Source organism: Aegilops tauschii, chromosome 6, assembly GCF_002575655.3.
Source record: "Aegilops tauschii subsp. strangulata cultivar AL8/78 chromosome 6, Aet v6.0, whole genome shotgun sequence".
In the NCBI taxonomy this organism is placed as follows: Eukaryota; Viridiplantae; Streptophyta; class Magnoliopsida; order Poales; family Poaceae; genus Aegilops; species Aegilops tauschii.
This window is the reverse complement of record NC_053040.3, coordinates 29,332,767-29,404,855: the sequence shown is the minus strand read 5'-3', so window position 1 is coordinate 29,404,855 and position 72,089 is coordinate 29,332,767. Positions and strand designations below refer to the sequence as shown.

Genomic DNA, 72,089 nt, shown 5'->3' with positions numbered 1-72,089 from the left:
ACACTTGATGCTCCTTCTTGATTTCTACCTCCGCAGCCTTTAGCATTGCGAAGAGCTCAGGAATCCTCTTATCCATCCCTTGCATATTATAGTTCATCACGAAGCTTTTGTAGCTTGGTGGCAGTGATTGAAGAACTCTGTCAATGACACTATCAACCGGAAGATTAACTCCCAGCTGAGTCAAGTGATTGTGGTACCCAGACATTCTGAGTATATGCTCACTGATAGAACTATTCTCCTCCATTTTGCAGCTGTAGAACTTATTGGAGACTTCATATCTCTCAATCTGGGCATTTGCTTGAAATATTAACTTCAACTCCTGGAACATCTCATATGCTCCATGACGTTCAAAACTTCGTTGAAGTCCCGGTTCTAAGCCGTAAAGCATGGCACACTGAACTATCGAGTAGTCATCAGCTTTGCTCTGCCAGACGTTCATAACATCTAGCGTTGCTCCTGCAGCGGGTTTGGCACCTAGCGATGCTTCCAGGACGTAATTCATTTGTGCAGCAATGAGGATAATCCTCACGTTACGGACCCAGTCTATGTAATTGCTACCATCATCTTTCAACTTAGCTTTCTCTAGGAACGCATTAAAATTCAATGGAACAATAGCACGGGCCATTTATCTATAACAACATAGACATGCAAAATACTATCAGGTACTAAGTTCATGATAAATTAAAGTTCAATTAATCATATTACTTCAGAACTCCCACTTAGATAGACATCCCTCTAATCATCTAAGTGATCACGTGATCCATATCAACTAAACCATGTCCGATCATCACGTGAGATGGGATAGTTTTCAATGGGGAACATCACTATGTTGATCATATCTACTATATGATTCACGCTCGACCTTTTGGTCTCAGTGTTCCAAGGCCATATCTGCATATGCTAGGCTCGTCAAGTTTAACCCGAGTATTCTGCGTGTGCAAAACTGGCTTGCACCCGTTGTATGTGAACGTAGAGCTTATCACACCTGATCATCACGTGGTGTCCCGACACGACGAACTGTAGCAACGATGCATACTCTGGGAGAACACTTATACCTTGAAATTTAGTGAGGGATCATCTTATAATGCTACCATGGTACTAAACAAAATAAGATGCATAAAGGATAAACATCACATGCAATCAATATAAGTGATATGATATGGCCATCATCATCTTGTGCCTTTGATCTCCATCTCCAAAGCACTGTCATGATCACCACCGTCACCGGCTTGACACCTTGATCTCCATCGAAGCATCGTTGTCGTCTCGCCAACTATTGCTTCTACGACTATCGCTACCACTTAGTGATAAAGTAAAGCAATTACATGGCGGTTGCATTTCATACAATAAAGCAACAACCATGTGGCTCCTGCCAGTTGCCAATAACTGTGTTACAAAACATGATCATCTCATACAACAATTTATATAATCACGTCTTGACCATATCACATCACAACATGCCCTGCAAAAACAAGTTAGACGTCCGCTACTTTGTTGTTGCAAGTTTTACGTGGCTGCTACGTGCTTAGCAAGAACCGTTCTTACCTACCCATCAAAAACCACAATAATTTTTCGTCAAGTTTGCAGTTTTAACCTTCAACAAGGACCGGGCGTAGTCACACTCGATTGAACTAAAATTGGAGAAACAGACACCCACTAGCCACTTGTGTGCGAAGCACGGTGGTAGAACCAGTCTCATGAACGCCGTCATGTAATCTCGGTCTGGGCCGCTTCATTCAACAATACCGCCGAATCAAAGCATGACATGCTGGTAAGCAGTATGACTATTATCGCCCACAACTCTTTATGTTCTACTCGTGCATATAACATCTACGCGTAGGCCTGGCTCGGATGCCACTGTTGGGGAACGTAGTAATTCAAAAAAATTCCTACGATCACACAAGATCTATCTAAGAGAGCATAGCAACGAGCGGGGAGAGTGTGTCCACGTACCCTCGTAGACCGAAAACGGAAGCACTAAGTAACGAGGTTGATGTAGTCGAACGTCTTCGCGATCCAACCGATCAAGTACCAAACACACGGCACCTCCGCGATCTTCACACGTTCAGCTCGGTGACGTCCCTCGAATTTCTAGATCCAGCTGAGGCCGAGGGAGAGTTTCGTCAGCACGACGGTGTGTTGACAGTGATGATGAAGTTACCGACGCAGGGCTTCGCCTAAGCACTATGACAATATGATCCGAGGTGGAAATATGTGGAGGGGGGCACCGCACACGACTAAGAAACAACTTGTGTGTCTGTGGGGTGCCCCCTCCCCGTATATAAAGGAGTGGAGGAGGGGGCCGGCCGGCCTCATGGGGTGCGCCCCAAGGGGGGATTCCTACTCCTACTAGGAGTAGGTTTCCCCCCTTTCCTAGTCCAACTAGGAGGGGGAAGGAAGGGAAAGAGGGAGAGAAGGAAATGGGGGCCGGCCCCCCTCCCCAATTCGGATTGGGCCTAGGGGGCGTGCCCCTCCTCTTGGCCGCCTCCTCTCTCTTTCACTAAAGCCCATGTAGGCCCATTAAGCCCCCGGGGGGTTCCAGTAACCCCTCGGTACTCCGGTAGATGCCGGAACTCACCCAAAACCATTCCGGTGTCCAAACATAACCTTCCAATATATCAATCTTTATGTCTCGACCATTTCAAGACTCCTCGTCATGTCCGTGATCACATCCGGGACTCCGAACTACCTTCGGTACATCAAAACACATAAACTCATAATACCAATCATCATCGAACGTTAAGCATGCGGACCCTACGGGTACGAGAACTATTTGGACATGACCAATACACTTCTCCGGTCAATAACCAATAGCGGAACCTCGATGCTCATATTGGTTCCTACATATCCTACATAGATCTTTATCGGTCAAATAGCATAACAACATACGTTGTTCCCTTTGTCATCGGTATGTTACTTGCCCGAGATTCGATCGTCGGTATCATCATACCTAGTTCAATCTCGTTACTGGCAAGTCTCTTTACTCGTTCCGTAATGCATCATCTTGTAACTAACACATTAGTCACATTGCTTGCAAGGCTTATAGTGATGTGCATTACTGAGAGGGCCCAGAGATACCTCTCCGACAATCGGAGTGACAAATCCTATCTCGATCTATGCCAACTCAACAAACACCATCAGAGACACCTGTAGAGCATCTTTATAATCAACCAGTTACGTTGTGACGTTTGATAGCACACTAAGTGTTCCTCCGGTATTCGTGAGTAGCATAATCTCATAGTCATGGGAACATGTACAAGTTATGAGGAAACAAATAGCAATAAACTAAACGATCATAGTGCTATGCTAACGAATGGATCAAGTCAAACACATCATTCTCTAATGATGTGATCCCGTTCATCAAATGACAACTCATGTCTATGGCTAGGAAACTTTAACCATCTTTGATTAACGAGCTAGTCAAGTAGAGGCATACTAGTGACACTCTGTTTGTCTATCTATTCACACATGTACTAAGTTTCCAGTTAATACAATTCTAGCATGAATAATAAATATTTATCATGATATAAGGAAATATAAATAACAACTTTATTATTGCCTCTAGGGCATATTTCCTTCATGAACCTATGCCTTCCTTAATCTGTGTGAACCCGAAAGTTTTCCAAGGTTCATACTCCACTGGTAAATCACCAGGTAGATTTTCGCACTCAAATCATTTTTAGTAGAGCAGTGAATGAAAGGTTATGCATTGAAGAAGTGGGAGTCGACCTTGAACTTTGTGTTCATGCCCATGGACACGATGTAGATCCTATCATGGAAGTTTCTTGTAATGACAACTATTTCCTTGATATAAAATCATCTGGTATCGGTGAATTGATTCTTTGCAATCGTGGTTCCGACCATGTTCTCCTTTAAATACCATTTCTCGTGCAAGTTTAAGCACTTGTCTTCCGCAGAGCAATACCCCAGTCCAACCTCTACTTTCATCTGTCGTCTAGTATTACCCCCCTGGTATCTCGAGATTATCAAGAAACTGCATAACTTCTTATGAGTTCTTCATCAAGTACTACATTCTCACTGATTCCAATTTTTTTTCACGGGCTCTGAGTTATTAAACACTCAAAGGCATCGATAACTGTATCGAGTCCGCATCGCGGTTAAACAAATCTTGGTAACCTTAATTACTTATGAGTTTGAACTCAATCACGTCATTCCTAGCCTGCTCGGCTATATCATTATCGTGGCGATTTTAACTGTCTACCTGGTGTTGGGGATCGTAGCAGAATTTTAAAATTTTCTACGCATCACCAAGATCAATCTATGGAGTTATCTAGCAACGAGAGAGAGGAGTGCATCTACATACCCTTGTAGATCGCGAGCGGAAGCGTTGAAGGGAACGGGGTTGATGGAGTCGTACTCGTCGTGATCCAAATCACCGATGACCGAGCGCCGAACGAACGGCACCTCCGCGTTCAACACACGTACGGAGCAGCGACGTCTCCTCCTTCTTGATCCAGCAAGGGGGAAGGAGAGGTTGATGGAGATCCAGCAGCACGACGGCGTGGTGGTGGAAGTAGCGGGATCCCGGCAGGGCTTCGCCAAGCGCAAGCGGGAGGGAGAGGTGTCACGGGAGGGAGAGGGAGGCGCCAGGGGCTGTGGTGCGGCTGCCCTCCCTCCCCCCCACTATATATAGGGACCCTGGGGGGGGGCGCCGGCCCTGGGAGATGCAATCTCCAAGGGGGGGCGGCGGCCAAGGGGTGGCTTCCCCCCAAAGCCAAGTGGGGGGCGCCCCCACCCCTAGGGTTTCCAACCCTAGGCGCAGGGAAGGCCCAAGGAGGGGCGCACCAGCCCACCAAGGGCTGGTTCCCCTCCCACTTCAGCCCATGGGGCCCTCCGGGATAGGTGGCCCCACCCGATGGACCCCCGGGACCCTTCCGGTGGTCCCGGTACAATACCGGTGACCCCCGAAACTTTCCCGGCCGAAACTGGACTTCCTATATATAATTCTTCACCTCCGGACCATTCCGGAACTCCTCGTAACGTTTGGGATCTCATCCGGGACTCCGAACAACTTTCGGGTTACCGCATACTAATATCTCTACAACCCTAGCGTCACCGAACCTTAAGTGTGTAGACCCTACGGGTTCGGGAGACATGCAGACATGACCGAGATGACTCTCCGGTCAATAACCAACAGCGGGATCTGGATACCCATGTTGGCTCCCACATGTTCCACGATGATCTCATCGGATGAACCACGATGTTGAGGATTCAATCAATCCCGTATACAATTCCCTTTGTCAATCGGTACGTTACTTGCCCGAGATTCGATCGTCGGTATCCCAATACCTCGTTCAATCTCATTACCGGCAAGTCACTTTACTCGTACCGTAATGCATGATCCCGTGACCAACCACTTGGTCACTTTGAGCTCATTATGATGATGCATTACCGAGTGGGCCCAGAGATACCTCTCCGTCATACGGAGTGACAAATCCGAGTCTCGATCCATGTCAACCCAACAGACACTTTCAGAGATACCTGTAGTGTACCTTTATAGTCACCCAGTTACGTTGTGACGTTTGGTACACCCAAAGCACTCCTACGGCATCCGGGAGTTACACGACCTCATGGTCTAAAGAAATGATACTTGACATTGGAAAAGCTCTAGCAAACGAACTACATGATCTTTGTGCTATGCTTAGGATTGGGTCTTGTCCATCACATCATTCTCCTAATGATGTGATCCCGTTATCAATGACATCCAATGTCCATAGTCAGGAAACCATGACTATCTGTTGATCAACGAGCTAGTCAACTAGAGGCTGACTAGGGACATGTTGTGGTCTATGTATTCACACATGTATTACAATTTCCGGATAACACAATTATAGCATGAACAATAGACAATTATCATGAACAAGGAAATATAATAATAACCATTTTATTATTGCCTCTAGGGCATATTTCCAACAGTCTCCGACTTGCACTAGAGTCAATAATCTAGTTACATTGTGATGAATCGAACACCCATAGAGTTCTGGTGTTGATCATGTTTTGCTCTAGGGAGAGGTTTAGTCAACGGATCTGATATATTCAGGTCCGTATGTACTTTACAAATATCTATGTCTCCATTTTGAACATTTTCACGAATGGAGTTGAAGCGACGCTTGATATGCCTGGTCTTCCTGTGAAACCTGGGCTCCTTGGCAAGGGCAATAGCTCCAGTGTTGTCACAGAAGAGAGTCATCGGGCCCGACGCATTGGGAATCACCCCTAGGTCGGTAATGAACTCCTTTATCCAGATTGCTTCTTGTGCTGCCTCTGAGGCCGCCATGTACTCCGCTTCACATGTAGATCCCGCCACGATGCTTTGCTTGCAACTGCACCAGCTTACTGCCCCACCATTCAAAATATACACGTATCCGGTTTGTGACTTAGAGTCATCCAGATCTGTGTCGAAGCTAGCATCGACGTAACCCTTTACGACGAGCTCTTCGTCACCTCCATAAACGAGAAACATATCCTTAGTCCTTTTCAGGTACTTCAGGATGTTCTTGACCGCTGTCCAGTGTTCCATGCCGGGATTACTTTGGTACCTTCCTACCAAACTTACGGCAAGGTTTACATCAGGTCTGGTACACAGCATGGCATACATAATAGACCCTATGGCCGAGGCATAGGGAACGACACTCATCTTTCCTCTATCTTCTGCCGTGGTCGGGCATTGAGCCGTGCTCAATTGCACACCTTGCAATACAGGCAAGAACCCCTTCTTGGACTGATCCATATTGAACTTCTTCAATATCTTGTCAACGTACGTACTTTGTGAAAGACCAATGAGGCGTCTTGATCTATCTCTATAGATCTCGATGCCTAATATATAAGCAGCTTCTCCAAGGTCCTTCATTGAAAAACACTTATTCAAATAGGCCTTTATACTTACCAAGAATTCTATGTCATTTCCCATCAACAGTATGTCATCCACATATAATATGAGAAATGCTATAGAGCTCCCACTCACATTCTTGTAAACACAGGCTTCTCCATAAGTCTGTGTAAACCCAAACGCTTTGATCATCTCATCAAATCGAATGTTCCAACCCCGAGATGCTTGCACACTTTGTTAGCATTCTTAGGATCGACAAAACCTTCTGGCTGCATCATATACAATTATTCCTTAAGAAAGCCATTAAGGAATGCCGTTTTGACGTCCATTTTCCATATCTCATAATCATAGAATGCGGCAATTGCTAACATGATTCGGACGGACTTTAGCTTCGCTATGGGTGAGAAAGTCTCATCGTAGTCAACCCCTTGAACTTGTCGATAACCCTTAGCGACAAGTCGAGCCTTATAGATGGTCCCATTACCATCCGCGTCTGTCTTCTTCTTAAAGATCCATTTATTTTCTATGGCTCGCCGATCATCGGGCAAGTCAGTCAAAGTCCATACTTCGTTTTCATACATGGATCCTATCTCGGATTTCATGGCTTCTAGCCATTTGTCGGAATCTGGGCCCGCCATTGCTTCTTCATAGTTCGAAGGTTCACCGTTGTCTAACAACATGATTTCCAAGACAGGGTTGCCGTACCACTCTGGCGCGGAACGTGTCCTTGTGGACCTACGAAGTTCAGTAGGAGCTTGATCCGAAGTACCTTGATAATCATCATCATTAACTTCCTCTCTAGTCGGTGCATGCACCATAGGAACATTTTCCTGAGCTGCGCTACTTTCCGGTTCAAGAGGTAGTACTTCATCAAGTTCCACTTTCCTCCCACTTATTTCTTTCGAGAGAAACTCCTTCTCCAGAAAGGACCTGTTCTTGGCAACAAAGATCTTGCCTTCGGATCTGAGGTAGAAGGTATACCCAATGGTTTCCTTAGGGTATCCTATGAAGACGCATTTCTCCGACTTGGGTTCGAGCTTTTCAGGTTGAAGTTTCTTGACATAAGCATCGCATCCCCAAACTTTTAGAAACGACAGCTTAGGTTTCTTCCCAAACCATAATTCATACGGAGTCGTCTCAACGGATTTAGACGGTGCCCTATTTAAAGTGAATGCGGCAGTCTCTAAAGCATAGCCCCAAAACGAGAGCGGTAGATCGGTAAGAGACATCATAGATCGCACCATATCCAATAGAGTGCGATTACGACGTTCGGACACACCGTTACGCTGAGGTGTTCCAGGCGGCATGAGTTGTGAAACGATTCCACATTTCCTTAAGTGCGTACCAAACTCGTGACTTAAATATTCGCCCCCACGATCTGATCGTAAGAACTTTATCTTTCGGTCACGTTGATTCTCCACCTCATTCTGAAATTCCTTGAACTTTTCAAAGGTCTCAGACTTGTGTTTCATTAAGTAGACATACCCATATCTACTCAAGTCATCAGTGAGAGTGAGAACATAACGATAGCCACCGCGAGCCACAACACTCATTGGACCGCACACATCAGTATGTATGATTTCCAATAAGTTGGTTGCTCGCTCCATTGTTCCGGAGAACGGAGTCTTGGTCATTTTGCCCATGAGGCATGGTTCGCATGTGTCAAATGATTCATAATCGAGAGACTCTACAAGTCGATCAACATGGAGCTTCTTCATGCGCTTGACACCAATGTGACCAAGGCGGTAGTGCCACAAGTATGTGGGACTATCGTTATCAACTTTACATCTTTTGGTATTCACACTATGAATATGTGTAACATCACGCTCGAGATTAATTAAGAATAAACCATTGACCAGCGGGGCATGACCATAAAACATATCTCTCATATAAATAGAACAACCATTATTCTCGGATTTAAATGAGTAGCCATCTCGTATTAAACGAGATCCAGATACAATGTTCATGCTCAAAGATGGCACTAAATAACAATTATTGAGGTTCAAAACTAATCCCGTAGGTAAATGTAGAGGTAGCATGCCGACGGCGATCACATCGACCTTGGAACCATTCCCGACGCGCATCGTCACCTCGTCCTTCGCCAGTCTCCGCTTATTTTGCAGCTCCTGTTTTGACTTACAAATATGAGCAACCGCACCGGTATCAAATACCCAGGAGCTACTACGAGTACTGGTAAGGTACACATCAATTACATGTATATCACATATACCTTTGGTGTTGCCGGCCTTCTTGTCCGCTAAGTATTTGGGTCAGTTCCGCTTCCAGTGACCACTTCCCTTGCAATAAAAGCACTCAGTCTCAGGCTTGGGTCCATTCTTTGGCTTCTTCCCGGCAACTGGCTTACCGGGCGCGGCAACTCCCTTGCCGTCCTTCTTGAAGTTCTTCTTACCCTTGCCTTTCTTGAACTTAGTGGTTTTATTCACCATCAACACTTGATGTTCCTTTCTGATCTCCACCTCCGCTGATTTCAGCATTGAATATACCTCAGGAATGGTCTTTTCCATCCCCTGTATATTGAAGTTCATCACAAAGCTCTTGTAGCTCGGTGGAAGCGACTGAAGGATTCTGTCAATGACCGCGTCATCCGGGAGATTAACTCCCAGCTGAGTCAAGCGGTTGTGCAACCCAGACATTTTGAGTATGTGCTCAGTGACAGAACTATTTTCCTCCATCTTACAACTGAAGAACTTGTCGGAGACTTCATATCTCTCGACCCGGGCATGAGCTTGGAAAACCATTTTCAGCTCTTCGAACATCTCATATGCTCTGTGTTGCTCAAAACGCTTTTGGAGCCCTGGTTCTTAGCTGTAAAGCATGCCGCACTGAACGAGGGAGTAATCATTAGCACGCTGCTGCCAAGCGTTCATAATGTCTTGGTTCTCTGGGATGGGTGCGTCACCTAGCGGTGCTTCTAGGACATAATCTTTCTAGGCAGCTATGAGGATGATCCTCAGATTCCGGACCCAGTCCGTATAGTTGCTGCCATCATCTTTCAGCTTAGTTTTCTCTAGGAACGCGTTGAAGTTGAGGGCAACATTAGCATGGGCCATTTGATCTACAAGACATATTGTAAAGATTTTAGATTAAGTTCGTGATAATTAAGTTCATCTAATCAAATTATTTAATGAACTCCCACTCAGATAGACATCCCTCTAGTCATCTAAGTGAAACATGATCCGACTCAACTAGGCCGTGTCCGATCATCACGTGAGACGGACTAGTCAACATCGGTGAACATCTTCATGTTGATCGTATCTTCTATATGACTCATGCTTGACCTTTCGGTCTTCCGTGTTCTGAGGCCATGTCTGTACATGCTAGGCTCGTCAAGTCAACCTAAGTGTATTGCGTGTGTAAGTCTGGCTTACACCCATTGTATTCGAATGTTAGAATCTATCACACCCGATCATCACGTGGTGCTTCGAAACAACGAACCTTCGCAATGGTGCACAGTTAGGGGGAACACTTTCTTGAAATTATTATAAGGGATCATCTTATTTACTACCGTCGTACTAAGCAAATAATAAGTAAAACATGATAAACATCACATGCAATCAAATAGTGACATGATATGGCCAATATCATTTTGCTCCTTTTGATCTCCATCTTCGGGGCGCCATGATCATCTTCGTCACCGGCATGACACCATGATCTCCATCATCATGATCTCCATCATCGTGTCTTCATGAAGTTGTCACGCCAACGATTACTTCTACTTCTACGGCTAACGTGTTTAGCAATAAAGTAAAGTAATTTACATGGCGTTATTCAATGACACGCAGGTCATACAAAAATAAAGACAACTCCTATGGCTCATGCCGGTTGTCATACTCATCGACATGCAAGTCGTGATTCCTATTACAAGAACATGATCAATCTCATACATCACATATATCATTCATCACATCTTCTGGCCATATCACATCACAAGACACTTGCTGCAAAAACAAGTTAGACGTCCTCTAATTGTTGTTGCATGTTTTTTACGTGGCTTCTATAGGTTTCTAGCAAGAACGTTTCTTACCTACGTAAAACCACAATGTGATATGCCAATTACTATTTACCCTTCATAAGGACCCTTTTCATCGAATCCGATCCGACTAAAGTGGGAGAGACAGACACCCGCTAGCCACCTTATGCAACTAGTGCATGTCAGTCGGTGGAACCTGTCTCACGTAAGCGTACGTGTAAGGTCGGTCCGGGCCGCTTCATCCCACGATGCCGCCGAATCAAGATAAGACTAGTAGCGGCAAGTAAATTGACATGATCTACGCCCACAACAATCTTGTGTTCTACTCGTGCATAGTAACTACGCATAAACCTGGCTCATGATGCCACTGTTGGGGATCGTAGCAGAATTTTAAAATTTTCTACGCATCACCAAGATCAATCTATGGAGTTATCTAGCAACGAGAGAGAGGAGTGCATCTACATACCCTTGTAGATCGCGAGCGGAAGCATTCAAGTGAACGGGGTTGATGGAGTCGTACTCGTCGTGATCCAAATCACCGATGACCGAGCGCCGAACGGACGGCACCTCCGCGTTCAACACACGTACGGAGCAGCGACGTCTCCTCCTTCTTGATCCAGCAAGGGGGAAGGAGAGGTTGATGGAGATCCAGCAGCACGACGGCGTGGTGGTGGAAGTAGCAGGATCCCAGCAGGGCTTCGCCAAGGGCAAGCGGGAGGGAGAGGTGTCACGGGAGGGAGAGGGAGGCGCCAGGGGCTGTGGTGCGGCTGCCCTCCCTCCCCCCACTATATATAGGGACCCTGGGGGGGCTGGCCCTGGGAGATGCAATCTCCAAGGGGGCGGCGGCCAAGGGGTGGCTCCCCCCCCCCAAGCCAAGTGGGGGGCGCCCCCACCCCTAGGGTTTCCAACCCTAGGCGCAGGGGAGGCCCAAGGGGGGCGCACCAGCCCACCAGGGGCTGGTTCCCCTCCCACTTCAGCCCATGGGGCCCTCCGGGATAGGTGGCCCCACCCGGTGGACCCCCGGGACCCTTCCGGTGGACCCCCGGGACCCTTCCGGTGGTCCCGGTACAATACCGGTGACCCCCGAAACTTTCCTGGTGGCCGAAACTGGACTTCCTATATATAATTCTTCACCTCCGGACCATTCCGGAACTCCTCGTGACATCCAGGATCTCATATGGGACTCCGAACAAATTTCGGGTTACCGCATACTAATATCTCTACAACCCTAGCGTCACCGAACCTTAAGTGTGTAGACCCTACGGGTTCGGGAAACATGCAGACATGACCGAGACGACTCTCCGGTCAATAACCAACAGCGGGATCCGGATACCCATGTTGGCTCCCACATGTTCCACGATGATCTCATCGGATGAACCACGATGTCGAGGATTCAATCAATCCCGTATACAATTCCCTTTGTCAATCGGTACGTTACTTGCCCGAGATTCGATCATCGGTATCCCAATACCTCGTTCAATCTCGTTACCGGCAAGTCACTTTAATCGTACCGTAATGCATGATCCCGTGACCAACCACTTGGTCACTTTGAGCTCATTATGATGATGCATTACCGAGTGGGCCCAGAGATACCTCTCCGTCATACGGAGTGACAAATCCCAGTCTCGATCTGTGTCAACCCAACAGACACTTTCAGAGATACCTGTAGTGTACCTTTATAGTCACCCAGTTACGTTGTGACGTTTGGTACACCCAAAGCACTCCTACGGCATCCGGGAGTTACACGACCTCATGGTCTAAGGAAATGATACTTGACATTGGGAAAGCTCTAGCAAACGAACTACACGATCTTTGTGCTATGCTTAGGATTGGGTCTTGTCCATCACATCATTCTCCAAATGATGTGATCCCGTTATCAATGACATCCAATGTCCATAGTCAGGAAACCATGACTATCTGTTGATCAACGAGCTAGTCAACTAGAGGCTCACTAGGGACATGTTGCGGTCTATGTAATCACACATGTATTACGATTTCCGGATAACACAATTATAGCATGAACAATAGACAATTATCATGAACAATGAAATATAATAATAACCATTTTATTATTGCCTCTAGGGCATATTTTCAACACCTGGTCCTTCTTCCCGAAGCAAAACTTTCGACGGTGAGCTAAGCTTACGTCGATTTCCTCATCTTATCGTTTCACCTTGAAAAGAAAGCTTGATTTCGAGTTTGTGTCATACCCTTGGTTCCAATAACTCTTCGCTTCATAATTCCTTTGACTTGATGTCATCACCGACCGATTATGTCTTGATGAAATCTCTCGACAAATGTGTCGTAATCGTCATCAACATTTCTAGCTCTTCCAGGATATCAATCGAATTTCTAATGGGTATTACCATCCTTGTCCCCCGGTAATTTGTGTTGTCATCGACTACTTCCTTGCCTTCTTTCCAATGCAAACTTGTTCGTGTTGTGGTTGTACCTTGAATACCGACAAATGAACTGTGATGTGTACAATTCAAAACTTCTAGCAACCCTATTGCTAGTAAGTTAATGAACGATAGTTTCATTCATTGTGTATTGGTTATGGACTCATCATCCAGTCAATGATCGTGCTACTTAGTCCATATGTTTGGGTGCACTTTTCGATCAATGTTTAATTGTGGATGTTTTCCTCAAGCATACGTCAGTATATCATTTGATCTGATAAATGCTATCTCCTTGTTCACATAATTGTGGAAATCTCGATGAATTGTTATTGAGCTCGTCGGCCACATCCTCATCTTTTCCTTGCTAAAATTGTATGACTTATTTGATAAGTCGTCGATGGATCCTTTGTGTATCCATATTCTGGCCTTTGCTTGAAGACCATGTTAATGCTATCTCGAAGCATGTCTGTGGTACTCCTATCTTCAATAAGAACATTTGAAGCACAATGCTAAATTTTCTTTATCAATTATTCAAACATGGTTGTTTGGGTAATGTCAGGAAATTCCTCTTCCCTTACCTAAATGGTTTTCTACTTTCTATCATGTGATGGATATCATGCTCCGCTTGTCCTGGGAAAGGATATACCCCTGAAATATGTGTTTAAACACATTTTCCTTTCCATTGTGCTGTTTAATCTGATAATCATATTTTCCTTTCCATTGTTTGGTTTAACCTTTCTTGTGAGCTATATGATCTAAGCAGTAATATTCTCCTGCTTATGTAAACACCTCGGTGTACAATTCTGTCAGCAATGATCCTGTTACTATTGATGATGACATTCCGGTAGCCACCGATGGACGAGAACTTTGCCTATTGGTCTGCCTCGTTCAATGAGCAGGAAAATGGTTCTCTTCGTCCCTCGCCCTTGGTACCGACGTTGTTGCCGACATAACTGATAGGCTACCCTCTAACGTCCCTTGCTTACATGATTGTGCAGGATGTCACCGCCCTTCCTACTTTTAAACCACATGGTGGGCCCATAACCCACAGTTCCACAGGATCGAAACCTGACTCTCCTGTACACCTCCCTTTTCCCAAAGTTATTCCTCGCGCGTGGCCTCGTATGTAATTCACGAGCTAGCTTCCGTGTGATCATCAATTCTCGTATTGAACACAATACTTATTCCCATTGTTCTAAACCCTTTCACACTCCGTTTCAGGCAACGAACGATTGTCTATCCGTTTGAAACTTCCCATGATACCTCCTTACTTTGCTCTCGATATTTTCTTAAATTTCAATTCGAGAGATACTTTCGCCACCTTCCCCGATGTTATCGACCAGATAGTCGACCTTGCAGAGGTCCGTTCTCGGGAATACCCCTTTATTCTTTCGTAAGTACGATAGAGTTCCCCGATGTTATCAAAAGCTTGACCTTTTATGCAACAAAAGCTTGATCTTTTATGCGCATTGGCCGGAAATGCGCTATAACTAACCTCCAACGCGGCCACATCGATAGGAGATCACACCGTGCCCACGGGCAAGTGCAAAGACACAACTTTAAAGAAGCTATGTTCAAAAATAATAATGAAACTATGTTCTCCCTGTATTGATACCATCACGACTGACCTTTTATATAGGGACATAAAACAAATTCTAAGGGCCTGTGCTATAATTTTTGCCCTAGGCCCCCGAAATCGCAAGACTGGGCGTGAGTATGCGCGGCACAAGCAAATGAACTAGATTTAGTGCACAGGCCGGTTCTAGCTGATACACTAACCGAAGCAAAGTTAATTTCTCTTCTTGCCAGTTCGAATATTGCTTGCGTAGATCAAACACAGTAGCTCATAGCTTACAAAACTAATTGTTCCAAAGTTACCACATTTGAAGGTCAATTCCCTCATCACAGGCCCCATGCACAACATACACAACGGAAGGGAAACCTACAGGAAGTAATCCACATCTGCATCTCGGCCAACGAAAACCTAACCCTTGATACCTGCGGAGCAACCAATGCCATGAATCAGATCGATTTGTGATATCCATTTATGGAAAAGTCATTAAAGTTATCTCGCATTTTTCATACCATTCCAAATAGTAATCCTTAGCATTGGTGTTATGGAAATTATGCGAAAAGCGCAAAGTTCAAGCAACTCAGCATTAATACATGACATAACTAATGTTACAAAGAGAAATGACCAATAATGTGAAATGTTTTTCCTATAGAAGAAGTAATGTGAAATGGCACGCCCCTGTTAATAACACAAGTTTGAAGCCACGTAAAATGCTTAGGTGTTGTTAGCTATCAATTACTTGCATTGAGGGAACATCAAATTAATCATCCACAAACTTGAAACCATAATCACATGGAGAAAAATGTAATCTAGAAACTAGAAAAAGTAAAACAGAAAAATACCTTCAAAGGGGGGGGGTTAAGAAAAACATGTCATTCTGCTACTAAAAAAGTTTAATGTAGTTACCTGCTCAATCAATACATCATGATAGCACCAGATAGATCATATTAAACCACCAAACCAAATACCGAACAGATGCTGAAACAAAACAAAACAAAAGCATTTAGTTCTCTTATACTTGTACAGGAAATTTTGGTTTTTTGCTTCTACTAACCGAAGTTACTTCGATTGGTTTAGTGTTACTATGGTTAACCGAAAGAAAACCGAGCTTAGGTTAGAATGTGCGAAGGAACAACCCAAATGTGCTTCCCACGTGCCCACCATGTCGATATGGATTAAATATTTCCACGCGAGGGCATCTAACACGTGCAACTCCTTTGGGTCGAACTGGTCACCTGCACACAAGGCCCAGTTTGTGGAATTTATGTTGCAGTGAGATGGATGTTGTAGCCAGCTTGTTGCCTTCTTTAGTCCCACCTCGCGTGGCTAGGCTCAAGGGGGCAATGAGCTCAGCTATATAACATAGGGTGCAACAAGTGCTAGCCACCCAACTGACTTATTCCTTTGACATGGTATAAAATGAATACTAAACGGAATTAACGGATAACCGAACTTTTGGTTTCCTACTTTTTATGTCATTTTTGGTTAGTAACCAAAAAATTTACTAATATAAATTTTGGCTTATACCAAATGTCCAGGCCTAGTTGGGGTGGATGCTGGGAAAACTATTGAACTAGATAAGTTACAACTCGTCTCGAAGTAACTTGTCTGGTCCAATGGTTGTTCACGGCATCCAGAAAGGGTCTGGCTATCCAAATCAAACTCAGTTATGGCAGAACTCAGGTAAAAAAATGCCAAAACTACCTTTAAAAGGAAATTCTCAATCAGAACACAATACTTGTCCATAATAATGGTGGTGGGAAAATAAATCATAGAAGCCTTGAGTGGAAGTGAGGTGGAGACTAGGTCACCACATTTGCTGGTCTCCGATGAGTAAAGAGAGGCGTTTGAGCTTGTGCAAGTTGTACACGTTGTTGCCTACGAGGACAACCTAGAAGTTCCAACTGCCAGATGCGCCGGCCAAGCATCATCTGTAATGCCTGGATAATTAAGCTATAGTAACCTCATGCTAACGATGCCTTGCCACCATGTTTTGCAAGCTTAAGTGCCACTTGATAAAACCAAAGCCAAATTCAAATTTAAATTACAAGATAAATTTTCATTTCTTCAATCTGTCAAATAAAAGTGTTCGTCGGGTTGAAAATATTCACTAAGTAATTTTAATGCATAATCAAGCATTATTTTAGTTAATAAATTGCCCCTAAACTATTTAAAACAGTGCCATATCAACTTTTTCAAATGCTTTTCCATTTAAGAAAAATTCAAACAAATGCAATTACCTCCGAAACATGTTGTGGCAGTGCCAAATATTGCATTTTAATTAATAGGCTAAGTCCCATATTTTACAAAAGTCTTTTGCTGGCTAACTAAAATACTAAGCTACTGCATAAAATGAAAATTAGAAAAGAAAGCTAAGGAACAAAACAGAAAAATGGAAACGAAGGGAAGAAGAGGCCCATGTGGCTAGCGGCCCAACCCACACACCCCACTCATCTCCTACCTCTTGTAGCTACAGGGAGGCAGGGGAGCCGTGGCAGTCATCCGGCCGCCGAGGCCGCGCCGTGTCGGCCATCCCCGACCTCCCCGGCCCCTTTAAGATGTCGCCCGCGAACGCCCCAAACCCTAGCGCATCCCCATTCTCCCCCTCTCGCCGCCTCGCTCAAATACGCCGTTGTCCGAGAGCTGCGTCACCGCGCCGTCATCGTCGTCATGGCCAAGTATGTCCCCGAGATGCCCCAGGATGTCCAGTCGTCACCTTCTCCGTCGTCTACACCTATTCATTCGTCGCTGGTCCTCGCCGGGGCATCATATTCGTCCATCAACCCCGACTGGATCACCGGAACTCCGCCGCTCGACCTGCCGCCGTCGCTGCGTCCCCGGCCTCATCATACCCTCCTCTGCGTTCGTTGTGAGCCTCTCCTCCGGTTCCCCCTATTTCCCCCCTCGAGTCACCACCGTAGGCCGCCGTCACCATTGTGTCCGATGCAGCCGGAGCTCGTGCTCACCACGCAGCAGTCCGCGATCTCGCGCGCCTCTGCCGCCCATGCTACGCCCTGCCTCGCCCCTTTGGCCGCGCCCGGCCGAGCCCCGCGTGCGCCTGCCCGCGCTCTTGCCGCGCCATCCGTCTCCCGCTCGCGCGCCGTGCTGCTGCTGCTGCCTCTAGCGCTACTGCCGTTGCTGCTTACTGCTTCGGCTGCTGCTGCCGTCTAGTGCTGCTTCTTCTCTTCTCTCTACTGCTGCTGCTTTGCTCGCTGATGCCGCTGCTATACTGCTGCTTCTGGCTGGCCATGGCCGAGTGTGCTGCGTGGTGTGTGTGCGTGTGTGTTCTGTGTGGGTGGCCGGCCATGTTCAATTAGTTTAGGCTAATATAGATGGTAAACGTTTGCGTTCGGCGCGCCGGCCGAACGCAGCGCTGGTCGAGCGCGCGGCCTCGCGATCCCTCGGTGCTCAATACAGCTAGCCGCACGAATCGTTTTTTTTTCTCTACGCAACCTTATCCTCTTAACCGTACGTCCTCATCCCTTCCTTCTTCCTCGCAGCAAGCTCCTCTGCGGCTGTCATGGCCGCTACCTCCGGTGACAAGCCAACTCCTCGCAGGCCTCGGCCACGGCCATGACGATGCTGCGGTCCTAAGTCCTAACACCCATGGCCGCCGCTGCTGGGGGCGCCGTATCCGGGCGAACCTGCAGGCGAGCTAGGCACTGCAGACCCCGCCACAGCCCCCTTTGTGCTGCAACCGCTAAAAAAAACCTTCAAACTTTAGATGAAAAGCTTCAACCGGATATAAAAAAGCTGCAAGCGTTAAGTGCCATAGAGGAACGGTACAACCGTCTACAGAATATGCTACAACCTCCGATGAAAAAAGCTTCAACCGAACGACAGAGGAAGATTTCACCCAGGCGTTGCTCAAAACGAAAAAAGTTTCAATTGTTTATAGAAAAGCTTCTACCGTACAGGGAAAAAGCTTCAACCGGCAGAAAAAAAAGCTACCACCGGCGGTCATTTATGCTACAACCACCGGCGGTCGTCGCCGGCCACACTTTCGTCGTCTTCCTGGTTGTAGCAAAAATGGCCATTGGTTTGTAGCATTTTTCTCGTACCGTTTGGAGCAAAATTGTGTATAAAAAGCTTCAACCGCGAAAAAATATCTTCAAACGGCGCAGAGAAAGCTTCAACCGGTGTGTGAAAATGCTTCAACCGGTTTGTGAAAAGCTTCAACCCTGGAAAAAGCTTCAACGGCCATGGAAAAAAAGCTTCAACCTGGCATGGCAGTCGACGGCATGGGCGGTGTTGCATCGCCACCGAGCTATAGCCATCGCCACGCGGAGCTACAACTAGAGGGTGCAACTGTTGCATGGGTGGAGCTGGGGGACGAGGGCCGCGACCGGTGACGAGGACGGCCGGTGAGGGCGGCGACCGGTGACGAGGGCGTCGCGGAGGTGCTTCAAGCTCGGTCGTTTCTCTCGCGGGGGTGTGGCGGGGCGTCGGCGGCGCTCGAGGGCATTCCAAATTTAATCGCGGGGGAGGGGGAGGGGGCGACTGCGAGGAGGACGAAGCGGGGAACATATCTGATGGTGTTTACCGCTGGATCGGGCGGCCAGGGCTCGACCGGCCCAACCGTTCAGCCGGTGCGCCGGCGCCTAGGGTCGCCCAATCTAGATTTAGGTTAATAATTGTTAGGTTATATGCTAGCCTATGACATGTAGCCCCCTCTGGTGTAATTTAGTCTAGCTACTTTTATTAGCACATGTGACACTTACATGTGGGTCCCCTTGACCCAGTTGACCCTGCTGACTCGGACCCCCTGGGGCCCACCGTCAGCCTCACATGTACACTGTTGGGTACATTTCTGGGTACCCCTAGCAACTTAGTCATTTATTTCGAATTACTAATATTTTCAGAAATTGTTTTAAACTTTTGAAATTCATAGAAAATAATTCGTAACTCGGATGAAAAAGTTTTATACATGAAAATTGCTCAGAAAAATATGATGAATCCGAATACACTCTTTGTTCATCCGTCACGTGCCCCTACCATAGCGAACATGCATCCGTCCCCCTCCGTTTCATCTGTTCGAAAATGCCAAACTTCGAGGAAACTTTCCCGGATGTTATCCCCCTACGGCGGTATCGTGCAACACCGCGTTAGAACACCCCTAGTGCTGCTTTTGTCTTGTCATGCATAGTATTGCACTTGTTTGCTCTGTATTTACTGTTTCTTCGCCATCTTCTCTCCGGTAGACCCCGAGACCGCAACTGATGCCACTGTGATCGACTACGTCGACTACGACCCTTCTCCCCGTTCAGCGGAGCATCCAGGCAAGCCCCCCTTTGATCATCCCGATATCACCCATTCCATTCTTCCATGCTTGAATTAGATTTTGCTACTGTGATTGATTGCTCCTATTCTGATGCATAGCCTGCTTTTGTACCTGCTATTGTTACCTACCTCCTTACCCTAAACTGCTTAGTATAGGTTGGTTAGTGATCCATCAGTGACCCCCACCTTGTCCTTGTTGCCCCTGCTTCATCATCGACGACTCGATCAACGTGATCGATGACCAGAGACCGACACAACACCTCACCCCCTTTAGTTGTACGACTCTGCATAGTTACTATCGAGTGCCGAGGGTGATACCTCGTAATGCACTCTTGATGACAACTATGCGGTGTAGCTATTCGGTCGTGGTCAGTGACGGTGATTCCTCCTTCACCATTCCTGATACAGCTCTATCGTGCAACACCTCAAGTGTGAACCTCGAGGGTGGTTTCTCATATGTTCACCTTGATGATTACATCGAGTGGAATCCATCAAGGGTGATGCCTCGGATTCCCCCTTGATGTTATGGACACAAGGATACCTGAACTTTACTTGAGACCATTGGTGATGTCGGGTCGGCCCTGAGGGGTACCCGCGAGTTGATGTGCAAGATGGGCGGGCCCGGAGAGCACCCCGGAGTTGTTACGGTGACTGTTGGCTATTTAGTGGTATCACCCAGGATGGGGTGGTAGCTGTAGGATCGATATTATGTCTAGAGGGGGGTGATTAGACTACTTGACCAAATAAAAATCTAGCCTTTTCCCAATTTTAGTTCTTGGCAGATCTTAGCAACTTTGCACAAGTCAAGCAATCAACCTACACATGCAATTCTAAGAGTATAGCAGCGGAAAGTAAAACAATTGCATATGAAGGTAAAGGGAGGAGTTTGAGGGAGCAAACGCAATGTAGACACGGAGATTTTTTATCCATGGTTCCGATAGGTGGTGCTATCGTACATCCACGTTGATGGAGACTTCAACCCACGAAGGGTAACGGTTGCGCAAGTCCACGGAGGGCTCCACCCACGAAGGGTCCACGAAGAAGCAACCTTGTCTATCCCACCATGCCCGTCGCCCACGAAGGACTTGCCTCACTCGGGTAGGTCTTCACGAAGTAGGCGATCTCCTTGCCCTTACAAACTCCTTGGTTCAACTCCACAATCTTGGCGGAGGCTCCCAAGTGACACCTAGCCAATCTAGGAGACGCCACTCTCCAAGAGGTAACAAATGGTGTGTTGATGATGAACTCCTTGCTCTTGTGCTTCAAATGATAGTCTCCCCAACACTCAACTCTCTCTCATAGGATTGGATTTGGTGGAAAGAAGATTTGAGTGGAAAGCAACTTGGGGAAGGCTAGAGATCAAGATTTATGTGGTTGGAATGGAATATCTTGACCTCAACACAAGTGTAGGTGTTTCTCTCTCAGAAAATATATGTTGGAAGTGTAGGCATGTTCGGGAGGGTCTTTGTTCATAACGATCATCCCTACTCTTTCTTTCTCTTGGTGGTGATTCTTCTCTTCTACTCATTCTTTTGGGAGAATCTTCTCTTCTTTTGTAGGGAGCCGTACACTCATTGGAGTAGTGTCTGGGTCTTCCACAATTGTAGCAATTTCTTTCGCGACTTGAAGATCTCTTGTCATTGTAGGATCTTGACTTGGAGCTTCTTTCCTTGCTCCTTCTCTTGTAGAATTTGTTGAAGTTCTTCACCATTAGACTCAATTCTTCATTGAAGGTTTGCTTCTCACTTGATGATGTGGGAGCTTCACATGAGGCTTTGTAAGCACCGCTTGACTTGTTGTGGAGCTCTTCCTTATCCTTGAGTGACATCTCATGAGCAACAATTCTTCCAATGACTTCCATTGGCTTGAGATCTTTGTAATTGGGCATCATTTGGATCAATGTGCATACGGTAGCATATTTTCCATCCAAGGCTCTTAGGATCTTCTTGATGATGAATCTATCGGTCATCTCTTCACTTCCTAAGCCGGCAATCTCATTTGTGATGAGAGCAAGCCTAGAGTACATTTCAGCGATGCCTTCACCATCCTTCATTTTGAACTTGTCAAGTTGGCTTTGAAGCACATCCAATTTGGATTCCTTGACGGAGTCGGTACCTTCGTGCATATCAATCAAAGTATCCAAATTTCCTTTGCATTCTCAAGACGGCTGATTTTGTTGAATTCTTCGGGGCACAGTCTGTTGAAGAGAATTTCACAAGCTTGAGCATTGTATTGCAGCATCTTCAACTCTTCCGCGGTAGCTTCACGGTTTGGTTCTCTCCCATCAAAGAATTCACCTTGCAAGCCAATACACACAATAGCCCAAACGGCGGGGTTATGTCCAAGAATATGCATTTTCATCTTATGCTTCCAACTAGCAAAATTAGTACCATCAAAGTAAGGACCTCTACGGTGGTAATTTCCCTCGCTAGACGCCATACTCTCCTAGGTTGTGAAACCAAGGCTATGACCACCAAAAGCTATGGAAATGAAAGCAAATGGAGACCAAAGTTCTGATACCACTTGTAGGATATATATTATGTCTAGAGGGGGTGATTAGACTACTTGACCAAATAAAAATCTAGCCTTTTCCCAATTTTAGTTCTTGGCAGATTTTAGCAACTTTGCACAAGTCAAGCAATCAACCTACACATGCAATTCTAAGAGTATAGCAGCGGAAAGTAAAACAATTGCATACGAAGGTAAAGGGAGGAGTTTGAGGGAGCAAACGCAATGTAGACACGGAGATTTTTTATCCATGGTTCCGGTAGGTGGTGCTATCGTACATCCACGTTGATGGAGACTTCAACCCACGAAGGGTAACGGTTGCGCAAGTCCACGGAGGGCTCCACCCACGAAGGGTCCACGAAGAAGCAACCTTGTATATCCCACCATGACCGTCGCCCACGAAGGACTTGCCTCACTGGGGTAGATCTTCACGAAGTAGGCGATCTCCTTGCCCTTACAAACTCCTTGGTTCAATTCCACAATCTTGGCGGAGGCTCCCAAGTGACACCTAGCCAATCTAGGAGACGCCACTCTCCAAGAGGTAACAAATGGTGTGTTGATGATGAACTCCTTGCTCTTGTGCTTCAAATGATAGTCTCCCCAACACTCAACTCTCTCTCATAGGATTGGATTTGGTGGAAAGAAGATTTGAGTGGAAAGCAACTTGGGGAAGGCTAGAGATCAAGATTTATGTGGTTGGAATGGAATATCTTGACCTCAACACAAGTGTAGGTGTTTCTCTCTCAGAAAATATATGTTGGAAGTGTAGGCATGTTCGGGAGGGTCTTTGTTCATAACGATCATCCCTACTCTTTCTTTCTCTTGGTCGTGATTCTTCTCTTCTACTCATTCTTTTGGGAGAATCTTCTCTTCTTTTGTAGGGAGCCGTACACTCATTGGAGTAGTGTCCGGGTCTTCCACAATTGTAGCAATTTCTTTCGCGACTTGAAGATCTCTTGTCATTGTAGGATCTTGACTTGGAGCTTCTTTCCTTGCTCCTTCTCTTGTAGAATTTGTTGAAGTTCTTCACCATTAGACTCAATTCTTCATGAAACTCGGTCGGACCGATTTAGTTCAAAATGTGAACGTTAGGATTTTCGGTGGGACCGACATGTCAACTCGGTGGGACCGATTTCCTTAGGGTTAGGGCACAAACTCGGTGAGACCGATTTTGGTAATAGACAAACAGAGAGTTGGTCAGGCAAACTCGGTGGGACCGATTCGCTCATCTTGGTTGGACCGAAACATTATGAAAGGGAAACAGAGAGTTTGCATTGCAACCTCGGTGGGACCGATCGCTCATCTCGGTTTGACCGAAACGTTACGAAGGGAAACAGAGAGATTACAATCCCATCTCGGTGAGACCGAAAAGACTAGGGTTTGTGGCAGTGGCTATGTCAAGTGAACTCGGTGGCGCCGGATAGATCAAATCAATGGGGCCGAGTTTGACTTTTGGTTTGGGACATATGAGGATATGAGAAAGTAGTTGAGGGTTTTTGGAGCATATCACTAAGCATTTTGAGCAGGAAACTCATTAAGCAACACCTCACCCCTCTTGATAGTATTGGCTTTTCCTATGGACTCAATGTGATCTTGGATCACTAAAATGAAAAATGTAGAGTCTTGTGCTTTGAGCTTGAGCCAATCCTTTTGTCCTTAGCATTGTGAGGGGTCCACTTTCTAATCCATGCCATGCCAATCATTGAGCTTTCCTAAAATATTTATCTTGAAATAGCATTAGCTCAATGAGCTATATGTTGTTAGGAATTACCAAAACCACCCAGGGATAGTTGCACTTTTAGTAGCTCCGGACTTGTCCCAACAACCGTCACTTATTTTTAATAATGCACTAATAGGTTGGGGTATTTGTTCTGAGTTGGCAATTGGCCTTTACGCACTAACCACCACGTGAGAATAGTTATGGGCCTCGATGTTGCAGTAGCAGTCGAAGCTTTGTCAGACGTCCAGTTCAGCATTGTGGCCGGGCCGGATCGTGCCATCCACTTCACGGGTGGTGCTGGTATTCCCCTGCGCACAAGGACCCGGAGTGCAAAGGGCGATGGGCCCAAGACCCCTGAGTGCTTAGCATGTAGACCGGTGGGGACCTCTCTGCTGAGCCTAGGTAGGGCTGCGACGTGTTGATCTTCCGAGGCCGGGCATTGACTCAGAAAAGTGTGTCCGTCCAAGCATGTTGGTTAACGTGGTGCACCCCTGCAGGGAAGTTATCTATTCGAATATCGTGTCCACGGTAATGGACGTTCAGACTTGTATCCTGATCTATTACAACTAGAACTGGTTACTTGAGACATGTGATGGATATATGGCCCTGGGATTGCTTTCTCGCAGGCAGTCGAGGAAGAATCTCTGGGCATTAATGTTACAACATGCTTGTTAATTATAATCTGCTATTCTTTACTCTTCTACATGATGTATGATGCTTGGAGCTGCCTAAGGATGCTAGTCTTCGATAGGCTAGGCCTTCCCCTCTATTCTGGCCTTCTGCAGTTTAGTCCACAGATACATACCTTCCTTTGATAATGCATACTTAGTATAGATCTGATGCCTGCGAGTACTTTGGATGAGTACTCACGGTTGCTTTGCTACCCCTTTTCCCCCCTTCTTTCTTCTTTCCGGTTGTTGCAACCAGATGGTGGATCCCAGAAGCCAGATGCCACCCCAGTCGACTACTTCTACGTGGAGACCGCCGACGACCAGGATTAGTTAGGAGGTCCCAGGCAGGAAGCCTTGCCTCTTCGATCGTTGTTGCTTTTGTGCTTGCCTTCTTAAAGCAGTCTTGTTTAACTTATGTCTGTACTCAGATATTGTTCCTTTCGCTGACTCTTGTGTATTCGAGCTTCTGTATTCAAGCCCTCGAGGCCCTAGCTTGTAATATGAAGTTTGTATTATTTTAATTTGTGTTTAGAATTGTGTTGTGATATCTTCCCGTGAGTCCCTGATCTTGATCATACACATTTGCGTGTATGATTAGTGTACGGTCAAATCGGGGGCGTCACACCATCCCGCCAACCATGAAATCCCAAGGGAATGAATCGGAGGTGTTGGTCACCGGTTACACGGGCCCATTGCAGGAGCTAGTTCGACGTACCATGGATGATAGAACGAGGCCATGGGGACGTCCGAGGAGCCAAAAGGGTCACTGGCGTCGATGGGTACTGGGAAGCAGGTGCGCAGAATGCGGTCAAGGGCCTCTAGGGTAGGCTGGAAGTGAGTGTGCAACCTGGTTCTCGATCTGTTACTTCTCACACAAATTTAGTGGCGATTTAGGGTACAAACTGAGGATGCACGAATTCAGGAACAAGAAAGGAGAAGAACAAGTAGCCGTTACCGCCGGGTTCGTTGTGTTGGGGAACGTAGCATGCAATTTAAAAAAAATCATACAATCACGCAAGATCTATCTAGGACATGCATATCAACGAGACGGGGAGAGTGTGTCCACGTACCCTCGTAGACCGAAAGAGGAAGCATTATGTTAACGCGGTTGATGTAGTCGAATGTCTTCACGATCCAACCGATCCATGTACCGAACGTACGGCACCTCCGTGTTTAGCACACGTTCAGCTCGATGACATCCCTCGAACTCTTGATCCAGCAGAGGGTCGAGAGAGAGTTCCGTCAGCACGACGGCGTGCCGACGGTGTTAGTGATGTGATCCGTGCAGGGCTTCGCCTAAGCACTACGTGAAAATATGACTGGAGGAGTAAACCGTGGAGGGAGACGCCGCACACGGCTTGGAACAGTTATTGTGTCTCCAAGGGGCGCCCTTCCCACGTATATAATGGAGGGAGAGGGAGGAGGCCGGCCCTAGGGGGCGCGCCATAAGGGGGCAGTCCTACTAGGACTCCTAGTCCTAGTAGGATTCGCCCCTCCCCCTTCTTTTCCTTCTCATGGAGGGGGAAAGGAGACGGAGTAGGAGAAGGAACGGGGGTGGCGCCCCCTTCCCTAATCCAATTCGGCCTCCTCCCTTGTGGGGGGCGCACCAGCCCTTGTGGGCTGGTTAGCCTCCCTCCTATGGCCCATATGGCCCATATCTTTCCCCGGGGGGTTCCGGTAACCCCTCCGGTACTCCGGTATGTACCCGATACACTCCGGAACCCTTCCAGTGTCCGAATACTACCGTCCAATATATCAATCTTTACCTCTCGGCCATTTTGAGACTCCTCGTCATGTCCGTGATCTCATCCGAGACTCTGAACAAACTTCGGTCACCAAAACACATAACTCATAATATAAATCATCATCGAAAGTTAAACGTGCGGACCCTATGGGTTCGAGAACTATGTAGACATGACCGAGACACATCTCCGGTCAATAACCAATAGCGCTCCTGGATTCTCATATTGGTTCCTACATATTCTACGAAGATCTTTATCGGTCAAACCGCATAACAACATACGGCATTCCCCTTGTCATCGGTATGTTACTTGCCCGAGATTCGATCGTCTGTATCCTCATACCTAGTTCAATCTTGTTACCGCCAAGTCTCTTTACTCATTCCCTAATGCATCATCCCGCAACTAACTCATTAGTCACATTGCTTGCAAGGCTTATAGTGATGTGCATTACCGAGAGGGCCCAGAGATACCTCTCCGATACTCGGAGTGACAAATCCTAATCTCGATCTATGCCAACCCAACAAACACCTTCGGAGACACCTGTAGAGCATCTTTATAATCACCCAGTTATGTTGTGACGTTTGATAGCACACAAGGTGTTCCTCCGGTATTTGGCAGTTGTATAATCTCATAGTCAAAGGAATATGTATAAGTCATGAAGAAAGCAATAGCAATAAAACTGAACGATCAACATGCTAAGCTAACGGATGGGTCTTGTCCATCACATCATTCTCCTAATGATGTGATCCCGTTCATCAAATGACAACACATGTCTATGGTAAGGAAACTTAACCATCTTTGATTAATGAGCTAGTCAAGTAGAGGCATACTAGGGACATTCTGTTTTGTCTATGTATTCACACATGTACTAAGTTTCTGATTAATACAATTCTAGCATGAATAATAAACATTTATCATGATATAAGGAAATATAAATAACAACTTTATTATTGTCTCTAGGGCATATTTCCTTCAGCCTCCCACTTGCACTAGAGTCAATAATCTAGTTCACATCGTCATGTGATTTAACACCAATAGTTCACATCTTTATGTGATTAGTACACATCTCCATGTGACTAATACCCAAAGGGTTTACTAGAGTCAATAATCTAGTTCACATCGCTATGTGATTAACACCCAAAGAGTGATCATGTTTTGCTTGTGAGAGAAGTTTAGTCAATGGGTCTGCCACAAACAGAGCCGTATGTATTTTGCAAATTTTCTATGTCTACAATGGTCTGCATGGAGCTACTCTAGCTAGTTGCTCCTACTTTCAATATGTATCCAGATTGAGACTTGGAGTCATCCGGATCAGTGTCAAATCTTGCATCGACGTAACCCTTTACGACGAACTTTTTGTCACCTCCATAACCGAGAAACATGTCCTTATTCCACTAAGGATAATTTTGACCGCTGTCCAGTGATCCACTCTTGGATCACTATTGTACCCTCTTGCCAAACTCATGGTGAGGTACACAATAGGTCTGGTACACAGCATAGCTTACTTTATAGAACCTATGACTGAGGCATTGGGAATGACTTTTCATTCTCTTTCTATTTTCTGCCGTGGTCGGGTTTTGAGTCTTTACTCAACTTCACACCTTACAACTTAGGCAAGAACTCCTTCTTTGACTGATCCATTTTGAACACCTTTAAAATCTTATCAAGGTATGTACTCATCTAAAGTCTTATCTAGTGTCTTGATCTATCTTTATAGATCTTGATGCCCAATACGTAAGTAGCTTCACTGAGGTCTTTCATTAAAAAATTCTTATTCAAGTATTCTTTTATGCTATCCAGAAATTATGTATTATTTCCAATCAACAATATGTCATCCACATATAATATCAGAAATGCTACAGAGCTCCCACTCACTTTCTTGTAAATACAGGCTTCTCCAAAAGTCTGTATAAAACCATATGCTTTGATCACACTATCAAAGCATACATTCCAACTCCGAGATGCTTGCACCAGTCCATAAATGGATCACTGGAGCTTACACACTTTGTTAGCACCATTCGGATTGACAAAACCTTCTGGTTGCATCATATACAACTCTTCTTTAAGAAATCTATTAAGGAATGCAGCTTTGACATCCATTTGGCAAATTTCATAAAATGCGGCAATCGCTAACATGATTCGGACAGATTTTAAGCATAGATACGAGTGATAAACTCTCATCGTAGTCAACACCTTGAACTTGTCGAAAACCTTTTGCGACAATTCGAGCTTTGTAGATAGTAACACTACTACCAGCGTCCGTCTTCCTCTTGAAGATCCATTTAATCTCAATGGCTCGCCGATCATCGGGCAAGTCAATCAAAGTCCATACTTTGTTCTCATACATGGATCCCATCTCAAATTTCATGGCCTCAAGACATTTCACGGTATCTAGGCTCATCATCGCTTCCTCATAGTTCGTAGGTTCGTCATGGTCTAGTAACATGACTTCCAGAAAGGATTATCGTACCACTCTGGTGCGGACCATACTTTGGTTGACCTACGAGGTTCTGTAGTAACTTGATCTGAAGTTTCATGATCATCATTATTAGCTTCCTCACTAATTGGTGTAGGAATCACTGGAACTGATTTCTGTGATGAACTACTTTCCAATTCGGGAGACGGTACAACTACCTCATCAAGTTCTACTTTCCTCCCAGTCACTTCTTTCTAGAGAAACTCCTTCCCTAGAAAGTATCCATTCTTAGAAACAAAGATTTTGCCTTCGGATCTATGATAGAAGGAGTACCCAACAATTTCTTTTGGGTATCCTATGAAGACGCACTTCTCCGATTTGGGTTCGAGCTTATCAGGCTGAAGCTTTTTCACATAAGCATCGCAACCTCAAACTTTAAGAAACGACAGCTTAGGTTTCTTGCCAAACCATAGTTCATACGGTGTCGTCTCAACGGATTTAGATGGTGCCCTATTTAACGTGAATGCAGTTGTCTCTAATGCATAACCCCAAAACGATAGTGGTAAATCAATAAGAGACATCATAGATCACACCATATCTAATAAAGTACGGTTACGACGTTCGGACACACCACTACGCTGTGGTGTTCCAGGTGGCGTGAGTTGTGAAACTATTCCACATTGTTTTAAATGAAGGCCAAACTCGTAACTCAAATATTCGCCTCTGCGATCAGATCGTAGAAACTTTATTTTCTTTGAACTTTTTCAAATGTTTTAGACTTGTGTTTCATTAAGTAGATATACCCATATCTTCTCAAATCATCTGTGAAGGTTAGAAAATAATGATACCCGCCGTGAGCCTCAACACTCATCGGACCGCATACATCGGTATGTATTATTTCGAATTAGCCAGTGGCTCGCTCCATTGTTCTGGAGAACAGAGTCTTAGTCATCTTGCCCATGAGGCATGGTTCGCAAGCACCAAATGACTCATGATCAAGTGATTCCAAAAATCCATCCGCATGGAGTTTCTTCATGCGCTTTACACCAATATGACCTAAACGACAGTGCCACAAGTATGTTGCACTATCATTCTCAACTTTTCATTTTTTGGCATCAATATTATGAATATGTGTATCACTACGATCAAGATTCAACAAACCATTTATATTAAGTGTATGACCATAGAAGGTTTTATTCATGTAAACAGAACAACAATTATTTTTTGACTTAAATGAATAACCATATTGCAATAAACATGATCCAATCATATTCATGCTCAACGAAAATACCAAATAACATTTATTTTAGCTTCAACACTAATCCCGAAGGTAAAAGGAGTGTGCGATGGTGATCTTATCAACCTTGGAATCATTTCCAACACACATCGTCACCTTGCCCTTAACTAGTCTCTGTTCATTTTGTAACTCCTGTTTCAAGTTACTAATCATACACTAGTAGAAAAAGGGCCATTTGTCCCGGTTCATAAGGCCCATTTGTCCCGGTTGGGGAACCGGGACTAAAGGGTCGTTACTAATCCCTAGGCCTTTAGTCCTGGTTCTTATACTAACCGGGACAGATGGGCCTGCACGTGGCCGGTGCTGCGAGACCAGGCAGGAGGCCCTCCCGGTTGGTGGCACCAACCGGGACCAATAGGCATCCACGCGTCAGCTGTTCAGGGGCTAGGGTTTTTGTTTTTTTTCTGAAAGGGGGTTGATTTGGGGGTTTTGTATGGTTAATTAAGGTGTTTCATATATTGGGTTAGGTAGCTAATTAATTAATAGAGAGAAGTATCCTCTCTTATCTCCGTGCTTGGTCGATACTACGTACTATACATAGAGAGGCCCTCGACACGCTAGCTAGTAAGAAAATGAAGGAAACCATTAAGTACAGAAGTTCGTCATGCATACCGAGAGAAGTGATCGACCTCTCCTTCTCCGAGAGATTGGTCGAAATACAAGTTTTCGTATTATCTATCCGACGCTACTGGCTACATACATATACAATATGTAAGATCTCTTACAATCCCCTAGCATTTGAACTCAACTTCCACATGGTATTCTCCGGCTTTATTGATGACGTGGTCAAGAAAGAATCCCGCCAATTCCTCTTGAATTGCTTTCATGCGATCTTGTGGTAGGAGTTCATTCCGCATCTGCCACGTCTAATTTGAAGAAGGGGGTTAATACATATATATGAATGAAACTCAACAGAAATGATGGTGTAATAAAATGAAATTATGAATATTATTTCTTACGCACTTCATATTGTCTTTTAGAGTAGCCCCGCTTATTTTTCAAAGTCGCGTTGTAGATGAACTCGCACACGTAGTATCAACAGTAATCATTCCCTTGTTCCTGCCACAAGCACTTTACGAGAAATAGAGGTCAATCAAACTGATAATGAAGCATTATAAATGGCATTGATGAAAGTAGCTAGAATCAACGGGAGATGCGCGCAACTAGCTAGCTAGTAGTACTTACTTTCGGGTATGTATATCGCAGCTCCTTCGGCAGTCCCGGAGCTTCTGCGGTGAACTGTTTCCAAACCCTGCAAAACAAAGAAAATAATTATTACTTGAGATATCAGGAAATGAACAAAAAGTTGCCGATATGGTGCGATAATGATCGATTGAACTTACTTGTTGAGAATTTTAGTCATGTCCGCATAGGCCTCGGGATCTTTTCGTCTCGAGTCTAAGACGGTTACTAGTCCCCGCTCAAGCTTAATCTCCAGGAGAATATAGTGGAAGCTGCGCACGCATGCATAACTCATCAATTACATTACTATAAGCTCGCTCGAGTAATAAGGGAAACCGAATATGCACACGACGGTAACACTCACTTGAAGTTGTAAGGAAAGAGTATTAAATTTTTTTTTTGATTTATTAACAATGATTTGAGCAAGTTGGCCTCGGCCTCTTCGGCGTTCTTTGTAACCTGAAATTCATCTATGAGATTTGTGTTAATGAACCCAATATCATACATTTATGCTTTTCTGCACTCGACGATATTCAATCTGCATAATATAGTGAGGATAATTATAAATACATGCAATGAAAGAGCTGAGCTATATATAGAGACTTAATGACAGAAGTAGTACTTACAGACAGTAGCAAGTGACCGTTAATTTATCGAGGGCCTTTTGATTGAAGAACTGGAAGAACTCCTCAAATGGAACATGCAACAGATCAATTCCAACGAGGTCGTGCTCCTCTTTAACTCTCAGATACAAAGTATTTTCGTCCCCCCAGACTCTCTGCAGGTTTTCATGTACCAATTATGGAATCTTTGCATCATCGTTGTTAGAGATTTTTCATCTTTAATGAGAGGCTTCCCGTACTCGTATCTGTGTTCGTCCACCTCCAAGAAATCATAATGTACATCATCGGGCAGGTAATCTCCAAGATTGCTATAACCGGGCACCATCCCCGGAGCATTAGCGATGATGTCGCTAGACACATTGAGCAGGGGGCACGATTGGTTTGCTTGTTTGCCGAGCTGGGCAATTTTTTCCCCAGCTGCTCGTTCTTTTAACCTTTGATCACTGACAGTACTTCCCGACCGCTCCGCTTCGAGATATGCCTTTTCAGTAATGCGCTCATAGTTGGTTTTCGGTGGAGACTTTGGTGGTTTCCTCAGGGCTTCGATAGTGCGCTTTGCTTTCACCGGATCTACCTTCTCCTCCGGAGGTGGATGTCTCTTTGCTTTCAACCCTTCAAAGAAGTCCTTCACTTCAGTCTGCACGATCTTCGCGTTTTCCTCCGCGGTCCTCTCGTACGGTAACTTCTCTAGAGGCTTGAGAGGTGGACCGTATCTGTATTGCCTCCTGCCTCTGGCTGTACTGCTAGACACCGCAGCAGACGGAGCGGCTGCAGCTGTCTTCTTTCGTGCTTGCTTACGAGGCGGAGGAGAAGGACTACGACGCGCCGGAGCAGCCGAGGCGGCGGCGGGTCTCTTCCGCCCTTGCTGGCGAGGCGGAGAAGGAGGAGGCTGGTGGCTGCTCGGGCGCGCCGGCGCAGGCGGAGTGCCGCCACGCGCCAGAGAAGGAGGCTGAGTGCCCTGATCGTCACTCGCCGGAGGAGGAGGCGGTGGAGGAAGCGGAGTGCCCTGACTCGCCGGAGGAGGAGGAGGAGGCGGAGGCATCCAGTTCGGAAGGTTGATGAGCTCCTTCCGCCATAGGCATGGAGTCTTCAGACAAGAACCCAACCGAGTCTCCCCTTCACCCGTAGGGTGGTCAAGCTGGAGGTCCTAAAATCCTTCTGTGATTTCATCCACCATCACCCTAGCATATCCTTCTGGAATCGGCCGGCAGTGAAAAGTTGCGCCAGGTTCAGGAGGTGCAATAGAGCCAACAGCCGCCTTGACTTTCAATTCCATCCACTACGTCATAAGGTGGCAATGTTGAGACTCCGTGATAGCATCTACGGGGTAGCTAGCAGGAGCCGTGAAGACAGGCTCCTGAAGCAGCTCCATGGAAGCCACGCTGCTTCTCCGCTGAGATGGCGGGGTTGCTTCGGGTGTAGCTTCGGCAGGTCGTGTGCTGCGAACTGCCTCTCGTTCCTCTAGCGCTTGTACCCTTGCGTGCAGCGCCTGTAGTTGGGTCAACTCCTTTTTCTTCTTCCTCTCCCAGCGTTTGTAATCGCCTGCGTTGGGAAATATATCCAGCCTTCCACGAAAGGGAGCCTGGCGTGCCTCGTGTCCGTCCGGGGTGCTCAGGATTCCCGAGGGCCTCAGTGAGCTCGTCGTTCTCTCTGTCCGGAATGAACGTCCCTTGCTGCGCCTTGTCGATATACTCCTGAAGCTTCTCGATGGGTGTGTTCAGCTGCTCATCGGTCCAAACGCACTTCCCTGTTACAGGGTCCAATTTTCCCCCAACCCCGAAGAACCAAGTCCTGCAACGGTCTGGCCAGCGTCGCGTCTCTGGTTCGATCCCTTTATCAATGAGGTCATTCTCAGCCTTGTCTTACAATGGCCGGGCTTTCAGGTAGCCACCTGACCCCGTGCGATGGTGATGCTTCTTCTTTGCAGCATTTTTCTTGTTTGTCGCTGACATCTTCGCTGCTGTCTCAGATTTCTTTTTGGTGACAAATTCGGACCACTGATCTTTGATCTTCTCAAATCGGCCGATGAATTCAGGAGTCTTGTCTTGGTCGACAAACGATGATTTCAGCTCATTCTTCCACCTCCTGAATAGCTCAGCCATCTTCTTAAGAGCATAAGCCTTGATCATTGGCTTTTTAACTGGATTCTCCGGATCCTCCTCTGGTGGGAAGGTGAAATTTTCCTGCAGCGCGGTCCAAAGATCAGCTTTCTGCCTATCGCTGACATAAGACACCTAAGAGAATTTGTCCTTAGGCTTCAACCATTGCTCGATGCTGATCGGGATCATGTCCCTCACTAGAACCCCGCACTGAGCATTAAATTTTTGCTTGGTCCGGAGGGGTTCAATTGGTTGGCTAGCGCGAACAATTTCGATGATCGTGTACCTTTCATCCGCGTGCAACTTTCTCTTCGGGCCTCGTCTCGTTACCGAAGTGTTGCTCGATCCGGAGGGCTAGAAAAGAACAAAAAGAAGAGAGTTAACATGTGTACATACCAAAAACAATTAATGCATCAATTAGCTATAGTCAGCACATGCTTAATTAATTAATATATATACCTGGCCGGACTCTGTTCGGTCACCGGAGCCTGCTTCTTCATCTTGTCCTTCCCCCTCCATTCGGTCACTGGAGCCGTCATCACGGTGTCCTTCGTCCTCCATTGTTTGATCATCGTCGTAGCCTGCTTCTTCATCCTGTCTTTCCAGACCATCGGTGCATGTGTCGTTGAGAAACAACAAGACGGCATCACTTCCGTGTGCGATTATCTCCGCCAACACCGCTTCTTTTGCTTCGTCTCGGGGGTGCGGATCCATAGTTTCTGCAAATATTTACAACATGGCAATTATTATTCAAACATGATAGATGGATATATTAGTGGCAAATGTTGAACTAGCTAGCTAAGCACAATAAGGAATCATATTAGTGGCATGGCCTCGACGCTTCTCTAGGGTTTGGGGTGGCCTCGGCAAAGCTTCAAGGGTTTGGGGTGGCCTCAACAACGCTTCAAGGGGTTCGGGGTGGCCTCGATGACAACGCTCTTTTAACTTGGTAAATTTGGGTGGCCTCAAGAGAGTATGTCGATCGGGTAGGGGCGCGGCGGGAGGGGGTAGGAGACCGACATCATTTTTTTCTAGGGTTTGGGCGTCCTTGAGAGTTTTAGTCGAGCGAGAGGGCCGGGGTGCTCCCGTGGTATAAGTTATCACGGTCGAGAGGGGGTTATATCGACAACGACCTACCCGATAAAAAATAAGAAAAGGAAGAAGAAGAAAAAAAGAAGAAAAAAAAGAGGAGAAGAAGAAAGGAATAGAGCAGAGAAGAAGAAAAAGAATTTTTTCTATTTTTTCTTCTTCTCCTCTATTCCTTTCTTCCTGTCCTCTTTTTTTCCTTTTTTTCCTCTTCTTATTTATTTCTCCTCATCTTCATCTTTTTCTTTTTGTTCTTCCTAAACTAAACATAAACTAAAATAATCCTAAAACTAAACGAAACTTCTCCTCCTCCCTTTATATTTCTTCGTCTTATTTTTTTTCATCCTAAAACTTTATGAACAAAATTACAACAGAAAAACCAATAAAAATACTATGAACAAAATTACCTGACCAAAAAATCCTATGAACAAAATTACAATAAAAAATCCTATGAACAAAATTACAATAAAAATTCTATGAACAAAAAAACAATAAAAATTCTATGAACGAAATAAAAATTCTTTGCATATGAACATACAAACATTTGCATATTCTACAATATCATCATCATATTCTAGAATAATATCACCAAAAATCCTAACTTTTGCATATGAACAGGGGGCCTGCTTCGTCGTCGGGGCGGGCGGCAGCGTGGGGCGGGCACGCGGCGGCGTTGGGGCGCGGGGAGGAAGGGGGAGAGGAGGGGGAACGGCGTGGTGAGGCTCACACTGCAAGCGAGCGGCGGCGAGGTCGGGGCAGGGGCGACGGCGACGAGTTCGGGGCAGGGTGCGGCGAGGCCGGGGCAGGGGCGACGGCGACGACGGAGACGGAGACGGCGGCGAGGTCGGGGTAGGGGCGGCGAGGCCGGGGCAGGGGCAACAGCGACGAGGTCGGGGCAGGGGCGACGGCGATGAGGTCGGGGCAGGGTGCGGCGAGGCCGGGGCAGGGCGACGTCGACGAGGTCGGGGCAGGGTGCGGCGAGGCCGGGGCAGGGGCGACGGCAACGACGGAGACGGCGGCGAGGTCGCGGCTGGGGGCGGCGAGGCCGGGGCAGAGGCGGCAGCCTGGCGGCGTCGATGTCGTCGGCGTCGTCGGGGCGGCAACTGCGAGATGAGAAGTGAAATTTTCACAAGTCCTGCTTATATACCAAGAGCATTGGTCCCGGTTCGTGGCACCAACCGGGACCAATGCACCCCTTTAGTCCCGGTTGGTGCCACCAACCGTGACCAAAGGTCAGTTTTCGGCAGGCCAAAGGGCGGGAAGCGGCGGCCTTTGGTTCCGGTTGGTGGCACCAACTGGGACTAAAGGGGGGGCATTCGTACCGGTTGGTGCCACGAACCGGTACCAATACACCCCTTTAGTCCCGGTTGGTGCTACCAACCGGGACCAAAGGTCCTGTGCTGTTGCGCCCGCGTCGAAAGTTTAGTCCCACCTCGCTAGTTGAGAGGGGCGCACAGTGGTTTATAAGCACCACTGCCGCACCCCCTCTCGAGCTCCACTCCATTGCAGGCTTACGGGCCTAAATGTCACTACTATGCCTGATGGGCCTACTGAGCCTTCTGCGGGCCTGAATCCTGGCCCATCGATGGGTTTCTAGTCGTATTCAGGCCGTGGCGGCCCAGTAGGTGGCATAATTTTTATTTTTTGACTTTTTTTGTTTTCTTTTTTGCTTTATTTATTTTGTTTTGTTTCTACTTATAACAAAAAACTTATTTATTTTATTTTATTTTATTTTATTTTGTTTCTAATACTTATTTATTTTATTTTATGCTAATTCTTTTTGCTATTAAAGTTTCTAACAAAAAAAGTTCTTTATGAAAATTCTTTTTGCTTTTCATGATTTTGAACAGAAAATACTTCGATAATTTTAGTTACATCAATTTTATATAATTTTAGTTTCAATAATACTAGAGGTTGCTTATAATGTTTTGAACAGAAAATACTTTGTTAATTTTAGTTTCATAAATGTTATTAAAGTTTATTTTATTTTGTTTCTACTTATATATTTTATTAAAGTTTATATTAATTTGTTTCTAATTACTTATTTATTTTATTTGTTATTTTTCGTGCATTTGCTGATTATTTTGAGCTATAAGACCCTAAAATTGAAAAGCATTTCAAATGAACTTTGAAAAGGTTGAAAGTTGGCATGGTATCATCATTTCACCTACATAGCATGTGCAAGAAAGTAGAGAGGCTTACGGCAAAAACTGGATGCACTTCGTGTACAAAACGGACAATCTCTTTCGAAGTATCAAGGTTTCATACGGAAACTCGTCTGTTACAAAGGTATTTCATTTTTTTGAACTTATTTGAACTCCATAGTTTTTCTGTGTTCAAAATGTACCATTCAAAGCGACATCATCAATTTTCAACCCTTTCTGACTTCATTTGTTATTTTTCATGCATTTACTGATTTTTTTTCAGCTATAAGACCCTGAAATTGAAAAGCACTACAAATGAACTCTGAAAAGGTTGAAAGTTGGCATGGTATCATCATTTCACCCACATAGCATGTGCAAGAAAGTAGAGAGGCTTACGGCAAAAACTGGATGAACTTCGTGTACAAAACGGACAATCTCTTTCGAAGTATCAGGGTTTCATACGGAAACTCGTCTGTTACAAAGGGATTTCATTTTTTGAACTTATTTGAACTCCATAGTTTTTCTGTGTTCAAAATGCACCATTCAAAGCCACATCGTCAATTTTCAACCCTTTCTGACTTCATTTGTTATTTTTCATGCATTTACTGATTTTTTTTCAGCTATAAGACCCTGAAATTGAAAAGCACTACAAATGAACTCTGAAAAGTTTCAAAGTTGGCATGGTATCATCATTTCACCCACATAGCATGTGCAAGAAAGTAGAGAGGCTTATGGCAAAAACTGGATGCACTTCGTGTACAAAACGGACAATCTCTTTCGAAGTATCAAGGTTTCATACGGAAACTCGTCTGTTACAAAGGGATTTCATTTTTTGAACTTATTTGAAATTCATAGTTTTTCTGTGTTCAAAATGCATTATTCAAAGCCACATCATCAATTTTCAACCCTTTCTGACTTCATTTGTTATTTTTCATCCATTTACTGTTTTTTCAGCTATAAGACCCTCAAATTGAAAAGCACTACAAATGAACTCTGAAAAGGTTGAAAGTTGGCATGGTATCATCATTTCACCCACATAGCATGTGCAAGAAAGTAGAGAGGCTTACGGCAAAAACTGGATGCACTTCGTGTACAAAACGGTTAATCTCTTTCGAAGTATCAGGGTTTCATACGGAAACTCGTCTGTTACAAAGGGATTTCATATTTTTGAACTTATTTGAACTCCATAGTTTTTCTGTGTTCAAAATGCACCATTCAAAGCCACATCATCAATTTTCAACCCTTTCTGACTTCATTTGTTATTTTTCATGCATTTACTGATTTTTTCAGCTGGATAGAGATAAGTGACCAGATTAATAGTAGTTCATCATCACATTAAAACCAAAGTACATACATAGTTCAAATTGAACAACATATAGCTCTCCAGAGCATCTAGTTAAACCATACATTGAAACTATGTAAAACCTTTCAATGCAACAACAAATGCGATCATAATCACAACTAAGGTAACAATTGATCCAACGGCATAATGATACCAAGCCTCGGTATGAATGGCATATTTTCTAATCTTTCTAATCTTCAACCGCATTGCATCCATCTTGATCTTGTGATCATCGACGACATCCGCAACATGCAACTCCAATATCATCTTCTCCTCCTCAATTTTTTTATTTTTTCCTTCAAGTAATTGTTTTCTTCTTCGACTAAATTTAACCTCTCGACAATAGGGTTGGTTGGAATTTCCGGTTCAACCACCTCCTACATAAAACAATCTATGTCACGTTGGTCGGCATAATTGTCATAAAGAATAAATGAACCAAATAGTTATAAAAAGATAATATATACCACATCCGAATCATAGACAGGACGAGGGCCGACGGGGGCGGATACCAGAACCATCGCACTATATAATAACAAGGAATAATAAAAGTAAGAAAATTAAACAAGTATCCATCTCAAGTAAGAATTTGTTTTCTTTCAGAAAGAAGATAAGAACAATCCAGGCTCAGAGGCTCACCACGGTGGTTCCGGCGACGAGATCGGCGCGGGCGATCGACGGCGGTGAAGACGGGGACGGGACGTGACGGACCGCTAAACCTAGAAAAATCTCGGGGAAAATGGAGCTCGGAGGTCGAGTTTTGAGAGAAGAAATATTAACTAGTGTGGCTCGGACATTTCATCGAACACCTCATGTGCATAGGAGGTGAGCTAGAGCACCCAAATGCCCTCCCCTCGCCGGCCAGCAAAAAATAGAGCACGGTGGAGTGCTCTGCTCGCTGGCGATGGGCTATATATAGGCAAATCATTTGTCCAGGTTCGCGGCTGGAACTGGGACCAATGGTTATGGGCCAGGAGCGAGGCCCATTGGTCCCGGTTCGTTCCTAGAACCGGGACAAATGGGTCCAGACGAACCGGGACCAAAGCCCGCGAGGCCCCGGCCGGCCACCTGGGCTCACGAACCGGGACGAATGCACCCGTTGGTCCCGGTTCGTATAAGAACCGGGACTAATGGGCTGGCCAGGCCCGAACGAAAGCCCCTTTTTCTACTAGTGATAGCAACTGAACCAGTTTCAAATACCCAGGGGCTACTATGAACACTAGTAAAGTACACATCAATAACATGTATATCATATATACTTTTGTTCACTTTGCCATGCTTCTTATCCGCCAAGTATTTGGGGTAGTTCTGCTTCCAGTGACCATTCCTTTTGCAGTAGAAGCACTCAATTTCAAGCTTAGGTCTAGCTTTTGGTTTCTTCACGGGAGTGGCAACTTGCTTGTCATTATTTCTTGAAGTTCCCTTTATTTTCCTTTGCCCCTTTTCTTGAAACTAGTGGTCCTGCTAACCATCAACACTTGATGCTCTTTCCTGATTTCTACCTTCGCCGATTTTAGCATCGCGAAGAGCTCGGGAATTTTTTTCGTCATCCCTTGCATATTATAGTTCATCACAAAGTTCCAGTAAATTGGTGATAGTGACTAGAGAATTCTGTCAATCACTATCTTATCTGGAAGATTAACTTCCACTTAATTCAAGCGATTGTAGTACTCAGACATTCTGAGCACATGCTCACTGGTTGAGCTATTCTCCTCCATCTTGTAGGCAAAATACTTGTCAGAGGTGTCATACCTCTCGACACGGGCATGAGTCTGCAATACCAATTTCAACTCTTGGAACATCTCATATGATCCGTGGCGTTCAAAACATTTTTGAAGTCCCGGTTCTAAGCCGTAAAGCATGGCGCACTAAACTATCAAGTAGTGGACATCCCTCTAGTCATAACGTCTGCATCTGCTCCTGCAATAGGTCCGTCACCTAGAGGTGCATCAAGGACATAATTCTTCTATGCAGCAATAAGGATAAACCTCAGATCACTGACCCAGCCCGCATCATTGCTACTATCATATTTCAACTTATTTTTTCTCTAGGAACATATCAAAAATAAATGGGGAGCGACATCATAAGCTATTGATCTACAACATAGATATGCAAATACTATCAGGACTAAGTTCATGATAAATTAAAGTTCAATTAATCATATTACTTAAGAACTCCCACTTAGATAGACATCCCTCTAGTCATCTAAATGATCACGTGATCCATATCAACTAAACCATGTCCGATCATCACGTGAGATGGAGTAATTTTCAGTGGTGAACATCACTATGTTGATCATATCTACTATATGATTCACGTTCGACCTTTCGGTCTCAGTGTTCTGATGCCACATCTGCATATGCTATGCTCATCAAGTTTAACTCGAGTATTCTGCATGTGCAAAACTGGCTTGCACCCGTTGTATGTGAACGTAGAGCTTATCACACCCGATCATCACGTGGTGCCTTGGCACAACAAACTGTAGCAACGGTGCATACTCAAGGAGAACACTTATACCTTGAAATTTAGTGAGGGATCATCTTATCATGCTACCGCCGTACTAAGCAAAATAAGATGCATAAAGGATAAACATCACATCCAATCAAAATATGTGACATGATATGGCCATCATCATCTTGTGCCTTTGATCTCCATCTCCAAAGCACCTTCATGATCTCCATCGTCACCGGCTTGACACCTTGATCTCCATCATAGCGTCGTTGTTGTCTCACCAACTGTTGCTTCCACGACTATCGCTACCGCTTAGTGATAAAGTAAAGCAATTACATGGCGATTGCATTTCATACAATAAAGCGACAACCATAAGGCTCCTGCGAGTTGCCGATAACATTTACAAAACATGATCATCTCATACAACAATTTACATCTCATCACGTCTTGACCATTGTCGGTGTCAAAACCGGCGGATCTCGGGTAGGGGGTCCCGAACTGTGCGTCTAAGGCGGATGGTAACAGGAGGCGGGGGACACAATGTATACCCAGGTTCGGGCCCTCTCGATGGACGTAATACCCTACTTCCTGCTTGATTGATCTTGATGATATGAGTATTACAAGAGTTGATCTACCACGAGATCGTAGAGGCTAAACCCTTGAAGCTAGCCTATGGTTATGATTGTTCTTGTCCTACGGACTAAACCCTCTGGTTTATATAGACACTGGAGGGGGCTAGGGTTACACAGAGTCGGTTACAAGGGAGGAGATCTACATATCCGAATTTCCAAGCTTGCCTTCCACGCAAAGGAGAGTCCCATCCGGACACGGGACGAAGTCTTCAATCTTGTATCTTCATAGTCCAATAGTCCGACCAAAGTATATAGTCCGGCTGTCCGAGGACCCCCTAATCCAGGATTCCCTCAGTAGCCCTTGAACCAGGCTTCAATGACGATGAGTCCAGCGTGCAGATTGTCTTCGGCATTGCAAGGCGGGTTCTTCCTCCGAATACTCCATAGAAGATTTTGAACACAAGGATCGTGTCCGGCTCTGCAAAACAAATTCCACATACCACCGTAGAGAGTATAATATTTCCACAAATCTAATCTGCTGACAACGTGACATCACGCCGTGGTCCGGTCGTTATTCGAGCCATTTTTCTCAACCAGCTACTGCACATATTGCGAGGCGGTTTTCTTGGCACGTCTTGTCGAAGCAGAGATCGTGTCCCCTTATCACAGGATTCTCATCAATACGTGTGTGGGTAACCCAACCGCGCCATTAATCACGGCGCTTGGGGAATAAGCGAGTTTACCAGGCAGGTGAGGAGGCGCACAGTTTCCTCCGCCCTTATAAAGGGACAAGGACTTCTCTTTTTCACCCACGCCTTCTTCTTCCCTGCCCATCCATTCTCGCGCACTCGAGCTCCAGCGCCCAAGTTCGCATGTTCTTCGAAAAACCACTCCAAACATGTCCGCAGCGGGAGGCAAGTGGATGGTCTCCTCCGTTACGGAGGGGGACATTACGAAGCTCCGGGAAGCCGGATACCTAGCTGCAGATATCGCGCACCGGCTCCCAGACGCGGGGCAGATCGTCCCTACTCCAGAACCTCATGAGAGGGTCGTATTCCTTACCCACTTCGTCCACGGACTGGGATTTCCCCTCCACCCATTCGTCCGCGGGCTCATGTTTTACTATGAGCTAGATTTCCATGATCTGGCCCCCAATTTCATCCTCAACATCTCGGCGTTTATCGTCGTGTGCGAGGCCTTCCTTCGCATCAAGCCCCATTTCGGCCTATGGCTGAAGACCTTCAATGTGAAACCAAAGATGGTGGTCGGACAGCAGGCGGAGTGCGGAGGCGCCATGGTGGGCAGAATGCCCAACGTCACCTGGCTCGAAGGCTCCTATGTGGAGACCGTGAAGGGGTGGCAATCGGGGTGGTTCTACATGACCGAGCCGCGCGACACCAACTGGGTGGTGGCCCCCGAATTCCGATCCGGCATCCCCATGCGGCTCACCTCCTGGAAAGAGAAGGGCCTGTCCTGGGGTTCGTCGGTGGAGCTGACCGGACTTCAAAAATGTGTCAAGAATATGATAAGCAAGAAAATCAAGCTTGTCAACGTGGTCCATGTCATGCTCTTCCGCCGAATCCTCCCGTGTCAAAGACGGGCATTCAATATGTGGGAGTTTGACCCGGCCGAGCACCAGATGCTGCGAGAGCTTTTCGACATGACGCACAAGGACGTTTGGAAGGTGCTGTTCAAGGGCGCCGAGGTACCTCCTCCCCTTACCGAGGATAGCGGACTCAGCGCAAAGCGCCCTGCCAATCCAGTAAGTCTTTTATATCTCATAAGATGTTTCTTTCCCACGTATAATCATGCATGGGATCTAAGCCTCCACGCCATTTAACAGGACTGGGTAGCGACAACGGAGCAGATCGATTGTCCAGCCCCCCTGCCCGAAGATCCAGCAGATGCTCTCCTAACGGAGATGCTGGTTCTAGCGCCTTATGAGGCGCCAGAGAAGAAGGCCAAGAAGAAGGCCACGGGGACCAGGAAAGGTCTTCGGCGCAAGGTTATATCGGACTCATCGCCCGAAAACACCGAGGCGCACTCCTCCCACGAAGACGAGGAGGAGGAAGAGGAAAGTTCTCCCCCCCCCCCCCAGCCGGGGGGCCAGGAAAAGGAAGGCCGCCCCATCAGGGGAGGCCGAAGGGTCCAAGAAGGGAAGGACCCTCCTTCCGGACTACTCGACGACGGCCGCTTTCAGCGACGAGGAGTGGTTACCTAGGGACAAGCCCCTGGCGAAGTCATGCGTATCCGGATACCATAATAGTTTTTCATACGTTTTATTTTATTGCTTCTTATCACGCAGAACATGATTATGCAGTCCATCCCGAGCCCATATCGACGTATCTTCTTCGGATGATTCTTTGGGCCCATCGGATATGAATAGCGATTCACTCCCGACCGCCTCCTCCCCCCGCCCTACGGACGACACCGAGGTGTTGTCTCAAAGGGCACTAAACCAAGGGGAGACAGTTCCGGAGGCGCCCCAAGGCGACATTCCAGGCGCTGGGCGCACGGGGGGCAAGACTCCCCTGGGCCCTAACGCCGGCGGCAGCAAGTCTAGCCCCCAGCCGAATACTGCGCCGGAACCTCCAGTGGTTCCGGATTCTGTCAGGCAACCCCTCGCTAAGGGGGGCAAGCCGTCTGTGCCGATGGCCTCTGTCCATCCAGAGGCATCGGACAACTTGCTGGAAGCGCTTCGCGGCGCTTCCATTGACGAAGAGCACAGCACTGTTATGAGTGCGGTGGTCAAGAAGGTTCAGTCCGCCAAGAGCGGACTGACTGAAGCCTGTGCCATCCTCCTAACAGGCTTTGAGGTAAGTAATCAAATTATAAGAAAATGTTACAGCATAGACAGTAGCCCCTGATGCTCTGTTTGGCGTTCGCAAAGAAAGGCCGAATAGAGGATCAGATAATAATCGCAGGAGTCTAATGAGAATGTGTCTATGTGAATAAGCAGGCTTCACTGCTGGCCGCTGCCGCTTGTACTGCGGAGGTCGCCGCACTGAAGCGGGACCTTGAGCGGTCCAAGGAAGAGCTCGGCCTTACCAAGAGGCAGCTCGAAGAGAACAAAGGTAAGTGATACCCCGTCTGTATATTGATAAAGAAAAATGTGGTTGTTGAATAATAGGATCGTAATGAATTTTGCTAGGGGCCACGACCGAAGTGGCGGCCCTGAAGAAGGCGCTGTCCGAGGCCGAAGACAAAGCGGCCAAGGAGCGCATCGAGCAAGAGAAGCAAGAGGCCCGAGTCGGCGAGGTGCAGGAAGAGCTCCAGGATTTTGTCAAGAAGTATGAGTCCTTGGAGCGTGACTCGAAGACGCAAGGGTCCGAGCTTGTGAAGGCCCTCGAGAACGCACAAAATGCCAAGGGCGAAGCCCAAAAGGCCCTCTAGGAAATTGAGGCGGTTAAGAAGATAGCGGCGGGTAAGGCATTCATTATGCAAAGCAAGCATGTGAAGAAAACTTTCCTTTTACTTACCCAAGTTCGGAGCTCTCCAGGAGCGTTCGCAGATCTACCCCGCAGTGTGTCGGATGCCGCGGAGTTCTAACGGGCCGAGAAGGGGAGCTCGACAGAGAAGTTTTTCTGGTCTCAGTATACTGGGACCGAACATCCGATGCCCTTGAGCGACCAGTTGAAGCAACTGGTCGAGCTTCACAAGGCGGCCGAACAGGCCATGAAGGGTCTTATAATCCGGATGTGGCGTGGCGAGCCCCTGCCTGGTAGCTACTTCGGTCTGGTAAGGCGCTTGTGAATGCCTGCCCATGGTTTGAAGTCATAAAGCGGTCTGTCTGCATTGAGGGTGCGCGCAGGGCCTTTGCCCGGGCGAAAGTGCACTGGGCAAAGTTGGACGCCGAAAAGCTGGTGAAGGAAGGGCCGCCGGAGGGCAAGGAGCATCGCCACCCCGAAAAGTATTATGACAGTGTCCTGAAGGGTGCTCGTCTTGTAGCAGAGGAATGTGCTAAGGATATAATATTTGAATGAATGTACTCATGTGATCCTGTAATATGAAACGAGTTCATCTGCGCTATGCAACGCTTGTTAATTTAAAATATTACCTTCTGTGCGGCCATTTATAAAATCTGAGAGTTGGCCAGTCCTCGGCTTCTGCCCCCATGTAACTAGTATTGAGGTGTTCGGGATAAACCTGATCACTCTTTATCCCAATTTTGGGTCCTTCGAAGGAGGTGTTCAGCACAACAAACCAGGCAATCGGACTATAAAGCTTTATCACTCTCACTTAGCCATAGAAGTCTACAATTTTAAATTTTGGCGAAGCCCCTAGTATTCGGAAGGTCGAACTTGGGGCGCTATATACGCCTAAATCGGACAAGGTCGACTCCTCGCCCGAAGCGGAAGAAATCTTTAAGGATTTGAAACCTTTCGAACAGCGACCAGCTCTCGCCTCATCATGACAGTCAGTTTTCGGCTTTCTTTACTGAGGTGTTCGTCCGGAAGAACCGGGACACAATCGCAGTAGTTCTCCTAGCACTACCTTAGCCGATATAGCGAAACATAAGGTACCAAAACATGGGAGCCGGGCAAACCCAACTATTGACCCAAGACATGATTCGGAGGTGATGCATATAATGCTATAAGTTCGGGGTGCCGCACTGTCGAAAGTGTTCGGACTTTTCACGCCGTGTGATGGGGTACACTGAAGCCCCTGGCGCACTGGTCGTACCAGAATGTACGGGTGCAATTTGTCGTAAATAAGCAGACAAGGGAAAAAAGGAAATGCAATAATAGGCTAGCGCTATGCATTGTTATTTAAATAATACGTCAAAGCATACGGATACAAGTAGTGCAATAAGCAAAAAATAGGACTATTTGACATGTCCTATCCAAGGGCAAGCTGCGTATGGGTATGTAAAACAGGTATATCGATTGTTATCAGAGACCACCTGGGGATTCCCTTGTACGTCAGAGCATCTTGCTTCCTTGGTATTTCCTTCCCGTAATGGGTCCAATGTTCAGGCTGTCGGAAAGAGCTTCCAGAGAGTAGGGTCCTGAAAAAGAGAAAATGATAAAGATGTACGGCCCTGAGGCGGTTGAGCCGCATTGTGGGTCGTGCCTCCACCTGTGCCCATGGTATATTGAGTGCGTAATTATGCACGCGCGGCACAAATTTCGCCGCTTGACTGGGACTAGGACGGAGGCCGAATTGCTAGGCGAGCTCGGAACGTGCCTGGCGATCCTGTTGCAGGGTACTCCGGATTCGCTTGAAGGTTTCCGGTGGCTTCTTCGCCGAATTGGCGGTTGTCCTCAGAAGGCTGCTTTGTACTTCCGCCGCGAGGGCCGCAATGTGCTCCTCTGTGCGGAGCGAGCGTTCTGTGTTTCCATTAACTGTTATAACCCCGCGAGGTCCTGGCATTTTGAGCTTGAGGCATGCATAATGTAGTACCGCATTGAATCTAGCAAATGCGGTTCGTCCGAGCAGTGCGTGATAGCCACTACGGAAGGGGACGATATCGAAGATTAATTCCTCGCTTCGGAAGTTGTCCAGAGATCCGAAGACCACTTCCAGTGTGATTGAGCCCGTGCAACAGGCCCCTACACCTGGTATGACACCTTTAAAGGTGGTTTTTGTGGGTTTGATCCTCGAGGGGTCTATACCCATTTTGCGCACTGTATCCTGATAGAGCAGGTTCAGGCTGCTGCCGCCATCCATAAGGACTCGAGTGAGGTGAAATCCGTCAATGATGGGATCAAGGACCAATGCGGCAGAACCGCCATGACGGATACTAGTGGGATGGTCCCTGCGATCGAAAGTGATCGGGCAAGAGGACCATGGGTTGAACTTTGGGGTGACTGGCTCCATCGCATAGACGTCCTTAGTGCACGCTGTTGGAAATATGCCCTAGAGGCAATAATAAATGGTTATTATTATATTTCTTTGTTCATGGTAATTGTCTATTGTTCATGCTATAATTGTATTGTCCGGAAATCGTAATACATGTGTGAATACATAGACCACAACGTGTCCCTAGTAAGCCTCTAGTTGACTAGCTCGTTGATCAAACGATAGTCATGGTTTCCTGACTATGGACATTGGATGTCGTTGATAACGGGATCACATCATTAGGAGAATGATGTGATAGACAAGACCCAATCCTAAGCATAGCATAAAAGATCGTGTAGTTTCGTTTGCTAGAGCTTTTCCAATGTCAAGTATCTTTTCCTTAGACCATGAGATCGTGCAATTCCCGGATACCGTAAGAGTGCTTTGGGTGTGCCAAACGTCACAACGTAACTGGGTGACTATAAAGTTGCACTACGGGTATCTCCGAAAGTGTCTGTTGGGTTGGCACGGATCGAGACTGGGATTTGTCACTCCGTATGACGGAGAGGTATCTCTGGGCCCACTCGGTAATGCATCATCATAATGAGCTCAATGTGACTAAGGCGTTAGTCACGGGATCATGCATTGCGGTACGAGTAAAGAGACTTGCCGGTAACGAGATTGAACAAGGTATTGGGATACCGGCGATCGAATCTCGGGCAAGTAACATATCGATTGACAAAGGGAATTGTATACGGGATTGATTGAATCCTCGACGTCGTGGTTCATCCGATGAGATCATCGTGGAACATGTGGGAACCAAGATGGGTATCCAGATCCCGCTGTTGGTTATTGACCGGAGAGGCGTCTCGGTCATGTCTGCATGTCTCCCGAACCCGTAGGGTCTACACACTTAAGGTTCGGTGACGCTAGGGTTGTAGAGATATGTGTATGCGGAAACCCGAAAGTTGTTCGGAGTCCCGGATGAGATCCCGGACGTCACGAGGAGTTCCGGAATGGTCCGGAGGTGAAGAATTATATATAGGAAGTCAAGTTTCGGCCACCGGGAAAGTTTCGGGGGTTACCGGTATTGTACCGGGACCACCGGAAGGGTCCCGGGGGTCCACCGGGTGGGGCCACCTATCCCGGAGGGCCCCGTGGGCTGAAGTGGGAAGGGAACCAGCCCCTAGTGGGCTGGGCGCCCCCCCATGGGCCTTCCCCCATGCGCCTAGGGTTGGGAACCCTAGGGTGGGGGGGCTTCCCACTTGCCTTGGGGGGCAAGGGAACCCCCCTGGCCGCCGCCCCCCACCCTAGATGGGTTTGGCCGGCGCCCCCCCCTCCCAAGGGGGCCTATATAAAGGGGGGGAGGGAGGGCAGCGAGATTACAGCCTTGGGCGCCTCCCTCCTCCCCTGCAACACCTCTCTCTCTCTCTCGTATAAGCTCGGCGAAGCCCTGCCGGCATCCCGCTACATCCACCACCACGCCGTCGTGCTGCTGGATCTCCATCAACCTCTCCTTCCCCTTGCTGGATCAAGAAGGAGGAGACGTCGCTGCACCGTACGTGTGTTGAACGCGGAGGTGCCGTCCGTTCGGCACTCGGTCATCGGTGATTTGGATCACGGCAAGTACGACTCCGTCATCCACGTTCATTGGAACGCTTCCGCTCGCGATCTACAAGGGTATGTAGATGCACTCATTTCCCCTCGTTGCTAGTATACTCCATAGATGCATCTTGGTGAGCGTAGGAAAATTTTAAAATTATGCTACGATTCCCAACACACGCTTCCTTCTCGCTTGGGAATATGGGTTGCGTATATCATGTTCACCGTTTTCACTTGTGGAGGAAACTTCTTCTGTCCTCTTGTGTTCGGCGGCCGGGGCTCCTCCTCGTCGTCGCTATGCAGCCCCTTTTCCTTGTTTTCGGCATTCACCTTGCCGGACTGCTTGAACACCCAGCATTCTCTGTTGGTGTGATTGGCTGGCTTATCGGGGGTGCCGTGAATTTGACACGAGCGATCGAGTATGCAGTCCAAACTTGACGGCGGCCCGGTCAGACCGACGGATGAGGACCTACTTGACCATGGCACCGTTCATGCGCTTCCAGCAGCCACATATGATGGCGGCTGGGGCGGCGGGGACGGCGGATGCTACTAGCAGTTATGGCTCGATGGTAGTACCTGGAAGCAGGGCGCGGTGAAGATGGGACACGTGGAAAACAGGGTGCACGCACGCTATGGCAGCTTCGGCTTTGTACGCCACGTCGTTGACCTTCGGGATGATGTCATAGGGCCCATAGTAGCGGAAAAGTAGCTTGTAGTTGGCACGATTGGCAATGGAGGTTTGGATGTATGGCTGGTGCCTGAGGAAGACTTGCTCACCGAAGGAGAAGGTGCAATCAGAGCGCTTCTTGTCAGCTTGGTGCTTCATGCACAGCCGGGCACATTGCAAATGTTGTTGGAGGAGGTCCTGCATGGTCGCTCGCTTGTCGAGCCATGATTGCAGCGCCAGCGAGCCATGATTGCAGCACCGGAACTGTGCACGCCGAAGTAGTTGCGATTCTCCTATGGCTAGAGGCTCTAGCCCGTACATGGCCTTGATTGGAGACATTCAGATCGCCGAGTGGCTTGAAAAATTGTACCAAAATTGTGCGAGAGGGATCCAGTGGCTCCAGCACCGCTGGCAAGTGAGTGAATCACTGTAAGTGAAATTTTGCAATGTGATATTGAATGGCAATGAATTTGATTTGAAATTATGATGTTCGATTATGACTGAATTGTGTGCATTAGAATTAAAACATTTGATATATTTGCGGCGTAAAACCATGAATAAACATAAAGTACAGGTTAAGACAACGTTGGAAAACTTTTTCTTCCCTAACCCTTGGCGGCTAGGGCAAACTCTCCCCTTTAGGCTTTGCCGGCAAACCCATGTATTCGTCTCCCCTCTGCCTACCGCTCGGGCGGTCAATGGTGGGAGGGGAATCCCGATGCCTCCACTCTAGTTAGTAGTTTACGTTAGTGTTTCTAGTCCTTGCAGGTGCGGCCCTCGGGTGAATGGCGGTGCTTTTTCTTCGAGTTTGTCTTCTAGGCTTCCATCGTCCTCGAATTCGTTCATCTGGACGTAGTCGATGGAGCTCCTGTATAGATTCCTGCCGTCTCCATGGAGCGGTCAAGTTAGGGTTTCTCGTTGTGTAGCGAGATTTGGTTTCAAGTGCTTTAGATCTATTCAAGGACTCAATGGCGACAGATTGTGGCTCCAGGGCACTAGTCCTTAGGGGCACGTGCAGGAAGGCTTCCTGAGTGTCATCAACAAGTTCAAGCCGGCTCCGATAAGAGAGCGGCCACATAAGGGCGTTGTTCTGGCAGCAGTAGTGGTCATTCAATGTTGCTTTGTACTTGCGGTAAACTTTCATAATGGATATAGATCATTTTCGCAAGAGAAAAAAAGACAGCCAGCAAAAAAATAGGGCTGCGAAATAGGGGTTGATGCTGGAGTTTGAGACTTTTTTGTGGCTATATTTGGGGGCAGCCCAGGAAATTTGCTTAGGGTGGCTGTTTTAGGCCATGTTTGTTTGGGCTTTTGCTTCTGATTTTGCAGTTTTTTCACTTTGACAAAAAAGCCACAAAAGCTCCTAAATAGGAGCTTTTTGCTTCAGCTTTTGGCTTATGAATCAAACTTGTTATATGATGGTATACGCCAAAAGCCGAAGCAAAAAAACACCTATTTAGAAGCTTTTGTGGCTTTTTTGCCAAAGTGAAAAAGCTGTAAAGGAGAAGCAAAAGCCCAAAGAATCAGGGCCTTAGTGTCTACTGCTGGAGATGCTCTTACCTTCGTGCTCCAGGACACCCCTGATTTCACGGCAAGATGCTTGAGTAGCATAATCCCTCAAAGTCGAGCACGACGGGCGGAGTCACGGTGTAGCAACCCTCTCAGAAACCAAGGTGCTTCTGGGATTTCCCGGATCATTCAGCTTCTGTAAATAAAGAAGAAATCAACGATTCATTTCATCACTAGTCAGAAGAAAAACTGCCTGTCCCAGTAGCAGCATTGTTAATGAATAAGCAAATTAATTCAACCCATAGAAGCATCCTGGGAGCAATGCCATCTCTTTGGAATACAAATTCGATAACACATAAGAGAACAAAACGTCATAGGACACTGGCAAACCATGCTGGGGGAAAATGCACAACACAGAAAATAGTATGCGCAGAAAATTCAGCGGACAGGGCCGGTTCTAGCTGATGCGCTAACCAAAGCAAAGTTAACTTCCCTTCGCGGCAGTTCGGATATTGCCTGCGGAAATCAGGCGGCAGCTCACAGCTTACAAGACTAATTGTTTCAAGTTATGGTTGACCAGGACATGTTAATTCCCCTGTGAAGCGCATCATAAGCCCCATGCACAGCATACAGAATGGAAGGAGAACCTACAGCAATTAATCCACATCTGCATCGCAGCCAACGTAAACCTGACCCTCCGATACCTGCAGAGCAACCAATGCCATCAGTCGGACTGATTTGTAATATCCAGTCATGGAAAAGCTGTTAAAGTTATCTCACATTTTTGCAAGATTCAAATAGTAAACACCATTAGCTATCTCACAATGCAGCATGCTTCGGAATTATGGAAATTGTGCCAAAACGGTACAAAGGGAAAACACCAATAATGTGAAATGTATTCCCTACAAAATAAATAATGTGAAATGGCACACCGATATCAATTATTTACATTGAGGGAACAGAAAATAAATTGTCCTCAAACTTGAAAGACCCTTGATCACAGGGGGCAAGAAAGCAATCTAGCAACTAGCAGAAGTAAAAGACAGATATATAGTTACCTGCCCAATCAACTCATTATGATAGTACTGGGCAACTCATATTATGTATTGTGCAAAAGTTTGGCTCCATCGCGCCCAGCACCAATATCCGCATCTACAACAATAAGAAGGCAATGAACCAATGAGATTCTAAGGAACAGTCAAATAGATGTGAGGGCGCATTAGGTATTTAGATGAAAACACATCTCTAATTTGAGTAAAACAATTTAGGTTTGATGCAACACTAAGAATAGATAAACTGAACCATATGTCATATCTACTAACTATACAGCACAAAGAATAGCCCAATAACAGTATATACTCCTTTCAATTCATAATTAATATCTCTATCCCACAAAAGCATGTGTGGACTTAATTTTCATTACAATTCCAAAATTTGACATTTCAAACATACTAACTGAAAGTATGAAATAAAGTTTATATAGATCTGTCTCCAAGCAAGATATCTACTACGAGATACACAGATTTAGTACTCACAAACAACATAACAAATTAAAATTGCCCTTGCACTTATTATACATAGTATTTGCCAATCGACCTCCAATATATTATTTCTGCAAATCTTGTTGTTCGTTATTTTATTCTATTATAACCAGATAAGATGCTTGCTACCACCTGTGACTCAAACCACATAAACTCAACAATAATAATCCAATAATATAAAATAACTTGGTATTGTTTCACCTGCAGTATAGACCCCTTCAAATGGAAGACAGCAAAACCAGCATTTAACTCTAAAAAGTTTCTTGGAGTGCAATGATTTGAGCTGGAGCGTGAGGACACCAACGAATGCCCACAGTAACACCACATTATTGTCCTCAGCGAACCCTGCGACAATTGGGCGCTCTCTCTCGTCGTCTGGATTCAGGGAAAGCAGCTTGTCCAATTCAATACTTCTTTCCAGCACCCATGAAGCCGCACCATCGCAATCGCTGTTCCACTTCCACAATTGGGCGCTAAAGCCTGGCACAACGAAGAAACCAAGCCGACCACCCTCCATCCGCACAACCGAGAAGTCGTAATGGGCCAGGTCACGGACGTCTAATGGAAGATGTATCACATTCAGGCTCTGGCTATCCAGATCAAACGCAAGGATGGCAGGACCATGAGCGAGCGACCAGTAACAGGAACCCTCGATGAGCACACAAGGATAGTTCATACAAATGGAGGTGGAACGATAGCTCATAGGAGCATTGGGCGGAAGCGGTGTGGAGACGAGGTCACCCCATTCGCCGGTCGCCGACGAGTAAACGGAGGCAACCGCTCGTGTAGGCTCTACCTCGCTGTTACCTACGAAAAGACAACCTGGAAGTGGCCGGCAGCAGCACGAAGCACCGCCCCGCCGACCGAGTCGTCCTCGTCAAACCTTGGGGGACGTCAAGGCGGTGCTGGTCGCCGGTGATGGGGTCCCACACAAGAAGCTGGTACTTACTACGGAGGAAGAGCACGAGGCCATGGCGGCATCCGGGGGGGTCCCCGGCGCGGATCGGGAAGGCGAAGCGGGCCTGCGGGACGCGGTTGGGGGCCTCCAGGATAGGTTGGAAGTGGGTGGAGTCAATATCTTCGACGAAGCAGCCGAGGAGGGGAGGGTTGCGGCGGCGGTGGTGCCGCGGAAGCGGCGGCAGAAGCGGGGGTCGGAGGCGAGGCGGCGCCAGCGCCTGCAGACGGCGGAGGCGCGGGGGAAGGAGGAGGGCAGCGGGGGGAGGCGGAGGAGGATCTCGGAGAGGAGGTCGTCGTCGTCCAGCGGCGCCGGCGAGAGGGGGCGACGGCGGGGGCTGCTCATCTTGGATCTCATCTCGACCGCTCACCTCACACGATGCGTTTTTTTTAGGTACCACACGATGCGGGCTGAGAGAGTGGAGTAAGGTACAATGTAGAGGGCCGGGCCGGGGCGGGATGGGAAATCAGTCCAAAATCATGTTGGGGAGTCCAAATAGCTTCGAAACATTGTCTAAATAAAAAGCTAAAACCAGAGTCTTCATTGTTTCAGTCCACTTCTTTTGATTTGTACACCCTCTGTTCCCTTTTATAAGACTTTAGACAACTCAGGCAGTGTCCAAAACAGTTCAATATCAACTATCTAAAACATCTTATCTTGTAAAAGAGAAAAGAGAACGGAGGGAGTAGTATATTTGATAAACATAGAAATAAAAAACTATGACTGAAATGCCATGTCGGTTCGAATGCGAGTGTATGACATTTATTTAGTCCATATTCACGGAATGACATAGTAAAGATGAAACTTGCATTTATTGATGATAGTATATATTAGTGCATAACAGTACTAATTAACACATCCACCAGGTCCTCCATAGCTGAACTTGTCAGCCCTGAATTCACTAACTCGATAACATGCCGCATCGGTTACCCTAGAATGAAGGTTAGGCATTGGAAGATAACCATGCCCATCATTATTGACATATTGCACATTTTGAAATGAAGCAGAGTCTCCTTCCGGCCAGCGCCCATTGCCCATGGGAGGGCTGGGGGTCCTCACAAGAGAGCTAGTGTAGCCGCCCCAAGTTACATAATTTGCATGATCCGACAAGCTTTCGAAAAGACTCCGTGGCCAAAACCCCACCGGAGCAAACTTTTCACCAACATGGGCAAAGTGTAACGACCAATCTCCATTCTTTTTACTCTGTAAAATGGAAATAGTTGAAATGCACTTGTTATATGGAAACTCTCACTCAAATCATTCTAAAATATATCAGAACAACCTGATATCCAGTAAATACATTAGTAGAAAACAGGGCATTGGTTCGGCCCTCGTAATACCATTAATCCCGGTTCGCTCACGAACCGGGACCAAAGGAGGCAACTATCCCGGTTTGTGAGCCCAGGGGGCCGGCCGGGCCACATGGGCCATTGGTCCCGGTTCGTCTGGACCTTTTGGTCCCGGTTCCATGCACGAACCGAGACCAATGCGCCTCGCCCCTGGCCCATGACCATTAGTCCCGGTTTGTGCCACAAACCGGGACTAAAGGGTTGGTCCTCGTTGCGTCAGAGTTTAGTCCCACCTCGCCAACCGAAGGGCGCTCACACCGGTTTATAAGTCCGTCCCTCTCTGTCTTGTTGAGCTCCTCTTAAAGTGAAAATAGATGCCCTTATACAGGGAATTTGACATAAATTCCGAGTAAATTTCATTGAAATTCATAGAAATTTATTATGAATTTAGGTTGAATTCTCTCTATAGGCGCATCTATGCTCATTTTTTTATGTTGGGGTTGGCGATCTTTACAGACTTTTTGTGTGTTGAATATGCACCATTCAAAATCAGTCTCTGCCTTGAATGGTTCATTTTGAACACACAAAAAGTCTGGAGTTCAAATAAGTTCAAGAAAATGAAATCCCTTCAGATGAGTTTTCGTCCGAAACCCTGATACTTCGAAAGAGATTGTCCATTTTGTTCACGAAGTGTATCCAGCTTTTGCCGTAACCCTCTCAACTTTTTAGCACATGCTATGTGGTTGAAATGATGATATCATGCCAAATTTCAACCTTTTCAGAGATCATTTGTACGGCTTTTCAATTTCAGGGTCATTTTGCTCAAAACAATCCATCACTGCATGAAAAATAACAAATGAAGTCAGAAAGGGTTGAAAATTGATTATGTGGCTTTGAATGGTGCATTTTGAACACACAAAAAGTCTGGAGTTCAAATAAGTTCAAGAAAATGAAATCCCTTTGTAACAGATGAGTTTTCCTCCGAAACCCTGATACTTCGAAAGATATAGTCCATTTTGTTCATGAAGTGCATCCAGCTTTTGCCGGGACCCTCTCAACTTTTTAGCACATGCTATGTGGGTGAAATGATGATACCATGCCAACTTTCAACCTTTTCAGAGTTCATTTGTAGGGTTTTTCAATTTCGGTTTCATTTGAAATGCTTTTCAATTTTAGGGTCTTATAGCTCAAAATAATTAGTAAATGCATGAAAAATAACAAATGAAGTCAGAAAGGATTGAAAAATGATGATGTGGCTTTGAATGATGCATTTTGAACACACAAAAAGTCAGGAGTTTAAATAAGTTTTAAAAAATGAAATCCCTTTGTAATAGACGAGTTTTCGTATGAAATCCTGATACTTTGAAAGAGATTGTCCGTTTTGTACACGAAGTGCATCCAGTTTTTGCCGTAACCCTCTCAACTTTCTTGCACATGCTATGTGGATGAAATGATGATACCATGCCAACTTTCAACCTTTTCAGAGTTCATTTGAAATGCTTTTCAATTTTAGGGTCTTATAGCTCAAAATAACCAGTAAATGCATGAAAAATGGTGCATGAAAAATAACAAATAAAATAAATAAGTAATTAGAAATAAAATAATATAAAATTTATTAAAATATATAAGTAGAAACAAAATAAAATAAACTTTAATAAAATTTATGAAACTAAAATTAACAAAGTATTTTCTGTTCAAAACATTATAAGAAACCTCTAGTATTATTGAAACTAAAATTATATAAAATTGATGCAACTAAAATTATCGAAGTATTTTCTGTTCAAAATCATTAAAAGCAAAAAAGAATTTTCAGAAAGAACTTTTTTGTTAGAAACTTTAATAGCAAAAAGAATTATCATAAAGTAAAATAAATAAGTAATTAGAAACAAAATAAAATAAAATAAATAAGTTTTTTGTTGTAAGTAGAAACAAAACAAAATAAATAAAGCAAAAAAGAAAACAAAAAATAGGCAAAAAATAAAAAATATGCCACCTACTGGGCCACCACAGCCTGAATACGACTAGAAACCCATCGATGGGCAGGATTCAGGCCCGCAGAAGGCCCAGTAAGCCCATCAGGCATAGCAGTGACAATTAGGCCCGTAAGCCTGCAATGGAGAGGAGCTCGAGAGGGGTGCGGCAGTGGGGCTTATAAACCACTGCGCGCCCCTCTCAACTAGCGAGGTGGGACTAAACTTTCGATGCGGGCGCAGCACAAGGCCTTTGGTCCCGGTTGGTGGCACCAACCGAGACTAAAGGTGTGCATTGGTACCGGTTCGTGGCACTAACAGGTACCAATGCCCCCCCTTTAGTCCCGGTTGGTGCCACCAACCGGGACCAAAGGCCGCCGCTTCCAGCTCTTTGGGCTGCTGAAAAGAGGCCTTTGGTCCCGGTTGGTGGCACCAACCGGGACTAAAGGTCGCATTCGTCCCGGTTGCTGTCACGAACCGGGACCAATGCTTTGTCTATATAACTAGCACTTGTGAAAATTATCATTCAGTTCGCGTCTTCCCCGCCCCGACGACGCCGCCAGGGTGCCCCTCTGCGCCTTGTCGTCGCCGTCGTCGCCCCTGCCTCTGACGCCGTCCCGCGCCGCCCAGACGCCGTCGCCGCCCCGCGCCCCCCTGCCTCGTCCTCGCCCGTCGCCGCGCCCCTCACCTCCGCCCCCTGCCTCCTCGTCGCCCGTCGCCGCGCCCCTCACCGTCGCCGTCGCCGCCCCCTGCCTCCTCGTCGCCCGTGGCCGCGCCCCTCACCGTCGCCCCCGTGCCCTGCCTCCTCGTCGATCTCCGCCCCCTTAGTGAGCTCATATGAATTTTCCTAATTTAGATGTGTAGTTAGTTTAGATGTGTAGTTAATTGAGTTGTTGTAATTTGTTCATAAATGAATATGCAAAAGTTAGAATTTTTTCTGTTCATAGATTTTTTTGTGATATTATTGTTGGATATGCAAATGTTTGTGTGTTCATATATATGCAAAGAATATGTCAATTTTTTCATAGAATTTTTATAATTTTTTTCTGTTGTAATTTTGTTCATAGAATTTTTATGATTTTTTTCTGTTGTAATTTTGTTCATAGAATAAGAAGAGAAAGTGTTTAATAGAATTAGTTAGAAAAATAATAGAACTAGTTAAACTAGTTTATTTTTAGTAAGTACTACTTTATTCTATTTATAGTAAGTGCTTAGTAGTTGAACTAGTTGATTTAATAAAACTAGTTTATTTTACTATAGAAGTAGTTTATTTTTAGCAAGAAAATTAATAGAACTAGTTTATTTTTTTAGTTAAAGCAATTATTCCTGCATCGACGTCGACGATGCCAATCCCGCATCCTCGTCGTCGACTCGGCGGAGGAGGCCGGCTTGATCAGAGGGGCCATGTCCGGGACTGGGCTCCGCCGGGCTGGTTTTGGGAGGTGCTACCTTCCGGGGGGCGTAGGTTGGTGAGGAGCCAGCCCGTCATTGACCCGATCCTTGTTTGGTGGCGGTCGCGTGGGCCACTGATGGTGCCGAGGCTTCCGGACACCGCGGAGGTGGTACGTCACCGTGTCAGCAAGGAGGACGAGCACGTCCATCGCTACATGGTTGCGTTGGAGTGCAGGTTCGACAATACTTGGCAGGTTCTTCAGGGATCTCACTGGAGCTATGATCCTGTGATGGTTCCTTCTCTTTGGGTATCCACCGCCCGCGTCGATAACCGTCGGGCGCTATGGTTCTAGCTGTACTAGCGATGCTATATGTATGATAGTATTCGAGGTGTATTAGTGATAATATTCAACGATATATGGACGCATGGAGATGATGTAGTTTTGCTTATAATTGAATGCATCCTAATTTGAATACTACTTTATTTTGTGATTTGATTTTGCTTATTGAATGCTCAAATTGGAAAACTACTCCTACTTTTAATGCTAAAATTGGAGAGCACTATGCAAGGCGTATACATATGATTAGTTGATAGCTTATAGGGTTTTTGTTTTCGCAGAAATCTAGGAGCCCCCCTCCATCATCCCCGCCGTCGTCCCCGTCACCGACCCCCTCCGACCTCGAGGTGAGACCAGCCACGAACCGGTTTTAGAAAGATAATTAAACGATATTTCGGGTTGACTTTAAGTCTATTGAGTCTCCACCATATATGAGAGGACGAAGAATCCCGACTGTTGTCGTGGGGGTAGCTCCTCCTTCGTTCCCGTGTGCCACGACGACCGAGGTTTGTGCGACAGGCCTCACCTTGACGAAGATCGGCGCTTCAGTATTAAGCTGGAGGAGACCTTCGATGTTGAAACGGTACCCAACGACGACAAGTGTTAGTTTTTCGTAATTAAGCACGACTTCAACTATTTCAACGTGTACTTTTCATCTTTTACAATTCGACTAGCTTATCCCATGCCATGCAAGATGCTACGTCTTGGAGAGGATGGGTTTTGAAGACCATGAAAGTATGGAAACAAAGAAAATTCACCTAAGGACCCATCATGATATAGATTTTGAAGTAAATCGGTATAATTCTGAGAGCGTGACCCATTCTGGTTGCAAAAATTGGGAAGCATTTTGCAAGATGTATGGTTTTGATGAGGGTATGCTTGTCACCATGGATCTTGGTGATCCTGACATCGAGCAAGACAATATGGACATTTGGGTCATTGTTGATACGCCTCCAATTCTACCGCTATGTGAGTTTCTCAAACATAGTTATTAGCTAATTTATATTGTTCATTTCAAAATAGTTGACAGCTTATTTTCATTGACAGCTTATTTTGATTGTTCAAACAATGTGCGGAACATGGTAGACAGAACCTACTACACCGATGGCTCTGAGTTAACTTATAAGGAGAAAACTCATCTGGTCGGATTTTGTACTAATCTTGAGAATTACAATATCTATTGTAAAACTCCTCCACATTATGGTCAATACGTGCCACTAGTGCACGTGTTGAACTACGGTAACTACTATGGAGATACCCTGTTAAGATTTCTTACTATTACGACATCCGTGCATCTTTTGCATACTTCTAAAATTAGTACATCATTGCTAACTATGAAGTTATTACTATGTTTTTCAACAGATAATCCCAGATGATTGTGTGCCTCATTTGATGTATCGGAATGGTAGCCTTGATGTTTTGAACATACAACCAGGTCATCCTACGAATCTCAACTGTCCATACCGGATTTCTAAAAGAAGTGGAGACATGAAAACCAAAGAATGAAAATAATGTATGGACAGTCGCAAGGAGGTTCTTGGAAGCAAAAGAAAGCGAAGCGCGAAAATTGGAGACAGGATGATCTCCATTCTCCATAATGGAGAGTCGGGGTCTATATTGTTTTATGCTATTTTACATTAAAGAGTGTATTAAGGTCCTACCTAATACTGATGATCATGTGCTAAGAACAATTAAGTAGGGTTGGTTCGATGACTATGAGGATGATGATCGTATGACTTGTTATTAATAATGAGTAGAAGTTGTATGATGATGCTTAGTAGGACTTGTTATTATGATGATGCATGATGCGGGCATGAAGAGTTATTATATATCAGTTATTATATATCTCTGTTAGCTAGCTTACACGCCCTAAATTACCCCCTAAACCCTCCCCCCTTTCAAAAAAAACAAAAACCCCAGCCACTGAAATGCTGACGCGTGGATGCCTTTTGGTCCCGGTTGGAGTCACCAACCGGGACCAAAGGCCCTCCTGCCTGGGCTGGCCGCAGCGGCCACGTGGAGGCCCATCTGTCCTGATTCGTGTAAGAACCGGGACTAAAGGACTAGGGCATTAGTAACGACCCTTTAGTCCCGGTTCAACAACCGGGACAAAAGGCCCTTACCAACCGGGACAGATGACCCTTTTTCTACTAGTGATACAATGAACCAGAGAAATAAAATTCTCATTTTCCAGGTAACACATAAGCCAAACAATCCAACGGTATGAATAGTCACAAAAATTGGAGACATAGTAAGAAAGTTGACATCACACCTTGAATATCTTGATAGATATCTTAGTTTTCCCCTCAAGAGTGCCTCCTGGAGTGATGGGAGGATTTTTAACTGGTACAAATCCATCGCATTTCAAATCAAAACATCCCTTCGTCTTGTTTCCATTAGCCTAACCATCCCCATGAAAACTAGTGGTTATACAAAGCATGCATAGGTAAATATATCAAATCTAAACCCGCACAACCCTTTTTTGTGTGTCGTGAACAGTAAATAATCACGATATCCTGGTATTCTTTTAACTACAAGATGCTACATTTGGAGGAAAAATGACTGAGTTGTTTCGATTGATATCAGGGGCCACACCATCAAAATTATCTTCTTTTGGTTAACAGGATGTCAAACCAACAAGATATCATTTGACCTTATTTTTTTCATGTTAGCACTAACATAGGAATGTGCACTTACTATTCTGAACAGGAAAAACTAAACTGAAGCAATAAGTTAAACTTAGTAACCAAAAATGGGGTAGGTTGATTATACCGTCCATCCTATCAAGAAATGTGTTTTGTTGTCACCATAGTAAGAAGGTTGAATCTACAGAAAAATAGCAAAAATACTTCAGATTTATAAAGCAGTATGGACATATCAAATATACTGTAGTTTTATATCAATAAGGAAAATCTGGCTTACGTTCCATCCAACTTGTACAACATTAACATCATTAGGCTTCTCCTTTTGGTAATTCTCTACCCAGATTTCAGCAGATACTATTTGTCCCGCCTTGACAGCCAGACACTCATAAACATCTAATGTTGCCATGGCACCGTACAATGTCATTGTAGAATTTGGTGGTGTTTGGTAAGCTGCAATCTACAATGAAATCAACATAATTAGTAGTTCCTTTTTTATTTTTGGAGGATTGAATGAAAGAGGGACATTCTTTATAGGTTATCTCCCACGATGCATTAGATAAAGCTATAACGGGACAAATGCAAGTAGCATGTATAAACTAATAGTGGTAAGTTGAGAAAGTTTTAACCAAAAATTATGGAGCAATGGAAATTTAAATGAATATTTAAAATGGCAAAAGGTTGACAAGGAAATGAAACCATTTTATTTTTCGTATGTGTAGTCTCGGTATGTTGGGAAACCTGATCGGTCCAATACATGTGACTACACCCTCAACTCCCAAGGTTTCACACTTCAAATCATAGCATAGAACTTTGTATAGGCAAAGAATAATATATTTTTAATTATTTGCACTATAAGTGAAAACTGTATGATTGGATACAAAATAAAAAACATTATTCTACAATGTCATCCTCTATCGATCCAAAATGTTTCCCTTTAAATCCTAAAACTATAAAAAAAGTCTAATGTGCGCGTCCCTGACATTGTTGCCACTAACAAAGCAGCCTCACGCCAGAGTCCACTAAATTAAATCCTATTGTAGACCAAACCTCTTTGTTGATGGACATGATACAAAACAAGGAAAGGAAGATGAAATCACATTTGCGGATCAAAGGGAGTGGCTTGAATTCGAACGATGGACCGTTATTCAGAAAATTACATGCCAGGAGTATGGGTGAAATATCTGATATGAATATGGGCTTTTGATAAATTGATTTTGCAAGTCCTAATAAAGTATCGATAAAAAAACTCAATTGGGCTCTTATTTAATAAAACCAAGAAAATTTGAAGTAGAAGATAATATTAACATGGTAGATAAAATATACAAATATGTTGTCTACAAACATGAACTTACATGTTCGACGATTTCGCCCGCTTGTAGTTCATCCTCAATCGGTATTATTCTCTCACTGGACGATGCCCCCTTTTCTAATTGCTTGTGCCTTCTTAGGTATGGGTTGTGACACCATGCCGTAGATACTTTATCTAAGCATAAGGTAAATAGTACCAAGAAAATGTAGACATGTTTCATCATCTTTGGGGGGAGGGAGATGTGAATATTTGCACTATCCTTCAAGAAGTATGCAATGGGAAGTATGCAATGGGAAGTATGCAAATAGAATATATAGGTGTAAGTGGTCGCAAAAGAAACAAATATGTATGGCATTTATTGTGCTCCTTCTGGAAAATTAATTAAATTATATATGATACATTTGCATAGATTCATTAATGAGAATAGATTGATATCTTGTGCATATGCATACATACAATTCATAGACCCAGAAGCGTCATTAATGTTTGGTGATATAGAAAAGATATCATAGTCTTATACATTCAGATATGGCTTATTAATCACTGAAAATATTTAATCATGGTGTATATACAAATTTATTTATATTATTTACATTTGATCAAGTTAAATCCCACGCCCAACTACCTACCTAATATTCGCAACAGCAATGCATGTAACACCTTGAAAATAATGGTGTTTTTTTACCAACATATATTTATGGAGTGGGATACAAATCCCTCTCAACTTAATTCCATCAATTAGATTACACTATTTCATAGATAGGGTATTAAATAGGGACAAATGCATTTTTGCCCCTAGTTGGAACCTACCCACGGGGTTTGCCCTTACTTTTCGACTCTGCTCAGTTTTGCCCTCAGATTTGCCCCCGAGGTGACCCGAATGCCCTTTGACCAATACTTTGAAAATTCATAACAAATTCATGTGAACTCGAAAAAATGCAAATAAGGTATCAAAATGTTCAGACAAATATTACCTTTATGTGCATATCATTTGCATTAAGTACAAAAGTATTGTTTAAACTACCCGAGGTTATTAATGTTATTAACATTATTAAAAATAAAAAGGTATTAAAATACTTTTTTCCATGAATAAAATTTACATGCAAATATAGGTGATGTTTTCCGAACATCCTGGCATCTTTTTTGCATTTTGTTGAGTTCATATCAACTTGTTATGAATGTTCAAACGACTTTGACCATTATTTTGAAACTTCATCAAAAGTTGATATGAACTCAGAAAAATTGAAATAAGATGTCAGGATGATCAGAAAGGTCACCTACATTTGCATGTAATTTTTATTCCTGAAAAAGTATTATTTATACCTTTTTATTTTTAATAATGTTAATAACATTAAGAACCTTAGGTAGTTTAAGCGATACTTTTGTCGTGAATGCAAATGACATACAGATAAAGGTAATGTTTATCTGAACATTTTGATATCGTATTTGCATTTTTCTGAGTTCATATCAATTTGTTATGAATTTTCAAAGTATTGGTCAAACGGTCAGAGGGCATTCGAGCGACCTCGGAGGACAATCTAAGGGCAAAACCGAGCAGAGTAAAAAAAGTAAGGGCAAAACCCGTGGGTAGGTTCCAAGTAGGGGCAAAAATGCATTTGTCCCTATTAAATAACAACAATGCTATTGAAAAACTACATAAATAGTCCAATGTGTGATTCTCATATGCATATTCATTGGATCAAATTGAACATAAGGCTAGTACCGAGGATCAAACTAAAATGCATGTACCGCATCCTGCTTTACATGAAGCATGCTTTTTATTGCTAGAATTGCTTCCCATAATATTACTAAAAAACAAAAAGGAGGATGACCCCGTCATCTGCATTAGGGCGATGCATGCAACCATTTTATTAACTATTCATCAAGACCTTACAAAGTAATACATCAATAAGTCTGAAGTTAGCATCTTGGCGGCATCTGTCGCTACTCTTATCCACATGATGAAGGGTGCATATTTTCGGGTCACGTACCCATACCTCACACTAAAACCCAACATCTAAAGCCGAATTGTTGGGTCTGGGTCATACACCGGTCCGGCGCACTCACAGGGGCTCCCCATGCGCACGCTGCAGAGACTGTCGCCACCGTCTTCCACTGATCCATCTTCAGAGCAGGCACTGATGCATCCACCATGCCAAGCATGTCGTTGATGCTACCATGGTGCCAGACAACGCCACCTTCCACACGCGTCCATCATCATGCATCCATCGCGGAAACTTTGCAGCACCACGCCACCAACACTCCACATCTCGATGCGTCAGTGGAACCGCCGCTCAACCGCAGGAGCCATCCACTAGTCCCTCAAGCCTATGCACACCTCCAAGAATGATGCCCCAAAGGGGGGAATGACACAAGAGTGCCGCATCCGATCAACTGATCTAGGGTTTCTCCCGGAGGTAGCGGATAGAGCCATAGAGGTCTGAAGCTTATCCTCGGCGATGCCTTCAAGAAGGGAATGACACAGAAGAGTGCCGCCATCGTCGGACTTGAAAACTAGTAGATGGTTGAACCTTGCGGTCTAGCACATGAGAACCAATCCAAGACAACGACTCACGAGACATTACAATTTCCACACAAAAATCGCAATAAATATGTTTCATGAAGGTACCTCAAACAACTTAGGAATTTTGAACAAACTTCCCTCGATATTGATGGAATATCCCCCTCCAACCTAACCGGAGGGTGAGGTGGTCCACTAGGCCTTTTGCTTTCTCAAGGATGATGGACAGGGCGTCATAGCCAGATCAAAGAGGATGAGAGAGAGAGAGAGAGAATATCCCTGCCTAACACCCTTAAGCGATCTAAACTTCTAATGTAGTGGCCAACTTCTCCATTGATATTGATGTAAGTGTTGCAACTAGAAATCATTTGCGTTACCCATAGATCCATATATCATTGAAGCCCCCCCCCCGGTCATTTGCATAACCTAGTGAAGGAAGGACCTTTCAAGAAGATTGTGCACTTTCAGAGGAATACACCCTTCAGGTGCTTGATTAACCTCGTGGGTTTCTTCATGCAGCACATGCACCCCATCGTGGATATACCAGGGCCGGATGAAGGCCTACTGGTTAGGATGAAATATCCTATCTGCAACCGGGGCTAAATGAGTGACGCACACTTCCACAAACATGTGTTGGATCACATTGATGATGGTGATAGGCCTAAATTGCATAACATTCGTAGCCCATACTACCTTGGAGATCAGGCTCACGACACTGAAGTTAAGGCAGGAAATATTTAGGGCCCTGGCATATAAATCATGGAACATATTCAAAATAAAGCGCTTGATGGCCTCCTGAAAGGTTGAGAAGAACGAGATTAGGAGGCCATCGGTCCCCATAGACAAATTCGCCCCCGTTGAATCTACAACAGATAGCAAAAGTTCTTGATCTTTGTCGAGCAATGGACATTTCAAAGATGCCATAACTTTGTATCATTGGCTTAAATTCCACCCAATTTGTACACCATTACCATAATCAGGCTCGTTCTTTTGGTAATTCTCAAGCCAGATTTCAACAGGTACTGTTTGTCCTGTCTTGACCGCCAAACTGTCGTAAACATCTAAATTGTCCATGACACCGTACAATGTTTGTTGTAGAATCCGGTATTGTTTGGTAAGCTGCAATCTGCAAAGAAATCAACATAATTGGTAGTTCCTTAGTTTTTGGAGGATTTGAGTGAACATGGACATTTTTTATAGGTTGTCTTCAATGGTGCATTACATAAAGATATACCAGGACAAAAGCAAGTAGAAAGTATAGACTAATAGTGGTAATAAATTTGCACAAGTTTTAATAAAAAAATTATGGAGCAACGGAAATTAAAATGAATATTTTAAAATGGCAAAAGTTTCATATGGAAATTAATTCATTTTATCTGTTGTATGTGTAGTCTCATTATGTTGGGAAACATGATCAGGCAAATACATGTGACTACACCCTCAAGTCCCAAGATTTCACACTTCAAAGCATGGCATAGAACTTTTGTATAGCCAAAATATAATATATTTTTAATTATTTGAACCTTATAGACCATGAAATTACACTACTAAAAATATCATGCTAAGAGTGTGTGTGTGGGGGGGGGAGGGGGGGTGAAATGTTTGATATGAATATGGGCTTTTGTTGAATCAATTTTGCAAGTCCTAATAAGGTATCCATAAGAAAAATCAGTTGGGCTCTTATTTAAGATAAACAAGAAAAGTTGAAGTAGAATTTTTTTAACATGGTAGATATAATGTACAAATACGCCATCGAGAAGCATGAACTTTCAACATTTCACACTCCTGTAGCTCAACCTCGTTTGATAATATGCTCTCAATGGGCGATGCCCCCTTTTCTAATTACATGCTCCTTCTTAGTTAGACTACTGTTAATTGTGCGATGACCAATCCTGTATGGTGTAGGTCTATATTTTTCCTTTCCTTGGTTTTGCATTTCTGCAAATGTTATTTGACACATGATGCATCATTGTATTTCCTTGGGTATTTTCATAGAGCCACCTGCACATATACCATTTTGAACAAAAAGTTGTTGTGACTTCAATTTTCACACCGATGAAGATGGAAGTAGAGGGTGCGAATAAACTTGTATCCTTCTTAACTTTCCAAATTAAAAGGCCCTGAATCTTGTCAAGGACAAGAAAGAGATAAGTCCAAGTTACAACCTCAGACTACTGCCAAAGTCCAATATACAACCTTGAACTATGAAACCGTCTATTTACAACCTCCAACTTTCAAAACCGGAGAAGAATCAACTCTGGACTAGATTGAGAATGGTTAACAGCCCAGTCAGCCGCCACATCACCCCATGACAACACAGTAAGAGACATTTTTGTTCAAAATTTGGCCAAAAACTGGAGGTTCCCATAAATTATTTAAAAAATTCTCAAAACACCACCCTCATTCAATATGGGAAGGTTTTAACAAGTTTTGCCAAACATAAGAAAACATGAATGAAAATTCAAATTTAGAGCCATTTTGGGTCAAAATTTGGTAAAAAAAGGTTTTGCAGTAAATTTTGAAAACATTCTAAATATCCATACTACCCTTATATTCAATATTTTTAACAATTTTTGCAAACAGAGAAAATTTAGAAGAAAATTCAAATCCATAGCCATTTTGGGTCAAATTTTTGCCAGAAAATGTAAGTTCCAAAAAAAACAAATTATTGAAAATCCACACTGACCTTATGTTAAATCTGTGAAAGTTTCAAAAAAAAAATTTGCCAAAATAAAAAATAGAATGGAAAATGAAATTCAGGGTTAAGTGGGCCAGGGAGTGACGTGGCGGCTGACTGGGTTGTTGTCCAATCAAAACCAATTTCAAACCGGTCCAACGCTGTTTCTTGTACGGTTTTGGAAGTGGGAGGTTGTAAAATAGACGGTTTTGTAGTTTATGGATGTATATTAGATTTTTTTTAAATCTAGTGTATATTAGACTTTGATGGTAGTCTGGGGTTGTAATACCGAAAAAGCCAAACAGAGCTCGAGTTCCATGGAGGCCTTAATTTGAAAACATCAAAATTTAAACTTTTCAGTTTCAAAAGATTCCGAATATAAATACCCGTATACCTAGATACATAATGTACATGTCTAAAAAATTTCAGGCCGAAATACTTTAAAATGAGAGCTACACAAAAAGACAAATCAGGGCCTTTTTAGCGTATGTACTGTTCATCCTCAATGTCCATGATTTGTTTTTTTTACGGCTCGCAATTTAAGGTATTTCATCCACAAATTTTACACGCATATACATCACATCCTCCATGGAGCTCGCCCTCCGAAATGCCTTACTCGTTGTAATACGGACTTCTTTCCACAAGAAACTGCCTGCCTGGAGTACAAACACGACCTTGTCCAGTCTCCTCAAGTGCTTGCTTTCTACTCCATGTCTGATCAGACTCTCAGACCTGACGCTCACCCATCTCATTTAATGAACAGCAGCAGTTTCTTGGTCCAAATAAATGATGCACATCTGCATTTTGATGAGGTGACTGGGACTGATTGCCCACCTCTCGCATCCTGCTTAAGCACTGCAAATGGAGGCATCATTTTTAATGCGGTCTTGGTAGCACGATGGTGACAAAAGGCAAGGTGGGTGGCCAGTCGCGCGCTGGAACTTCCTTGAGAATTCTGATTTAGGCAGGCAAGTCTCTATTGTGCTTTCTTTTCTGAATCTAAGTTGATGCGTTCTTTTGAGCGCGGAGGATTGGATTGGAATGGGATCCAGTTCATTTCAGATTGGAACAGGATAAATTCCACATCACCATCCCCACGATTCAACTTGGTTGAAATGGATCGAAAATTGGCCAAAAACTTGAATATATGTATCATGGAAGATTAAAAGAAACTTGAAATCGATGAGCATACATTTTTTTTTGTATCAACATACATATTTTTGTAAGCTCATGTATATGAACCAGAAGATGAACATGCGCTTATGATGTTCATATCTACTAAGATGTTCATAGCTTATTAGATTATCACATACTACAAGGGAGCACATCTTTTGCGTCAGTAATTCTTATTTACAATTTCTGACATTCTCACGGTGTACGCACAAGCTCACGCTGTTCCCTCCAAAAACTTTCGCTCCAGCAGCAGCATCGATCGCAGTTCAACGTTGGATCTCATCGGCGTTGCTGCCTGCGGCCGGCTGGCCTGACCGCCACGGCAAACGTAGCGGCACGGCGCCAAACGACGCCGACCTGCCTACCGCGACGCGGGCCATCTCCAACGCTTCGCACGATTTCAGCGCTCTACTGATCTTCGCTAGGCCCATCTCCCCCTCGCGCGCACTGTTCGACGCCAGCGGCCGTAGGGAGACGTCCGGCCACGGCAGCCTCGGGAGCGCCACCATGGACGCGGCGCGCCTCACAGCCATCTCCGTGGACAGGACGCCGTCGCCCCCGGTCTCCTCGGCGCCTGCACCAGCGGCCGCGGCTAGGTTCGCCGCGGGCTCGCTCGCGTCGTTACCGGGGGCGGCGGTCTGGTGAGCGCCAGCGGCGACCTTGACAGGAGCGCGGCAGAGCGGGCAGTTGACATGGGCGCGGAGCCAGGTGTCGATGCAGCCGCGGTGGAACGCGTGGGCGCACCGCGGCAGCAGGCGCAGCGTCTCCCCGCCGCGGAACTCCGCGAGGCACACCGCGCAGCCGTCGCCGCCGAGCCCCAGGGCGCGGCACTTGTCGGGGTCGTACACTAGCGCGGTGATGGCCGCGATGGCGCGCTCGTCGAGCCCCACGGTGCGTATGTACCACACGTGGTGCACCCCGTCGTCGGAGTCGCTGTCCGCCGGCACCGGGACCGCCATGTCGGCCGGAAGCCCCGCTTGGGCGACCTGGTGGTGCAGCGGCGCGGCGTTGGCGGCCTGGCGCCGGCGCCGGCGCACGACGTGGCAGACGAGCAGGACGAGGAGGAGGAGCACGGACACGGCGAGGACGGACGCCGACAGGGCGATGAGCGGGGTGGGGAGGCGAGAGGAGGGCCGGAGGTGCACGGTGGCGGTGCGCGAGGGCGGCGGCGGCCGGCAGAGGCCGTAGTGGGCGCACGGCTCCGAGCAGTGGGCGGCGCAGGCCATGGGGTCGGCAGGGAACGGGAGGACGCCGTCGGTCTGGTCGCGCACCGGCTCCGGCTTCATCGTCTCCGGCCTGGGCCTGGGCTTGGGAGGCTTCGGCTTCGGCTTCGGCCGCGGCATGGGATGGTCCTCAGGCGGCGGCGGCATGGGCAGCCGGCGGGAGGGCGTGGGCTGCTGGAGGCCGCAGAGCAGGTGAGCGGTGGTGGGTGCGACTCCGGTTGCGTTTTTAATGCGTGTGAACTGCGGACCGCGGTGTGTGGTTGAAGCTGCAGCCGGAGACTTGAGCGCGCGCGACAAGTAGCAAGTCCTGTGGTCCCCGGAGCTTGTTGTGGAAGGGTGACCGGCCGGTAAAAAGCAGGCGCGGTGTTACATCTCGATTGATTTTCTCGAGATTCGTTGGTCACAAGAAAAACAACATTTCGAGTAGTATCTTCTTCCCCTTTCGTAGTACGGGATCGATGGCCTGTAGTAAAGGCTGATTTCAACACACGGATGAGGCTGATAAGAAAAACACGTGTTCTTCATGATTACCCCCGAGAGACTGAGCCGGCACATTATGTTGAGACTGATAAAGTCGTCATATATGTTTTTGTAGTCAATGGGGACGTCTTTTCTCATTCTCACTGAACACACATCGCCGAAAGACGTATAATAAATTCAGAAAAATGCGAGCATCAAACGTCAAGTCTAGAATTTGAACCCTTATTGGCTGGAGATACCACTGCGCTCCTAATCATCCAAGTAGTGACCAACGTGGCCATGGTGTTCACCGGTTTTCTGTCGTGCAGGACAAGTTTGGAAAATGGTCGACGAAGTGGTCGGCCGGCGTAGCGAGTGATCGGTCACCTACGGAACCGTCACATGGATTGAACTGCGTGGCGGAGCAGTAGTGCTTGCGGACGCATATCACGACTGTTGCACCAACAGTTACAACATCGCGTCGCCCCGTTGGCCGCCGCAACTTCATGCATCGCTGGTTCCAGCGTCTCCGGCGACGGTTGCAGCATCGTTGTCGTCCCGCTGCCGCTAAAAGCGGCGACGTCGTACCTTCACGCACCACTGGTTCCTACATTTCCGGCAAAGGTTGCAACAATGTATAGTCCCGTCGCAGCATTCAAAGCTGCCCACATCGCCTGCTTCAGCATCTTCGAGCACTGGTTGCAGCATCACGCCACCCCGACGCAGCTTTCGCACCATCGTCGTAGCATCGCTTTCACCGGTCCTAGCACCGGCATGTGTTGGTTGCAACATCGACTTTGCACCGGTCACATATCCACCAGGAGACTCACCGAAACTTGATGACGCTGACGCTGCTCCCCTTGTGATTACTCTTGGCGGCTCGTAGCCTCGCTGTCGCTTGCGCACAACACCCCACGATGGTGAGAGGTGACGGGGGTGCTCCGTGATAGGAAAGAAGACAAAGGGAATGGGTGGTCGAGTGTCGTGGGAGAACGTGGATCGCCAAATCACCCCCAAATGTCTGAAAAAGGCGTCTTGAATTTTTTGACACATCCATGCTGACCACCAAAATGGCCCAAACCGGTCCCAATGTCC

General features: G+C 45.7%; 3 protein-coding genes and 1 long non-coding RNA gene across 4 annotated transcripts; all 4 read right to left on the bottom strand.

Annotated features, from left to right (window-relative positions):
- Positions 1-49,882: 49,882 nt before the first annotated feature.
- On the bottom strand, positions 49,883-50,314 carry LOC141025736 (uncharacterized). The gene has a single exon (XM_073501656.1). It carries the CDS (start codon positions 50,312-50,314, stop codon positions 49,883-49,885), a length of 432 nt encoding a protein of 143 aa, XP_073357757.1.
- Positions 50,315-51,742: 1,428 nt separating this feature from the next.
- On the bottom strand, positions 51,743-54,350 carry LOC120966098 (uncharacterized). The gene is made up of 3 exons (XR_005759144.3): positions 53,245-54,350; positions 52,561-52,654; positions 51,743-52,206 (listed from the first exon to the last, which is right to left on the bottom strand). It is a non-coding gene; the product is annotated as an uncharacterized lncRNA (long non-coding RNA).
- A 441-nt stretch (positions 54,351-54,791) lies between these two features.
- Positions 54,792-63,221, bottom strand: LOC120967315 (protein neprosin-like). Its single transcript, XM_040393906.2, has 5 exons — positions 62,985-63,221; positions 61,910-62,089; positions 61,760-61,813; positions 61,260-61,388; positions 54,792-55,201 (listed from the first exon to the last, which is right to left on the bottom strand). Exons 1-5 carry the CDS (start codon positions 63,162-63,164, stop codon positions 54,845-54,847), a joined length of 900 nt encoding a protein of 299 aa, XP_040249840.1. The 5' UTR covers positions 63,165-63,221; the 3' UTR covers positions 54,792-54,844.
- A 6,064-nt stretch (positions 63,222-69,285) lies between these two features.
- LOC109740831 (uncharacterized) lies at positions 69,286-70,847 on the bottom strand. Its single transcript, XM_020299875.4, has one exon. It carries the CDS (start codon positions 70,680-70,682, stop codon positions 69,579-69,581), a length of 1,104 nt encoding a protein of 367 aa, XP_020155464.1. The 5' UTR covers positions 70,683-70,847; the 3' UTR covers positions 69,286-69,578.
- Between the last annotated feature and the right edge of the window lie 1,242 nt (positions 70,848-72,089).

Excerpts from the sequence above, each read along its gene's own strand:
- LOC141025736 (XM_073501656.1), bottom strand. The coding sequence starts at position 50,314 with ATGTACGGGCTAGAGCCTCTAGCCATAGGAGAATCGCAACTACTTCGG.
- LOC120967315 (XM_040393906.2), bottom strand. The coding sequence starts at position 63,164 with ATGATGAAACATGTCTACATTTTCTTGGTACTATTTACCTTATGCTTA. Across the intron at positions 61,814-61,909 it reads TTGTACAAGTTGGATGGAAC|ATTCAACCTTCTTACTATGG; the intron begins GTAAGCCAGATT and ends ATTTTTCTGTAG. Across the intron at positions 55,202-61,259 it reads TATCTATCAAGATATTCAAG|AGTAAAAAGAATGGAGATTG; the intron begins GTGTGATGTCAA and ends TCCATTTTACAG.
- LOC109740831 (XM_020299875.4), bottom strand. The coding sequence starts at position 70,682 with ATGCCGCCGCCGCCTGAGGACCATCCCATGCCGCGGCCGAAGCCGAAG.